The 72,089-nt window shown below is 36.2% G+C and overlaps 2 protein-coding genes and 2 long non-coding RNA genes across 4 annotated transcripts; 2 read left to right on the forward strand and 2 right to left on the reverse strand.

Annotated features, from left to right (window-relative positions):
• Positions 1-17,555: 17,555 nt before the first annotated feature.
• On the forward strand, positions 17,556-37,144 carry LOC125666646 (uncharacterized). Its single transcript, XR_008799284.1, has 7 exons — positions 17,556-18,044; positions 19,700-19,839; positions 21,325-23,700; positions 27,589-27,699; positions 34,317-34,446; positions 34,810-35,339; positions 37,055-37,144. It is a non-coding gene; the product is annotated as an uncharacterized LOC125666646 (long non-coding RNA).
• LOC125666619 (E3 ubiquitin-protein ligase Midline-1-like) lies at positions 34,477-36,712 on the reverse strand. Its single transcript, XM_056151753.1, has 2 exons — positions 36,621-36,712; positions 34,477-36,496 (listed from the first exon to the last, which is right to left on the reverse strand). The coding sequence occupies exon 2, from the start codon at positions 36,464-36,466 to the stop codon at positions 34,781-34,783; it is 1,686 nt and encodes a 561-aa protein (XP_056007728.1). The 5' UTR covers positions 36,467-36,496; positions 36,621-36,712; the 3' UTR covers positions 34,477-34,780.
• Positions 37,145-55,841: 18,697 nt separating the features above from the next.
• LOC125666623 (E3 ubiquitin-protein ligase TRIM71-like) lies at positions 55,842-58,548 on the forward strand. The gene is made up of 2 exons (XM_048899812.2): positions 55,842-55,980; positions 56,541-58,548. The coding sequence occupies exon 2, from the start codon at positions 56,570-56,572 to the stop codon at positions 58,181-58,183; it is 1,614 nt and encodes a 537-aa protein (XP_048755769.2). The 5' UTR covers positions 55,842-55,980; positions 56,541-56,569; the 3' UTR covers positions 58,184-58,548.
• A 4,997-nt stretch (positions 58,549-63,545) lies between these two features.
• LOC130050904 (uncharacterized) lies at positions 63,546-65,847 on the reverse strand. Its single transcript, XR_008799285.1, has 3 exons — positions 65,646-65,847; positions 63,954-64,026; positions 63,546-63,835 (listed from the first exon to the last, which is right to left on the reverse strand). It is a non-coding gene; the product is annotated as an uncharacterized LOC130050904 (long non-coding RNA).
• Positions 65,848-72,089: the final 6,242 nt, after the last annotated feature.

The following is a 72,089-nucleotide window of genomic DNA, read 5'->3' on the forward strand; positions in this document are numbered from 1 at the left end:
CATCCTACCCCTGGGGGCCATGATTTGAACAAACTTGAATCTGCACTATGTCAGAAACCTTTTATATAAAAATCAGCTTTTTCTGGCTCAGTGGTTCTTGAGAAGATTTTTAATGTTTTTCCCTATATATTTGTATGTAAAACTTTGATCCCCCTTGTGGCCCCATCGTACCCCCGGGGACCATGATTTGAACAAAGTTGAATCTGCACTATGTCAGAAACTTTTCATGTAAAAATCAGCTTTTCAGGCTCAGTGGTTCTTGAGACGATTTTTAAAGATTTGTCCTATATATTTCTATGTAAAACTTTGATCCCCTATTTTGGCCCCTCCAATCCCCGGGACCCATGATTTGAACAAACTTGAATCTGCATTATGTCAGGAAGCTTTCATGTAAAAATCAGCTTTTCTGGCTCAGTGGTTCTTCAGAAGAAGATTTTTTCCTATATATTTGTATGTAAAACGTTGATCCCCTATTATGGCCCCATCCAACCCCCGGGGCGCATGATTTGCACAAACTTGAATCTGCATTATGTCTCGAAGCTTTCATGTAAATCTCAGCTTTTCTGGCTTAGTGGTTCTTGAGAAGGAGATATTCAAAGTTTTTCCCTATATATTTGTATGTAAAACTTTGATCCCCTTTGTGGCCCCATCCTACCCACCATGATTTGAACAAACTTGAATCTGCATTATGTCAGAAAGCTTTCATGTAAATCTCAGCTTTTCTGGCTTAGTGGTTATTGAGAAGAAGATTTTTAAAGTTTTCCCTATATATTTGTATATAAAACTTTCATACCCCCTTGTCGCCCCATCCTACCCCCGGGGACCATGATTTGAACAAACTTGAATCTGCATTATGTCAGGAAGCTTTCATGTAAATCTCAGCTTTTCTGGCTTAGTGGTTCTTGAGAAGATTTTTTTTAAAGTTTTTCCCTATATATTTGTATGTAAAATTTGATCCCCTCTTGTGGCTCCATCCTACCCTTGGGGCCATGATTTGAATAAAATTAAATCTGCAATATGTCAGGAAACTTGCAGGTAAATTGCAGCTCTTCTGGCCAAGTGGTTCTTGAGAAGAAGATTTTTAAATGACCACACCCTGTTTTTGCATTTTTGTGATTATCTCCCCTCTGAAAAGGACATGGCCCTTTTTTGTACAAACTTGAAAGCCCTTTACCCAAGGATGCTTTTGGCCAAGTTTGGTTGAAATTGGCCCAGTGGTTCTGGAGAAGAAGTAGAAAATGTGAAAAGTTTACAGACGGACGGACGACGGACAAAATGTGATCAGAAAAGCCCACTTGAACCTTCGGTTCAGGTGAGCTAAAAAGGATTACCTAGTTCCGATAGCCGAACCATACCATTCATGAAGTTAATCATGTTAATCAAAAAGAAAAATAGACACAGAAAAACAATGGTCAAAGCCATGTTTCGCAAAACAGGATATAGTTTTACCTTCACTAAATACAAAACCAAAACCGTACTATTATGAAAAAAAAAAGAAACGATTAAAGAAGAAATAAATTCGCCTCAATCCACGGTCCATCGTTCGACCACGCCTTGCGACGATGGGAGAATGATAAAAATTGTGTAAAATTGAAAGAAATGCAACAAACAGAAGTGAAAAAAAAAAACAAAGAATATAATTCTATATACATTTTAACTATAATTCTATGCAAGTGCCGGATTGGAGGAAAATTCTGCGAAAGATGAATATTTCTTGTTCCTCTTACTGTAAAATACTATGAAAACTTGCGGTTGACATATTTTGAGATGCTTTCTTTAAAAAAAAATCTTGATGTTGATTCATACAAACCTGTTGATCTGAAACTCTGGTCGGTAAAGGAAAACGAAGAAAATCACATTCACAGTAAACTCTTTTCCTAATCACGTACACTCACGTGCCAAAAGTGATGTCAGTATCTACTTTTTCATGTGTCTTAAATCTATGTATTTCAATGATATCCGTCTTTTTGAAGAAAAAAAAACAAACAAAAAAAACCTTAATTTTCTGTAAACCGAAAGTAAGCATACCAAATAAAAAAAAAATCGACAAATTACGTGACTTAAGGTATTCAATGTATAATGACCATATTTCATATCTAATAAATGGATGGTGGAATTTTTGTAATCATGGTATCATTTAGAAGGGTTCATCAAATAAAAATAATCCACCATAGGAATTTTCAAAATTTTGTTTACTGCTTGATTTATTCCACCTAGAATTTAACATTGAAGTATATGGGAAAGGCATGTTTTATTACAATATTTTAAAAAGAAATTACATTTTCACACAAATCTCTTGGTAGAAAGTTACAAACACTTTCTCTTAGTGAAAATATGAAATAAAATTAATCATTGACCACACACATTTTTAGAAAATTAGAGTTTTCTTATTTTTACAAAGGGCAGACAATTCTTCCAAAAAGTCTTAAGTGCAAAAAGGTCAACTTCTAATCATTTACCAGTCATGTGAATTTCATCTGCTTCACTTTCATCATTATTTAGCAATAATCATTTATGTTGTTCTAAATCCTTCAAAATTGTGCATTATCCTTTCATTATACATGGAATACCTTAAGAAGATTTTAAAACACAAAATTTGCACGGAATGGAAGAACCCGAAAAACCCCTATTAATCAAATATGTTATAACTTTACACTGCTTTTACAGTGCAGCAGTGGTACGTAATAAATTGATTTGAATCAAAAGAAATAAAGAAATGTTAATTGTTCACAAATGACATAAAATAGATAATAGAAATTTTCTATATTTTCGATCTATCAAAAATGTCATACTTCTTATGAATATTTGTGATTTCATTTTCAAGGAGGTCCGTACAAACCGGTATCCGTTAATTGGTGGAGCAAAATGTCCAGACATTTTTATAGTTCCTAATTTTCTTTTGATCGTTTTGGATTTCACATCAGTAAAAGCAATACAATAAAAGCCTCAATCTGAATGTATTTCCGTCGAGACTGAATATAAATCGAAGTCATTCGACATTCACACGACAACTGAATGTAAATTGGTTTGTTAAGTTTTAAATCTATTTCGCATCAATTGTTCTTCTTCTGAATAGTCTATTCGAACCTGAACAGGACTGAATTTGCATTACCTTCCGAGTGTGGTCGAGACACTGGTGATTTCTCTCGATGACTCAGGAGTCCTGCGTTTACGTCTGCTTCTAAGAGGTGTAATCCAATATATAAAGGGGTTGCTGGCATAGTTAATCAGAAATACAATGATGCTGATATGGAGAAGGATGTCGAGGTATTCATAAGGCCAAGCGATTAATTCAAAGTACTCAAAAATAGAAATGACGTCAAACATGAGGTAGGGGATCTGAGACACAATGAAGATGATGACTATGACGTAGACAATCGTCGTCAAGTGTGGAAACTGTTGCTCATTTCGCGTGTGACGTCCTTTCAAGCGTGTCGATTTTCTCAGCTTCGACGCTTTACAACAGTGAAAGAAAATCAACGAAAGCAAAGAGGCAGAGATCATAGGAAAGGTTACGAACCCATAATGCGAAGGCACCAGAACGAAATCGGGGCATTTTGATATTCCGGTCATAACGACTGTTATGAGCGCATAGGCAAGGTTAACAACAGTGACAAGAATAAATACCACAAGCGCTCTTATGACCACGACTTTTGGAGTATGGACGTTTATGTATACAAACGGGTTGGTGACTAAAACATACCTCTCATATGCCAGAAAAACGACATTCCAGCAAGCACTCCAATATGGCGTGTTGTTTGAAACGAAGAGTGCGATACAAGAGGTGTTAGAAAAGCCAAATTTTTCCACAAAGTAAAATTCGTTTGGAAAATATATGCACTCTCTAGTAATGATCACAAACAGACACAGGACGTCGGTGACGGCTAAAACCAGGATGGACATGTGTGACGTCTTCCTGTAAAGTTTCTCTTTAACCATTGATGCTATGACTGCTATGTTTCCGATGATTCCAAAAGTCGCGATGACTATGGCTATGATGGCCACTGAGCAAAGGTATGGAAAGTCTGGCGAACATGGAAACACAAAAAAGGAGGGGAAATTGTCTTCCTCCCTCCAGTAGTTATCCAAAGAACCGTTGTAGTCACTTCCATCGTCGGACGAATTCGCCATGATTACCCAGATGTTGACTGGTCTAGATGAGAACAGCAACTGAAGTAATGTAATAACATTTATCCTTTATATACTGAGTGGTGATCAAGCAGCGGTCGTGTCTCATCTGGATTTAGTTTACATGTAATTCCAAATGACTAACCACCCAGAAATGTTTATACAAGCAAGATGAATACCACAAATTAATTTGTTTCACATAAATACGGAATATACGGTGTTTAACTATGAAATTCTGGGTTTGGCGTTGTAACATGCGTATTCATTCCGCTCCCCGTTAATCTACACGTTGCACAGATAATGTACGTTGAAATACCTGAAGAATTATAGCATCACTGAAGAATTATGGCATCACTATTATGGCATCACTGAAGAACTATGGCATCACTGAAGAACTATGGCAGCACTGAAGAACTATGTCATCATTAAAAACACGGAGAGTAGATTGAAAATCTTCATGTTAAAGCAAAGGCTGTATGCGTGGTCGACGGAGGCCAATGACCGAGGTACATTAAGACGCTGGCAATTGTGATTAAATTCAAATACAAGTACATGTTTAATGGTCGTTATTCACTAATATTTTGAGGCGATAAAATCGAGTAGTTTATAATTTCTTAATGGGATATCTCCTCCTTAGTTGGTTTCATATTAAAACAGAAATGTTCTATTTTTGATGATACACCAAAGAAAATCGTCTCAGGTGTATTAGTATTGTGATTTTAATTGATTCTTATAAAACCAGTACACAAATTTAATGGTTATTATAAACCATTGTCTCTTCTTAACAGTCATTACAGGTCTCAAAACATAAACTGAGTAGACTTAAGATAAATCCAAACTTGAAGTTTTATCTGAGGAAAGTTTAAAATATGTATTTATTTCAACTCATTAGATCTACTACTAAACTACTAAATTATCAAATAACATGTATGAGGCATCGCACTGACAAACAAGTTGATGGTACAGGGATTTCAACAGTCTCGATTAAAGTCAGCATTTCGAAAATTCTATGGTCGTTATAACGATATAGTTCGTCAATACAACCTCGCATTGGGTCAAATGCTGTCTGACGTGTTTCATACCGATTGTTAATCCGTTCTTGGCACACTGATTTTTACTGCGGATAACTCCGTTTACCTGATCGGGATATAGTGCTCATGGCGGGTGTGACCTGTCAACAGGGGATGCTTACTCCTTCATGCATAGCTCTTATCCTTGGACGAATTTGACTCCACTTTTTTGGCACGCTGATTTTGGCTATATTGAGCTCCAAAACTTCATAGTTATTTCGGATTTCAGACATTTCGGTTGAGCATCACTGAAAAGACATTATTTGTCGAAATGCGCATCTGCTGCATTAAAATTTGTACCGTAAAAGTTTTACATTACTCCTCCTAGGCACCTGATCCCACCTCTGGTGTGTCCAGGGGTCCGTGTTTGCCCAACTATCTATTTTGTATTGCTTGTAGGAGTTATGAGATTGATCACTGTTCGTTATCTTCATCTTGCATAAGAACGGTGAAGATAACGAATAGTAATCAATCTCATACTCCTATAAGCAATACAAAATAGAGATTTGGGCAAACACGGACCCCTGGATACACTAGAGGTGGAATCGGCTGCCTAGGAGGAGTACGCTTCTCCTGTCGACCGGACACACCCGTCGTCGGACCTATATCGTGATCAGGTAAACGGAGGTATCCGTAGTCAAAATCAGTGTTCCAAGAACGGCCTAACAAACGGTATGAAACATGTCAGACAGCATTTGGCCCAATAATAGGTTGTATTGGCAAACTAGATCGTTATAACGACCATAGAATTTGCGAAACTTTAAACGAGACTGTTGAAAGCCCTGCACCACCAATATGTTTGTCAGTAACCTGCCTCGATTTGAAAACTGACCAGACGCAGAACAACCTCTTGCATATCGAATCAGTTGAGAGATATAAACACGTACATTTTCAAGTAATAATGGAATACAGGTGTCGCTACATAAATATGGGAAGTTGACGGTGGAGAAGCTGAAATCATCCCGTTTGTCATGAAGTTGAGTTATTAGTTTGCCGTTAATATCTATTTCCAATAAATATCTAAGTATGAAGCAGAAGTGGACGACTATGTGGTGTCTATTATTTCTAGTTCACAGAGATATATCGAATCGACATATGAATAAAATTATTACTGTAAATAGATAATACGGTGTCGATATATCTAAATGTCAAATTGAAGACCATGACAATATTAGATTTTTTGTTCTTACGTAGAGGTTTTTAAATAAATTCTGCTTCATAAGATTTTAAAAACTGGTCAGCTAACAAAGGAACACAATTCGTGCCCATGGGAATTCCAACAGACTGTTGGAGAACCTGATCACCAAAGACTTCGAAAATATTGTCATTGAGGAACTCCAGCATATTTTTTATTTCAGCTTCAAAGTACAAATTGTATTGACAAACGAAATAATGGTATACTAATGATTGGTTTTTATATAGCGGTTTTTCAGCGTATGCTGCTCAAAGCAATTTACAATGCATTATTACCCCGGCAGACCTTATATCAATCTAGAAACTTTCTCAGCTTCCTGGAAAGCATACAGTGCAAGCTGCCGTTATAGGCGCTAGAGCACTAACATTCTAACACTATCTTGAAATGCTATATAAATGCTCAAGATATTCGAAAGGCTTGAGGAAAATAACCTAACGGCCCAAGTTTTCACAGATCACCGAGTAGTGGTTTGTTTGTGGATAGGTATTAACGAATGTGCGCTTCGTCGAACTAATGATATAAGATTAATGACGCTTATAAATGTTGTTTGCATCGGGACGGTGTCTAAGCATGTTGGAATTGCAGATAAGCGACATAGTTATACTTCGTATACATAATCTGTAATCTTTAAGCGATAATAAACAACGAAAATTGATCCACATGAAATCGTATTCAATACAAAAATAACGAATTTTCCCCGCGAAATTAAATACATCTACGGTATTACTTTTAGTGAAAAGTTGCGTCTTAAATCATTTCATTAGGTTTTATACTTTAGCAATCGACTCCCTCGCTCTGTACCCGTGCCAAAACGAACATCGAAAGAGCGAGGTGTTCCAAATGGCACTCTAGATGAAAGACCAGGCCTCTCTGGAGACAAAAATTGGACTTGGGTCTGAGATTTTACTAAACTTTTGACTGCTCATATAAAAGATAATCCAAATCTAAGTTTGAGGTTTTTTAAATATAGAAATATAAGCCTTGTATCGTTTCGTAAGCTTTCGTACATGTAGCCGATTTTGAATTAAATAATAAATGAATAATTGACATTTTATCGGTAAATACGATGCCTTAGCTACCCGAGAAGTAGAATATTCATCGATCAGGACCCGGGGAATATCAATAATAGTATCGTAATATTAATGGCATAAAATGTTAATTTAGATTTATCGAAACCTTGATTTATGTATATGAACTCCAAATGTGAATAGGAGATCTAGCGAATCTTCTCAATATCTGGATTTTATTTGTATATGTTAAGAGCTTTTAAACAACGCTCGCTGTATTTGGATGCTCCATTGATCTCTGGAGAATGTGGTCTCCGTATGATCCATTAAACTCAATCTTGATAGACATCCCTGAAACCTGAATGTCAAGATTTAAATTGCCTAGTAGGCCTTTCTCATCTTTAAAGAGATTTGGGAAACTTTATTTTTCATAAATGCTGTATTTAGAATGGAAAATTGAAACCTTTGCAGGAAAAGTTCTAAAGTAGCACAACTTTTAACTTGTATCTGTTTAATGTAAAACTTATAAGGTACCAATTGTAATGAACCAGATGCGCATTTCGACAAATAATGTCTCTTCAGTGATGCTCAACCGAAATGTTTGAAATCCGAAATAACTATGAAGTTTTAGAGCTAAATATAGCCAAAAACAACGTGCCAAAAAAGTGGAGCCAAATTCGTCCAAGGATAAGAGCTATGCATGAGGGAGATAATCCTTAATTTTGAAATGAATTTCTAAATTTTATAACAGCAATTAAATATACATCCGTATTTTCAAGCTAGTAACGAAGTATTTAGCTACTGGGCTGTAGAGACCCCCGGGGACTAACAGTCCACCAGCAGAGGCCTCGACCCAGGGGTCATAATGTAAATCTGATACGGTACCAATTTTGATGCACCAGATGATGTAATGGAATGCATGCTAATACTCTGAAAAATATTCATTTTGAAAAGTATGTTATTTTTAAATTCAACTGTGCCTGCGTGTGTGCATAAAAATGTATGTGTGTATTTGTACGCGCGCGCATGCGTGAATGTGTGTGTGCGTACGCGTATGTGTGTGTGCTTTTGTAAGCGCTGTCAATTGAACCAGTGAATAAAAAGGCACACGTGGAAATTAACACGTGGTAGGCCAAAGGAACACGAAAATGGTGGTGTTCATTTGGATTTGTATAAAAATCAGCATAAAATCATTCAATAATTCATCTTCCATCAAAATCCTGAAGTGTTTTAACAGGATTTATGAGATGTGTGTAACAGGTGTGTAAAGATTTAGCACTCGTCCATCTTATTTCCTTGTCAGCATGGCTTACACACATTCGAAGTGCACATGCTCTGTTTTAAATAACGTAATTTGTGATATCATCATAATGGAGTTTTTCGAGGTAAGTAAACACGGTTGAAAGAAAATATGTGCATATATTAACCGTGGGTTTTCTATTAGGTATATGACATGTCAAACGTTGCAATATTTGATCTTTTTCATTTGTATTGTATAATTTTCCATTTGTATTCTATGTTTTCCATTTGCATTGTATAATTTTTCATTTGCGTTGTATAATTTCCATTCGATTGTAATCTTTTTTTTTTTTTTTTTTTATTTCTAATCTATATTTTCTATTCATATTGTATAATTCTCCATTTCTATTCTATATTTTCCATTTGTATTATATATTTTTTTTTCGTTTGCATTGTATAATCTATATGATATTTAATGAAAAACACCTTTATTAGACATACGCGAACACAAAGTTGGTACTCCTTTTGGTGTAAACAACATTTGGGACTAATACACAGAGTTTATTATCGGTTAATCATAAAATTATTTTCAACTGTTACGGATATCCTATGGAATTGTAGCGCTATCCATAAAACGTCAGAATAAAAAAAGGATAGGTCCACATTATTGCAGCGAATCCTGACGTAGAAGGGTTTTGAGAATGGGTATTTAATCTGGTATCTAAAATAATTTGGAAATTGAGAAACCTGAATTTCCAGAGTTAGAAATCCAACGAATAAATATCGGATTTACCTATTGTAACAACACTTTACTTCCATTTTAATTTTAACGTTGGATATATTTTCGCTATCAGCTTGTAAATCAAGACATTATGAAAGGGGATCATGTGAGATTTCGGATAACAAAGAACCTAGGACAATTGATAAGAAATCAAGAAATGAAAAAAAAAGAGACCTCGGTTTTCCTGGACTCATCCAAAAGACCGTCCCATTTTGTCACCTCTTACGACAAACTGGGGGGTACTGAGGACTTATTCTAACCCGAATCCCCATGGGAAAAGAAATGCAAACTGGGTTACGAAGGGTGAATATAGACCCCTCAGACATCGTTGTTTAATTTTGACAATAACCCATTGTTCCATCCAATCCTGATTCATAGAGTGGTTTCGATGTTCGTCCTGAATTACATTGTACCTAAGGTGTTCGACATAATCTGAAAATGGGGCAAGTTCAAATAAATCCTTATTTACTTTCTATATTTTCAGAAATTTATTTCAAATTTTCAAGATATTACCTATATGGTTTACCCTTTATTAAGTGACTCAGGTGACCTAAATATATTTGCCCCCTCCCTACGATGTACGACTTTGGGGTGTTTTGGCTGAACTATTCCCTTTATCTTCTTTACGTTATTCATCTAGTTTACTGTTGGGGAGGGTGGGGGGTAGCTTGTCAAAAATTAAAGTCACATCGAACTGCAGTAGTGACGAAATCTCTACTATTCGAAGTTCTTCGCAAATGGTCTGAAACTCTGTGGACCCAAACTTCTGGTAACCGATCACCAAGCTCAGGTATTTTGCAAGATTTACAGCATTGATTTACACCGTTTTAGAAAATCGTATGTTAGAATTAAAAGTATTTCAAGCTTTGAACGTACAGTATACCAAAAAGCAATGTCCTCTTACATGCAAGGTGAAGATAACAAACAGTGATCAATCTCATAACTCCTATAAGCAATACAAAATAGATAGATGGGCAAACACGGACCCCTGGACACAGCTGAGGTGGGATCAGGTGCCTAGGAGGAGTAAACATTACATGTTATATATACACAGCTCAATTCAATCTGTTGGTTTTGCCTCTTTGATATTTGTTTGCAATATATATTACATGTAATAATAACATACACATAAACTGCTTCAAGTACAGTCCCTGAAACGTTCTACTTTACCATTTTCCCGTTCGCCGTTCGCTCACCGTGCGTTCGTGTGCTCTCCGTGCGTTCATCGTGTGCTCTCCATGCGCTCTGCGTTTACAGTTCTGCGTTCACAAATTGTTCACCGTGCATTAACCGTTCACAAAGCGTTCACCGATCATTGTCTTTCGGAACCCCAAAGTGGAAGGATGGATCTTGATAGCAAGGCAAAAAGGAATCAAAGTACGGATAGTACTGGGAATCGCTAGGTTTGGCTTGTAATGATGGTGTATGGATATACAAGTTATGATAGTACTATTTACATATCAAAACAAAATTTTCAATAATTTACTGAATTCCTAATTAAAGGAAAGGATAAATATTGGAAGTTTGGAACACTTTTCTAAACAATTATAAATGTATGCTTTACTAGTATTTAAGATGGGAATCTCTTTATGAAATATTTTTCATTAAGTGGAAAAATGAAAATGTTTTATAGTAATTCATATTGCTGTTCGACTTAATTCGATCCTTATTGTAAAAAATGATTTATAACGTAATGGGACTGTTAAATTAATTAAATGACCGCATTTTGCAGTGATATACATATTATGCATAAAACCTTTGCTGGAATAAATTACAAATTCGTTTTTATATTAAAAGTGTCCCATTTTATTAAATGACATCTAAGAAGACGAATATTTGCTTGTCCTTAACATAATGCTACGACACAATACCACTCTGAGAAACATTAAAAACCATTAACCATAAAGAATTTTCATTCCTGTGATAAAATGTTAGAAATACGTCTCATCATTTCATTTCGATCAAATGTAATTGTATTTCTAGAAGATCTCAAGAAAGTTCTCAAATACTTCGAAAACAATTCTAAATCCTTTGATAAATTCTCACATATTTGCCTCATAGCATTCCAATGTTCTCAAATGATTCCGACGGTATTTTCATTCGCCTGATGAAATTTCAAAAGTATATTCCATTATCTAAATCAAATGTAAGTGTATAATCTCAATATTGAACTGATAACTAGTGAAAAAATTGTATTGAAGAGTAACCTCTCATTTTAGCAGCAAATATTGAAGAAGAAAAAACACCATGGACAAAACTGCTTTTTATTTAGGTTCATATTTCAGCTACAGGAGTGATATTGCGAATTTCTGAGAAAATATCCTTTTTATTTTCTTTCATCAGTATAAGAACTATAAGGTTGAATTCAATATAATTACAAGAAACGAAAGGTTTTAAAATACAGAAATGCTGATATTTACTACATTCCTACAAACACTTTTACCGTAAGTAATTTTCCTTGTAAGTGAGTTGGCCTCGATATCTTGTACGACATATGCACTCAAGATTATTAGAATTAATATGATAGGGAAATTTTTCAAAAGATAATAAATCCCGTTTTAGCAATCAAAACTGGTTCCAGCAGAAGCATACATATGAAAGGCACAAGTGCATGTGGACAGATGATTAAGTATTGAAAACATGAACACCTCAACATCTTATTGTCTTTATTGTCATTGAACAGCTTTGTGAAATGTAAACCATCATACCTGAAGAAATTATTATACGTCAAACCATGCTCAGTTTTAATAATTCCATGCAGACATCACAAATGTTAAGTGGTTGGGAATCGAACATAGTCTACATGTGTATATACAATATAAATGTATTTGCTTCTGCAAATGAAGACTTTTCAACATGTTGATCTTCGAGAAAAAGGCTCCCTCTAACGTGTGGCAGAACTTTAGATTCATGTGCGCGGTAAAATTCTCAAACACTTCAAGATTTTCGAGCTGGCTCTTCCGGCTTACTGATTGTTCCTTGCTCCACGTGCTCTTTTAGGTTTGTCAAAACCATGGTTTTAGTAGGAGACAAAAAATAGAACACACTTCATTCACTTGCAACTTTTAAGCTTAAAGACGTTCGCTCCTGACTGGATCTGTAAGAAAAAATGCATGTATTTAAGAAAGGGTCCAATCCTGAACCAAAATCGAAGTCCAATCCGGCACGTTTATCGTAGAAACGACCATAGTCCAATCCTGTACATTAGCAAATGTTCAAGTCAATATATTTATTTAACCAAGGCGATTGAAGGGACAAGTCGCATACACTGGTTCAAATTTTCATCAAAAGATAAGTGCAGTCTATTTTACCGAAATTATCTTTCTTAAAATGCATGAAAACATGATTAGAAACATCTTCGCCCGCTTCAAATTATATATATCGAGGCAACATCGTCAACTTCGATCAATGAATTTAGAGTTGTATGTGCACATGAGTAAGAATTCCAACAACCGATCAACTTAATGATGCCTCCCTGGCCAGGCAGTGTTTTAAATTCATAAATTCGTCGTCTGATAAGTCGGTGAAATAAAGATTTTTAAGAGCCTACCTTTGTTTGGAACTGCCGTATGCCATCTTGTTTTGTCCAATCCTGTACACGATCATGACAGTGGTACTTGATAATAAAAGAAAGAAAATCATGCTTAGATCTATATAAATTTGAATGCTTTTCAAATGATTCCAAAACAATATTGTGATTTTCTTTGATTTTCATATGAAAGTTCATTCTTCTCAATATTCACTAGAACAAAGAAAAAAAATATCTATATTTTATATTGGTTTCGTAGGATTGATTGGTTGATTAAATATTGTTTAACGTCCCTCTCGAGAATGTTTCACTCATATGGAGACGTCAACACTGCCGGTGAAGGGATGCAAAATTTAGGCATATGCTCGGCACTTATGGCATTGAGCAGGGAGGGGTCTTCATCGTGCCACACTTGCTGTGACAGGGGACCTCGGTTTTTGCGGTCTCATCCGAAGAACCGCCCCATTTAGTCGCCTCTTACGACAAGCAAGGGGTACTGGAGACCTATTCTAACCCGGATCCACACGGGATGGTTTTGTAGGATAATTGTATAAAAGAACAAGGGACGTTATTGGCCAAAATTGGCCGTACTTCAAAAACCGATCATATTTTGCAGGTGTAAAGGTGATAATTTTCTCGTTTCATTCATATATAACATGTACCATTTACTTGTTGCTGATATTGAGAAAATAACGTTACAATATTGCATTGTTCACTCTGACGCTATCTTCCGACGGTTGCTTTTTCGGAACGACGTCATCGACCTTATAGGATTTACAGTCTCCTGATTCTTCCAGGATATTTTTCTAAAAGTTACAATTTTAACTTTTTATTTAAAAATACTCGTTGAGATCAAAGACTATTGAAAACTGGCATGCTATGGAAAATACATTATTCATTTATATGTAACTTTATCGTGGTCATAGACATTTTGCGGACGATTAATTAGAGTGAGGAAAATAATGCGTGTATTTGTTAAAAATTGTTGAGTAGAAAGCAATCATATTTTCGAAGATGTTGTTCGATGCCCCCTATTCAAATGAAATATGGAAAATAAAATGGCTCTTGAATTTTCTTTTTTAAACACTTCGATTAAAAACGTCGATTATTTAAGTCGGATAAAGTTACTTGTTATGCCATGTACACCAAGGACTATATAACAGGTCTGCTTACATGTGTATGCAATATACATGTTACAGTACATACGAATAAAATATGTCTGCCTGCTGTGGGTATTTACAAAATATATTGAATAAAGTGTGGTAAATGTACATGTACTAAACGATACAAATTTATGTTGCATGAATGGGATATCATTTTCTTGGGTACAGTAAAACACGTCAAGTAATATGCATGTAACTTCAGATGCTTTATTTCATATAGCAAATGTATTTTAAAATCTCACAAAAATGCGTCCGTGTTTCTATCGTTACATTCCCCTAAATGGTCAACAAAGAGTAGTTCTCTCTCTCTCTCTCTCTCTCTCTCTCTCTCTCTCTCTCTCTCTCTCTCTCTCTCTCGTTCATCTCTGATAAATGAAAAATTAAAAAAAAGTGGACATGCCATTGTATGCACCGACATTTAGTCTAAATCTAGAACGGACTCTGGGAAGTTTGAGTACATGTATAGACAATGTGGTATATTTAACTGATTTTCCTAGGCACTTATTTTCTTATGCGAATAAGGATATATTGAGTGAATCCCCCCCCCCCCATATTCTTGATAGTAGCATTGAATGAGAAAAAAATAGGCTTAACATTATGAATTGAACCCATGTAGCGAAGGCTACTCCCAATGGAAAGTAAATTTCTTTTTCTCAAACTCTTTCTTAGCTATGTCTAGAACTTGTATCAGATAAATGTATTCAATCCATGGTGCCCTAGGTGAGGATTTAGCCCCATTTCGCATCCACTGTACATTATGAATATCTATATATGTTATATAATATTACGTAACAATACCCCCTTCTTTATATGACCTAGAAACCCAGTATTTGAGGTGTCCTGTCTCTAGTAACGTAGCACAAGGGTAAACGATTTTTTTTTTCTTTTTGCGTGAAATCAAATTTCTAAATTGAACAATATTATCGCAGCTAATACTTTTCCCAGTTTCTAATCGTACACACTAATGTTCTACATAACATTATTTTCTTTAATAATAATTGATACATGTATTTGATGTGTCCTATCAAGAGGCCCCTGGCACTCTAGGCGAGGATTAAAATGGGGTACTTGATAATAAAAGACAGAAAATCAGGCTTAGATCTATATAATTTTGAATGCTTTTCAAATGATTCCAAAACAATATTGTGATTTTCTTTAATTTTCATATGAAACTTCATTCTTCTCAATATTCACTAGTACAAAGAAAAAATTATCTATATTTCATATTAGTTTCGTAGGATTGATTGGTTGATTAAATATTGTTTAACGTCCCTCTTGAGCTAGAATATTTCACTCATATGGAGACGTCACCACTGCCTGTGAAGGGCTGCAAAATTTAGGCCTATGCTCGGCACTTATGGCATTGAGCAGGGAAGGGTCTTTATCGTGCCACACCTGCTGTGACACGGGACCTCGGTTTTATATCATCAGCAAAAAACAATTTAAAAAGGAGAAAAATATGAGTGTGTGGTAAAAAAGAGAATGGGTGCGTGGTGTGCGAGAGAGGCGATGTGCGTGGTGTGTGTTAGAGAGGGCGTGTGCGTGTTATATGGGATAGAGGATGTATGCATGTTGTATAGAGGATGTGTGCGTGGTGTTTGAGAGGGGGCATCTGCGTGGTGAGAGAGAGGGAGAGAAAATATGTCTGTAAAAAGAGAGGAGTGTGTGTGTGAGAGAGAGAGAGATAGAGAGAAGATGTGTGCGATTTGAAGTGTGTATGTGAAAGAGAGGATGTGTGTGTGAGAGAGAAGATGTGTGCGAAGTGTGTATGTGAGAGAGGGGATGTGTGCGTGAAGAGAGAAACAGGGGATGGGTGCGAGAGAGAGAGGGGGATGGTAAAACTTCCTGTTTGGAAAATCGAACACACTTTCTCCGTTCTTCCCTTAACTCCATTGTTACACAACTGAATGTATATAAATAGAATGAATGTTTAAGGCGAGCTGTACTGTAGTACTGTAGAAATCACATTTTAAAAAATATGGTTACACAATGCTAGTATACTTTTTGTTTAAGTATCAAACCTGCATATCATCATAATTGAATTTCAGAAAAAGGGGATAAGGTGGGGGGTGGGGGGGGTGTCAACGTTTCAAAAGGACACTGCCATCAAAGGACAAAATGATGCCTATTTGTCAAAATGGATGAATTGAAATGACAAATGCAACGAAGTCGTATGATTTTTTAAAAGACAAACTTGAAACATTGTGTTGTGTTCTACATGAGTATATAATTTAAAAGAAAGTTTTCCCGATTTGATATCTAACATTTTAATTTTGTAATGAAATATAACGATATACGACGCAGTGAACAGTCAGTATTCATTTGAACAAAATTTCCAAATTACTCACACCACTCAATTACTAGTATTAAATGTCACTAGTCCGTTAATGGATCGGATCATATTACTTATTTTTTTTTTACTTATTATTTATTATTTTTTTTTTTTTTTTGTCGTTTCTTACTTTTGTTCTTGTCTTTTTTGAAGGAGTGGGGTGAAAAACTCAATATGTACATGGATGTAGGTGCTCGCTAATGCCTGTGTCAGGATGTAGGTGCTCGCTAATGCCTGTGTCAACGCTGGGTTGCAAGACTATTGTAAACCGTTAATTAAATCCTTCAAAAGGCAACCAATGATTTGTTTTACATTAGATTAACGGGGATTTAAAAAAAAAATTATCGGGCAAATGCATTAATTTCATCAACATCAAAATTTCAGGAATTTCTTTACAAGCGGTAAAAACATTTCTTCTTAAAATATTCTGCACCTTATGTCTCGTTCACACGGATGCGCATTAAAATTTCCGTGTGAAAGCGGTTCAGATTTAATTCGCATTAACTTACGTTAAATTGAATTCTTTGTGTGAACAAGGCATTAGGTAAATGTTTGTATAAAAGTTAGAAAGTGTTTTCCAAGAATTCAACCCTTATATCATGTACTTGCCCAAAACGGCGTTTTGAATATCTGACCCTATTCTTAGCATCGAACCGAATACCTGGTGTGATCTAGGCAAGTCAAAACCCGTGCTTTCGATGACGACTGAATTCTTGCCACGTTGTCACTTGCTACATGGTCATTGAGAATTACGTGGTCAGTGGCGGATTTAAAGGGGGGCGCAGCCGGCGCCCCCCCCTTCCCCCTAAAATTTTCAAATTTAAGGTAAATCGTGGTATATTGTTTGGAAAAATGTACTAAACGATAAAAGAAGCAATAATTTCTTCCACTCCCGGAGAAATAAATGACAAAATCTTTTGATTTTTTTTAAATTACATTATTAGGAGTACTTAATTTTTTTCCAAAAAAAAACTTACAATTTGCGTTATTTTACTAATTTCACCTTATAATCGAAATTAGTAAAAATGACTTAAATAGGAGACATTTTTCAAGCTCTATGAATCGTTTGTCATTTACAAATCAATTAAGAGGGGGGATGGGGTTGGGGGGGGGGGGGGTGAAATGACTGCTTGTCTTCCTGTGGCTTATTTCGTATCTGAATATTCCGAGAAAAGATTCTTCAAATCAACCTTACAGCCAAAGCGTAAAAAATGTGGCGATATCTACAACATTTTGACAATTCAATAAGTATGTGGAGTGGGAAGATTATGTGCTGCTATTTTTGAAATGATAATTTTAGCTGAGCACTACATAATTTACAGTAGCGGATCTAGTGGGTGGGTTTTATTTGAACGTTATCAACCAAAAATTATCAGCATAAAATTTGCTCTTTTGCGGTCTTCGATTCACCTCCCTCTTTGAAAGAATTTTCTGGATCCGCCACCGATTTGTTATCAAGAACTACAACTCATTTCATGTTCATTTATACCACTAAAACTCTACCAGAGTTGTCTTTCTCTAAGAAGCAGAAGACACTTGCTGTGAAAACGGAAATGGATGTTGAATTCTGAAGAAAAGCTTATTTTAGTGATCTTTGCAGGTACTTAGCAAAAATGACTGTCGGGTACAGTGTTATTAGGTAGTACACTGAATATATCGTCTGGTTAATTATCTATATAGATCTATGTGAGTTGCATAAAAGAAATATCTATTGGGATTGTCAACCTATAGTTAGAATAATCTAACTGTGTCTCGAGACAGGCCCTCGGTCCGTAGGACATTATCATTTTAGCGATAGAACATTCTTTCTAGTCAACCTAGGCCTAACGTAACTTTGTGTTTGTTTACACCAGTGGCGGATCTGGCAGTGTTGAAAGAGGTGCGACCTAAATGTGTACTTTTTCTACCCAAGATCATAAAATGACAAAAAATTCTTTCTTTTTAAAAGATTATTCAAACAAATGTAGGGGGGGGGGTGTTAACTCCCTGTAGATCCGCCACTGGTTTGGGTCACAGTTACCTCTGGGGACAAGTATGAGGTATTAAAAGAGGTTCAAAGAACCACAGGATACAATATGACATTTGTCGATTTGATATAAAGGTTCAAGTTGTTTAATATTGTGGCCTCGATCTGTGTTAGGAGTAAGGACTTCAATTTTTTTTAATTTATGCACACCATTGTGACCTGCACCACCCACCCATTAGTGTGGGACAGCCTAGGAGTCTAAAGTTTTATATAGAAGTGTATTTGATAAGAATTCTTTCAAAATGCATTTAAAATCCACAATCGTCAATGATATAATTCTTTATGTTGTAATGCCCTCACCCTCGTGTACTAAGTGTAGATTCCAGTTTGTAGACACAATGATCTCGGACAGCGGCTACAGAAATACAAAAACTCGTGTGAGCAGTAAGGCCCACCAAGTCTCTGTCGTATATCTTGAGAACCATGATGGTTATTGGAATATATATATATATATATAAGTTAAAATAATATACATGCATCCTCATGAAGTGTACATTCAAGTTTGTTCACACAGTGACTACTGAGGTCACAAGAGGAAAAGGTGTTTTCTTCCAAAATAAATTTTCTTTTTAGGAACCACAAATTTAAATTCATTTTACAAATAAATATATATATATGCAAGCATCATCATGTACCTTAATTTGTCCACAACACGACTCTTGTGTTCAAGATGAGGTCACTAAGGAGGAATACACAGAACTGAGATTTTTGTTTTAAAAGAGATAATGCGACAACTCAGATGGGTATCCTCATTCACTGTAGATTACAGTTATTTCATGTTAAGATGACCCCTGGGATTAGGATGGAGTCACAAAAGAGTTATAATGATTATGTATGAATAAAGTAGATATTTTTTAATGAAATTCTTTCAAAGGACCCTAGCAATCATGATGAATTCTATTATTTTTTTTAGAATTATGTGTACTAAGCATCTCCATGTCTTGTAGATTCATAGTTACCATCGCGACCCCTGAGTCCAGGTAGGGGAAGATGCACTATATCCACCTGTGGGGTTTCGTTGTGGGGCACAGCATCAAAAATGCATCATTTAATGTAATAATTAAATGAATATTAATGTCAAAGAATAATTGTAAAACTAATGATTTGGATTAGAACGCTGCTCAGGATGTCCACTTTTTTGTCTCGGGCTCGTAATCCTGTCTACTTTGTGTCTCGATTGTTTTGTTTTTGTACTGAGATATTTATTTCGTATTGTCTATTTTATCTAGAATGTTGTCCACTAAGCTAATGATGGGGATTGTAGCACTACCCTGCACACAGACATGGAATTGATCTGCCTAGTCCATTATCAGAAGAGTGACCAGGACTGTTCCTCCCATCAGAGAAGTTTCTTGAGAAGCATTACAAGGTACAGACCTACATTATTTTAAATCAGTTTTACTTGCCTGGTCACTTGGCCGGTTATCAACTTATTTTTTTGAATAATCATCTGAAAACTTTTACCGCCCCTTTGGCCCAATGGATATGAAAACGGCTGGCTTAAAAATATCATGATTCATGAATATAATAAAACACTTTTGTTAAAAACAAATTCTTAGATTTCAAACATTCATTGTTACACTTACTAACACATAGTATATATATTGTACCTAATAACCATGTTAACTGCTAGCAAATAATTTAGAAAAGAAGAAATATATATACACTGTATTTATAATCTCTTGAAGAAATAAATCAAGTCTTGTTACATAATTATAGATATTATTAAAAAATGGGTCTGAGCTAGGTTTTGTTTGTCACATAAAACTAACACAATAGTCGACGTCATCTTTAGTGGAACACAATCATCGATTATAATCGAAAATCAGTTGATTGTTGGCAAATTCTAAGCTCTCGATTACGAAAATTTTATTCCAATTAATAGCTTTTTAGATTTTGTTTTCTCAACGACTGTAGTTTTTGAAGAATATATCTAGTAACCTAAAAGTTTTGTTTATCGTAATGGCGGCGCACTCAAAAGCGAAAGTATCCATACACGGGGAATAAAGCATGTTCGCTTGGTCAGATACTGAGATAGCCATACTTTGATTCAGGCATATAAACGAAGGACTATTATCAAAGAGAGTCTTGATACTAGCTAGTAAAGCCACGAAATGAAATGAATTTCTTTCCTCATTTTACTTTGCTGAACATTAGGCCCTAATTATATTTTGACTGCTAGTCAGTTAATGACATTTAACTTTGATATACGGGCCGTGGGATATAACTGAAGCAAACAATATATGTTTTGGGCGACTTTTATATGTGCAATTACCAATAAAAGAATAAAAAAAAATACACACAGAAAATATTCACTTATACTAGACTCTCAGCTATAGAAACAACAAATATAAACATAGAAAATATTTATTTACACTTTTTCAGTACATATGTACTTTAATTACTGTAATTAGTATTGAATTTCTTTATGTCCGATTATAATCAATAATTAGTTAGTAAACCAATCATCGATTATGAAATTCTCATCGATTCCCGGGCCGCCATCACTAGTCATCTTCGTTTTGTCATTGTCATCTAGTAAGTGACCATGTAGTCAGCAAAGTTCATTCTTTGTCACCATTTTAATTATTTCATGCTTTGAGGTGACACTTTTAAGGAAGGAGTACACAGTTAGTGTTGCTGGCTGCAAGAACAACTCGCCCTCCCCCGAATACATAATGTGTACAGCCCGGGGTTACAGCAGGTAACCACTCACTTTAAACAGGGATTTCATGTAGGGACTCATTTCTCCCAAGTGTCTTGACATTCACCAGCTGGCAACATATGTGTCTCGATCAGCTCAACCTCATTTACATTCTCAATTTTAGCAATAAATTATCATTAAAATTTTTAGGGACTTGTCTGAATGGGCAGAAGAAATGTTTTAACTGACTATCCCATCATTGTCAGCTGTTGGAGACTGAACAATTTACTGAAATCAGTGCTGGGGTGTAGCAGTCAGTGGGTGTCCTCATTTGCCCCAAGAAGAGTCAGAGAAGTATTCATTTTTACTGTAAAAAGTTTAGTTCATGTAAAGAGCATGAAGGCAGATTTTACAGTTATCTCCCTTAGACTATGTAAATTATAATACAGCACTTGCTAATGATGTTATTTTACATATTAAATGTTGTGTGAATGTTTTCAATTTGGTTGGTAGTCAAAGACATGAGTTATAGCTGCCTGTATTGTACCAGTTTACCTACATAATTAAACATAGATTACATGCACCTGACTCTCCAGGACATGTTATATACCTGTCTGTCTTTAGATGGGACGTATTATGGTACAGCAATGTCTGCATGTCTATCTTTAGATGGGATGTATTATGGTACGGTAATGTCTGTATGTCCGTCTGTAGATGGGACATATTGTGATACAGTAATGTATGTCTGTCTGTCTGTAGATGGGACGTATTATGGTACAGCAATGTCTGTATGTCTGTCTGTAGATGAGACATACCATAGTACAACAATATATCTATGTCTGTCTGTACTCTGTAGATGGGAAGTATTATGATACAGCAATGTCTGTATGTCTGTCTGTAGATGGGACGTATTATGGTACAACAATATCTTTATGTCTGTCTGTAGATGGGACGTATTATGATACAACAATGTCTGTCTGTAGATGGGATGTATTATGGTACAAAATGTCTGTCTGTAGATGGGCAGTGTTATGGTACAACAATGTCTGTATGTCTCTCTGTAGATGGGACGTATTATGGTACAACAATGTCTGTATGTCTGTCTGTAGATGGGATGTATTATGGTACGGTAATGTCTGTATGTTCGTCTGTAGATGGGACATATTGTGATACAGCAATGTCTGTATGTCTGTCTGTAGATGGGACGTATTATGGTACAACAATATCTGTATGTCTGTCTGTAGATGGGCAGTGTTATGGTACAGAAATGCCTGTACATCCGTCTGTAGATAGATTGTATTATGGTACAGCAATATCTCCATATACGTCTGTAGATGGGGTGTATTATGGAACAATGTCTGTAGGTGGGACGTATTATGGTATATTAATGTATGTCTGTCTGTAGACGGTACATCAATGTCTGTAAGTCCGTTTGTCGGTGGGACGTATCACTGTACAGTAATGTATGTCTGTCTGTCTGTCTTAAGATGGTATGCATTGTCCATCATCAGTGGCCTCGTGGCTAGCCTGTCAGACTCTTGACCAAAAGGTCGTGGGTTCGAATCCTGGCCGCGGCAGAGCCGACGTTGTGTCCCTGGGAAAGGCAATTTACATGAATTTCCTCACTCCACCCAAGTGTAAAAGGGGTACCTGGCTATAGACAGTGAAAGATATTGTTAGAATGTTAGTGCTTTAGCGCCTGTAACAACAGCTTGCACTGTATGCTTCACAGGAAGCTGAGAAAGTTCTAGGTTGATATAAGATCTGCCGGGGTGATAATGTATTGTGAAGCGGTTTTAGCAGCTGGAAAAAGCGCTATGTTATGTAATTTGAGTGTGTGAGTTTTGAGTGCTAGTGAGCATGTAGAGTGTGAATGGTTTTGTTTGTGTCCTTTCTGTGTGAATCAAGTTATTTCTTGTTTGTGTTTCTTTTCCATATGTCAATATTCAGTTTGAAAATGAGGAGTTTTTCCTATCTCGAGTCAAAATTATGACAACCGATAAGACCAGTGAGTCTCTTGTTTAGATTGATTGATTGTATCTTGCTTAACGTCTCGCTCGAGAATTGTTCACTCATATGGAGACGTCACCAAGACTGATAAAGGGCTTCAAATTTAGGACTATGCTCGGTGCCAATGGCCATTGAGCAGTGAGGGTTATTTAGCGTGTCACACCTACTGTGACACGATACATCTGTTTTTAAGGTAATCTCCGAGGACCTGTGACATCCACACCTGATGGTTTGGCGATGGAACTGTCACTACCTATTTTAATGACTTAGGTCTGTCACAGTCGGGATTCGAACCCCGGCCCTTCGCATGCTGGGCGAACGCTCTTAACTTCTCGGCCACCGCGACAAAATTCTTGGGGATTTTAATTTGCTGAAACTTTCATTTACATGTACTAGTACCTGTCTGATTTCTGGCCATTCCAGCACTCATTCTCAGTTTGGTTTTTCAGCTCCCTGGGCCTCATGAGATTGTGACACCGTGCAGTAGGAGCAGTTTCTACTGGTATCTCTTAAAAGCAGACAGAGATTTTCTTATCATCTGATCCATTTCTGGAGACAAACTTTTGTATGGAGCTGGTAAAATTTCTATCTTTTTTTAGCTTGTTTGAGCAATAAGCTCAAGTGGGCTTTTCTGATCACCCATTGTCTTTACCCTATCCTCAGTGTTTAATATCCTCCAGCATTCAGATCATGTTTAGTTTTGGGCATAAAAAACTCTGCAGAGAGAAATCCGAATGTAGGACGATATTAAACATTGCATCCATAGTAATATAAGCTCAAGTGGGCTTTTCTGATCACCTATTGTCCGTTGTACATCTGTCTGTCCATCTGTCTGTAAAGTTATTTTCAACTTCTCTACAATAACATAGCCCAATTTCAACCAAACTTAGTATTGTTAAAGGATTAGAAATCGTTTAAATGAAGGACCTAGCTTTTAAGGTTATATAATCAACAAATGGAAAAAAAAAATAGCAATGGGTTATTTAAGAATCGTCTCCATAACTAATGAACTAGAAATGATGAAACGTCTATAAGTTATTTGAAACCTTCCTGACATATTGTAAATTGTTTGAAGTCTGGCTTCAGGGGATAGGATTAAGGTCATCGGTGCTTGGGAAGGACAAACACAACAGGCCAATGACCCCATTTATGGTAAAATGGTGGGGACATTCTGAAATTTATTGGGCTGAAATAATGTACATTGGGGCCATTTTTTCTTACCAAAATTTGTCCATTGTCCGTCATCATTGTCGTAGGGGTCATCATAAACTTTTCACATGTTCATCTTCTTCTCAAGAACCAATGGGCCAATTTCAATCAATCTTGGCACAAAGCATCCTTGGGTAAAGGGAATTTAAGTATGTTCAAATGAAGGGCCACACCCTTCTCCAAGGGAGATAATAGCAAAATAGTGAAACTAAATTAACATCTTTAAAAAATCTTCTCCAGAACCACTAGGCCAATTTCAACCAAACCTGACACAATTCAAGTTTGTTCAAATGAAGCATCGTGTCTCTTTCCAAGGGGGGTTAATAGCGAAATTTTATAGTGAAAATACATCGATGACTTTTGTAAATCTTCTTCTCCAGAAATAATTGGCCAATTTCAGCCAATCATGGCACAAAGCATCCTTGGGTAAAGGGGATTCAAGTTTGTTCAAATGAAAGATAATCACAACAATGCAAAAATAGGGTGTGATTGTTTAAAAATGATCTTGTCAGGAACCAGAAGAGCTGAAATTTACATGAAAGCTTCCTGATATAGTACAGATTTAAGTTTGTTAAAACCATGACCCCCGGGGATTCATTAGGGCCACAATAGGGGATCAAACTTTTACATTCAAATGTATAGGTAAAATCTTTGAAAATCTTCTCAAGAACCACTGTGCCAGGAAAATACAAGTTTACATGAAAGCTTCCTGACATAGTGCAGATTCAAGTTTGTTAAAATTATGGCGCCCGAGTGTAGGATAGGGCCATAATAGGGGATCAAAGTTTCACAGATAAATATACATGTATAGGGAAAATCTTTTGAAAATCATCTTCTGAAAAATCACTGAGCCAAAAAAGTTTGCTTTTACCAAAAAGCTTCCTGAGATACTAGTGCAAATTCAAGTTTTTAGCTCACCTGAGCTGAAAGCTCAAGTGAGCTTTTCTGATCGCTTTTTGGCCGTCGTCCATCTGTCTGTCTGTCCGACTGTCTGTTAAACATTTACATTTTCAACTTCTCCAAAACCACTGGGCCAATTTTAACCAATGTTGGCACAAATCATGCTTGGGTGAAGGGAATTCAAAATTGTTCAAATGAGGGCCGAACCCCTTATCCAAGGGGAGATAATAGCAAATCAGTAAAAATACACTGAACATTTTTAAAAATCTTCTTCTCCAGAACCAGTAAGCCAATTTCATTCAAACTTAATGCAAATCATCCTTAGTTGAAGGGAATTCAAAATTGTTCAAATTAAGGGCCAGGTTCTCTTCAAAGGGGAGATAATCACAAAAGTGTAAAAATAGGGTGGGGCCATTTAAAAATCTTCTTCTCATGAACCGCTGTACCAGTATAGTTGAAATTTAGTGGAAGTTTGCTGACATAATGGAGATTCAAATTTGTTCATATCATGGCCCCCAGGGGTCGGATGGCGCCACAATAGGGGAAACCATATTTTATATGTATTTATATAGGAAAAATCTTTTAAAATCTTCTTCTCAAGAACCATTGAGCCAGATGAGTTCAAATTTACATGGAAGCTTCCTGACATAATGCAGATTCAAGTTGTTCATATCATGGCCCCCAGGAGTCGGTTGGGGCCACAATAGGGGAAACCATATTTTATATGTGTTTATATAGGAACAATCTTTTAAAATCTTTTTCTCAAGAACCATTGAGCCAGAAGAGTTCAACTTTACATGGAAACTTCCTGACATAATGCAGATTCAAGTTTGTTCATATCATGGCCCCTGGGGGTTGGGTGGGGCCACACTAGGGGAAACCACATTTTATATGTATTTATATAGGAAAAATCTTCTTCTCAAGCACCATTGAGCCAGAAGAGTTCAAATTTACATCGAAGTTTCCTGACATAGTTCAGATTCAAGTTTGAAGCTTTATGACATAGTTCAAATTCAAGTTTGTTGAAATCATGGCCCCCGGGGTGTCAGGTTTTGCCACAATAAGGGAAACTGTATTTCATATGTGTAAATATATGATAAATTTTTAAAAATCTTCTTCTCAAGAACTACTGTGCCAAAAAAGTTGAAATATACATGAAACCTTTATGACATGGTGCAGTTTCAAGTTTGTTCAAATCATGATTTCCGGGGGTCAGGTATGTCCACAATAGGGGAAACCGTTTTTCATATGTGTTAATGTAAGATAATTAATCTTTAAAAATCTTCTCAAAAACCACTGTGCCAGAAAAGTTGTATTTCAATGTACCTGAACCTCCCCAACATAGTGCAGAATCAAGTTTCTTAAAATCTGACATGGCTCCTGAAAAGTTAACGGAATAACAATGGGAAATTCATTTTCCATGTGTTAAAGTGACTCAGGTGAGCGATGTGGCCCATGGGCCTCTTGTTTTAAAATATGCCCCCAGGAGAAGGGTGGATTGATTCATTGTATATTGTTTAACGTCCCTCTCGAGAAAATTTTACTCATATGGAGACGTCCGGAGAAAGGTAGAGTCACAATAAGGGATCAAAGTTTTATATACATGTGTACAAATATTAAGGGAAAATCATTAAAAATCTTCTTCTCAATAAACATTGGGCCAAAGAAGTTTACATTTACACGAAAGCTTCCTGACATAGTGCAGATTCAAATTTATAAAATTCATGGTCCCTGGAGGTAGGATGGGGCCACAAAGTTTTACATGTGAACACATGGTGAAAATCCTTATATCCTTAGGATAGGAGAAAGCTGAAGATAACGAACAGTGATCAATGGGGAACTATTCTCTGAACTTTATGTTGAGACATGATTGGTTGGAAAACTATTTTCTGAACTTTACGTTGGGTGGTGAGGGGGTGAGAACTGATTTCTGAAATTTATGTTGGGAGGTGATGGGGTGGAGAACTATTTTCTGAACTTGACGTTGAGACGTGATGGATTGGAGGACTATTTTCCGAACTTTGTGTAGTGAGGTGACAGGGATGAGAATTATTTTCTGAACTTTACATTGAGACAAGAGGGGATGGAGAACTATTTTCTGAACTTTACGCTGGGAGGTGAGGGGGCGAGAAACTTTTCATTGATGTCGTATAGGACTTAATGTACATTTTATTTTGTATACAGAGATTAGATATTGTGAAGTGAGTGTTTTTAAATTGACGTTTGTTCTCAATTTGGTACATTCAGAATGATTACATGGATTTTTGTAGACATTCTTGTTCTAATAGCATAATATTATGGTGGGAAGAAATCATTTTGGGTACCTAGTACTTAATGTTGAAATCAATTTTACAGGGTAGCAGTTACTTGAGATGTCCGGCTGATGGATGAAGATAGTTTCCCTGAGACTCTAACATTTTGTAGAACTTGGATAGCTCTACTCAGTATTGCTGTAGAAAATGTCAGGTTTGGAAATGAAATTATGTAAAATGTTTTATTCCTCATTCAGAGAATGGCTGGGGCATATAGTGTTAAACCATTTTAGCTCACATGAGCTGAAAGCTAAAGTGAGCTATTCTGATCAAATTTTGTCCAGCATCAGTTTTTTCATCCATCCAAAGGGGAGGTAATAACAAAAAATAGGGTAGAGTTATTTAAAATTCTTCTCAAGAACCGCTAAGCCAGAAAAGTTGAAATTTATATAAATGCTTCCTGACATAGTGTAGATTCAAGATTGTTCAGATTATGGCACCACGGAGTAAGATGGGACCACAAAAGGGGATCAAAAATGGTGGAGTCATATTTAAGGATCAAAAGTATTACATAGTAATATAGAGGAAAAATCTTCTCTTTTTTGTAAAATGATGAACCTTGAGTAAAGGCAATTGTATAGCTATGACACAGCTAGTTTTTTACTCAGGTGACCTATTGCATTTGGTTGTCGTCCGTCGTCGTGCGTTGTGTGTCGTCCGTCGTGCATTGTGTGTCGTCGGTCATGCGTTAACAATGGAACATTTTTAACTTCTTAATAACTGTCTGTCCAATTCTTTTCAAATTTAGTATGAAGCATATTTAGGACAAGGGGGACATAAATTGTAAATTTCAGGATTCCAGCACCCCTGGGGCATTAGGGGCGGGCCAAAGACTGCACAGAATGGACCAATTTTCAAAAATCTTCTCAAGAACCGCACATGCGTAAGAAAAACTAAATGTGTAAAACACTTAAATAACATCTTTAGTGCTATTGATACTAAATTGAAAGTGTAAATAGATATTTAGAAAGAACAGGTAGTCCTTTACCAAAATTGTAAATTTGATGATCCTAGGGATAGGGGTTTTTGGTATGAGGTTGGGGCCAAAATGGTCAGTTATTAAATGGTGAACAATTGACATTTTTAATTTCTTCTTGATAACTATCATTCCAGGCCGTTTCAAATTTGGTATGAAACATATTTGGAACAAAGGGACCATCAATTGTAAATTTCAGGATTCCTGCAACCCTGGGGCCTATGGGGTGGGACAAAAACTGCCCAAAATTGGCCAATTTTCAAAAAATCTTCTCAAGAACCACACACGTGTAAGAAAAACTAAATGCATATTGATGTAGAGCAGGAAAGTCTCTACCAAAATTGTACATTTCATGATCCTTGGGGTAGGGGTTCTGACCCCAGGGCGGGACCAAGCTTGGTATATAGTGTTTATGTGAAAAACACTTAAATAACATCCTCTTTAGTGCTATTGATACTAAATTGAAACTAAATGGATAGAGCAGGCAGTCCTTTACCAAAATTATAAATTTGATGATTCCCAGAGTAGGGGTACTGACCCCAAGAAGGGCCAAACTTAGTATATACTATTTATGTGTAAGTTTACTGTTATTGTATAAAATCTAAATGCATACTTATGAATAGCAAAAAAGGATGTACACAAAATTGTGAATTTTAAAACCCAGGGTTAGGAATTTAGGATGGGTCCAAATTAGTCATAGCTTTTGATGTTTTAATGCTAATACACCTATCATTTAAAGCATTTCATCAGTGTAGGCACTTTTGAGGGCAGTGAAGTTTCCAGAACGCATCTTGTTTTATACTGTTGCTGAACATTAGAATTTAGCTTAGATGTTCAGAATAGGAATTTTTTTTCTAGATTGCATAGCCTGTGGGAGTAGTGTTGATACTTTTTCACTAGTATTCAGGTGACCAATAAGACCTGTGGGCTTCTTGTTTTCAAAAGCAGTATATTATCGGAGATAAAAGTCAAAAGGATCCACACTACAGCTCATTTCCATATTCTAATCAAGTATTTTTTAAAATCATGTACACCTATAGAATCATATTGATGCTGTCAATTTATAACATTGAACGCATCAGTGTGCTCTCAGCTACGCTTTGAAGATCATCCGGAATTCAAAGGTTTCTTCATGCTTACATGGTTATTTTATCTCACGTGATTTAAAATGACAGCTAATTTGTCATGTAGAAACTTATTTAAATACCCCCTTAAGGGATCCAAACTTACTTTTCATATAATTAAGAAATTATAAATCATCCCCCTAGCAGAAACCATTCCATATCTGTACTGACCAACCAATTTTTGATAAACAAACGTGCGATGTGTTCAGATAAAAATAGCACTTACTTTTAAAGACCTGTATGTGTTTCTCGTAGCTCTTGGTTACGGTCATACTGATCCACACGTAAATTTTAGTTCGCGTGTGAGTTCTCGCATAATTTGTCAAAATACTGGATCTACCTATTTTCACTTTCTCTTACTGGAGGGCAGCACTGTTCCTTGTCAGTGGCCATGCGTCTGTACATTATTGTTGGAGGCTCGATATTTTTTGCAAGGGCCATCAGAAAGTATTAATTTTAGGGTTTAAACGAGAATTTTTAACTATAGAAATGTATCTAAATTGCAAAGTTCATACCTTCAATAATGCAACAAAATTTTAGAAAGCTCTAGGAAAGTTGTTATTTTGTGATTTTTGGGCAAAATGAGCTGTATTATCTCTTTGAAGAACTGTGAGCAGTAAAATCTCAAGAAGTTAAAGAAAATCGCGAATAACAAAGAAAATAGTGCAGTGAACGACCATGTGTAATTAACTCTCTGCATTAAGTGTGGACATTTTATTAACACATGGGTATTCTTCTACTAATCAACTAAATTTGATTTTAACATATATGATTTCCCAGATATTTTAACAAAAGAATTGGCCACAAGTTCCTAAATCTTAGAATATCCTCTCCAACTCAAGAATTTAACATGAAGTGATTGGTCATATAGAATTGTTCAAGGTCTCTTGGATTTAGTAAAACGAAAGATCTCTTATTCACCATTTAAAGGTTTTCAGCAAGTTGAAGTACCAATAAAGGTTTTGCAGCTGGAGTAAATCTTCAAGGTCAAGGTCAAATATCATTTTAGCAAAGGGTCTTGTGATAAAGAATCTGATATACAAGATATGAAAGCCCCAGCTTAAATAGTTCTGGAGATATGACCTTGATGAGGTTTTTTTAAAAGTTGGTCAAACTCCAAAGCCAATGTCACAAATAAAAACTTTGATAGCTATAAAGGTTTTGTCACAAGAAATGCGCACATGAAAAATGAATGACCCATCACTTACAATTCAAAAGTGATGAGCAGCAAGGTTCAAGTTTCACCTGAAGTTTTGAAATATAAGTCAAACTTCAAGGTCAAGATTGCAAAGTCGAAGACAATGGTGTAAAATGAAAGGTTCTGTCAGAAGGAATTCATATACAAAATTTGAAGGCTGTACTTTAAATAGTTCAGGAGATTCTGTCTAAGTTTGGGTTTCTTTAAAAACATCAAACGCTAAGGTTTACGTCACCAGGTTGAAATCTCTGGTAATGTCAGGAAGGTCTTTTTACATAGAATGCTGATATATGAAATATGAGAGCCATATGACTCCCAATTCAAAAGTTAGTAGCAATGTTAAAGTAGGGGGAAGATATACAGGACAGGACAATATGCCTCCCCCTCCCCCGCTATAGTCGCAGGGGTATAAATCACTTGAATCCACACACCTGCTACACTTGAAAATGATTTGTTTAAGTGAATTATCTGCACTATTTAAACGTGTTTGCATATTAACATGACGAATCATGACCTTGCTGTTTTTAGCTCACCTGAGCTGAAAGCTCAAGTGAGCTTTTCTGATCGCTTTTTGTCTGTCGTCTGTCTGTCCGTCTGTTAAACTTTTCACATTTTCGACTTCTTCTCCAGAACCACTGGGCCAATTTCAACCAAACATGGCCAAAAGCATCCTTGGGTGAAGGGCTTTCAAGTTTGTTCAAATGAAGGGCCATGTCCCTTTCAAAGGGGAGATAATCACAAAAATAGGGTGGGGTCATTTAAAAATCTTCTTCTCAAGAACCACTAAGCCAGAAAAGCTGAGATTTACATGAAAGCTTCCTGACATAATGCAGATTCAAGTTTGTTCAAATCATAGGCCTCTGGGGTTGGATGGGGCCACAATAGGGGATCAAAGTTTTACATACAAATATATAGGAAAAATCTTTAAAAATCTTCTTCTCAAGAACCACTGAACCAGAAAAGCTGATTTTTACATGAAAAATTTCTGACATAGTGCAGATTCAAGTATGTTCAAACCATGGCCCCCGGGGATAAGATGGGGCCCCAAGGGGGATCAAAGTTATACACACAAATATATAGGAAAAAACTTTAAAAATCTTCTTCTCAAGAACCACTAAGCCAGAAAAGCTGAGATTTACATGAAAGCTTCCTGACATAATGCAGATTCAATTTTGTTCAAATCATGGGCCCCGGGGGTTGGATGAGGCCACAGTAGGGTATCAAAGTTTTACATACAAATATATAGGAAAAATCTTCTTCTCAAGAACCACTGAACCAGAAAAGCTGATTTTTACATGAAAACTTTCTGACATAGTGCAGATTCAAGTTTGTTCAAATCATGGCCCCCGGGGGTAGGATGGGGCCACAAGGGGGGATTAAAGTTTTACATACAAATGTATAGGGAAAAACTTTAAAAATCTTCTTCTCAAGAACCACTAAGCCAGAAAAGCTGAGATTTACATGAAAGCTTCCTGACATAATGCAGATACAAGTTTGTTCAAATCATGGCCCCCGGGGGTAGGATGGGGCCACAAGGGGGGATTAAAGTTTTACATACAAATGTATAGGGAAAAACTTTAAAAATCTTCTTCTCAAGAACCACTGAGCCAGAAAAGCTGAAATTTACATGAAAGCTTCCTGACATAATGCAGATACAAGTTTGTTCAAATCATGGGCCCCGGGGGTTGGATGAGGCCACAGTAGGGTATCAAAGTTTTACATACAAATATATAGGAAAAATCTTCTTCTCAAGAACCACTGAACCAGAAAAGCTGATTTTTACATGAAAACTTTCTGACATAGTGCAGATTCAAGTTTTTTTCAAATCATGGTCCCCGGGGGTAGGATGGGCCCCACAAGTGGGGGGGGGGGTCAAAGTTTTACATACAAATATAGGAAAAATCTTCTTCTCAAGAACCACTGAACCAGAAAAGCTGATTTTTACATGAAAACTTTCTGACATAGTGCAGATTCAAGTTTTTTTCAAATCATGGTCCCCGGGGGTAGGATGGGCCCCACAAGTGGGGGGGGGGGTCAAAGTTTTACATACAAATATAGGAAAAAGCTTTAAAAATCTTCTTCCCAAGAACCATTGGCCCAAAGAAGTTGACATTTACGTGAAAGCTTTCTGACATAGTGTAGATTCAAGTTTGCAAAGGGTAGTTTGGGCCATAATAGGGACTAAGGTTTTACATGCAAATATATATGGAAAGTCTTCAGATATGGGCCAAGGTGACTCAGGTGAGCGATGTGGCCCATGGGCCTTTTGTTTTTAGATGAATTTCAAAAACATTTCCCTATACATTCCCTTAAAAAAGTAAGTCCATTATTGTGGTTCACACCCCCCCCCCCAATGGGGGGGGGGGGGGGCCTCCTTCCCCGAGGACCACATTGTGAACAAACTTGAATCTTCACTACCTGGGGATGCTTGCATATTGATATGATTAATTATGACCTTTTCATTCTTGTGAAGAAGATTTTTTCCTTTATATCTCCATGTAAAACTTTGACCCGCTGATGAGGTCCTACCCAAACCCAGGCAGGTCATGGTTTTAACAAAATTGTATATATACTATATCAGGAAACTTTTACATCAATCTCATTTTTTCTGGCCCAGTGGTTCTTGAGAGGAGTTTTAATTGACCCACCCTATTTTTGCCGTTTCTTCATGATTTTCCTTTGAACAAACGGTACCGCTGTGGTGGTCGAGAGATTAGAACGCACACCCCGCATGCGGAAGGCCGGGGTTTGAATCCTGGCCACGACAGACCTAAGACGTTAAAACAGGTAGTGACAGTTCCATCCTCAAACGCTCGACATCAGGTCCCAAGATCATGTAGCAAAATCAGACTTAAGTCAGAATTCCAATCACCTGTAAGATGTTCATTGCTTTTGGACTGAGACTTTTATATTTACAGACACTAGCAATACAGAATATCAATTTTTATTTGGGATGGTTGTCTTCTTAATCATTTCATTGCAATATTCAGATTTTGACTTAAGCTTAAGATGTTTCATGATCCAGGGGCCAGGTGTGAATGTCACAGGTCCTCTGAGATGACCTTAAAAACGGATGTCCGGTGTCACAGTAGGTGTGGCACACCTAAGAACCCTCACTGCTCAATGGCCGTAAGTGCCGAGTATAGGTCTAAATTCAAATGTTAAACAAGATGCAATCAATCATTTGAACAAACATGAATTCCCTTTATGTAATACAGGGGTCTCGGGTTTGATTCCCGGTCCAGTCAAATCATGGATATCAATCTGGATCGTTCAGTGGTTATAGCACCTGACTGGTAATACAGGGGTGTCGGGTCCAATTCCTGGTCAAATCATATCATGGGAACGAAGGCCCATGGATTCGATTCCTACTGCGACACTGATTCAGCCATATCTTATGTAAACATGTAAATATGTCACAGACTATCCTTGACAATTCAGTTTGATATGATTACACTTTGTTTATTTTGTAGGACGGTGGAGATTTAGATAAGTGGTGTGATGTTATTGATGGTAAACAGAAGACTGTGACCTTGAATCTGAAGATCTGTGATGAAGACTGGACGTTTGGGGTCACTCTCTGTTACAGTACTACAAATCTAAGTAAGTACTCAGTAATAATGTAAGACTGAACTCTGTATCATGTTTATCTAATATATACATTGTAAAATCAAACACAAATTAATTCACAAACAAAATAATGTTCTGTTAAACTCACAAACACAAGTACATGTTACACATCACAAACAGAGGACTGTAATGTACACAGGGCTGTAATTAACACGGGGCTGTAATTAACACGGGGCTGTAATTAACACAGGGCTGTAATTAACAAGCTGATGTAATTAACAAGTAGAAGGAATTAACCCAGTTATGTAATTAACACTGTGTTGGTAGATGTAATTAACACTGTAGAGCTGTGTAATTAACACTGTGTTTATAGATATTGGATTTTCTTCACTTTAGCAGTGCCACACTCAGTCACAAAGAGGTTGTCTCTGATGTCCACACATAAACCGTATGGACAGCGTAAATCACAGTGAATGTAACGGAGGAACTGTCCGTCCTGATCTAGGATGTGGATACGGTGATTGCCACAGTCTGCTGTCAGGATGTGACTCTGGCTGTCTGTAGTGATGCCGCGTGGATCAAATGATTGCTTGGTATTAGAGGGATGACCAGTGTATCTAAATCGGAGTTTTCCTGACTGATTGACCACCACTACTGCTCTAATGTCAGCCACACAGATATCCAGGTTCTTGTTCTCACTGAGGTATTTACTGTATTTATAGCTATATGATGGATGGAAAGCGTAACCACCAGATGAGTAGAGAGGACGACCCTGATCATCAAACTGAATGCTTTGTTTCTCTGTGGAGCCGGAGTAACGCACGACTTTGTATTGTTTGTAATCATCACTGTCCATGGTAACCAGGAGATCGTTAGCCGCGGTACAGCAGACATAGCGAGGTCTCCACCCCTGTAGTGTGATCACGGTCTGTATCTGTTTATTCTTAATTAAGTTTATAGTGTGTTTATACTCGTCAGTATAAACAAGATCTCCGTCCCGTGTCACTGCTATGTCGTATGGTTCGTACCCTGACTTGGTTTGTATTGATGTCAGTAGTTTACTCTGGAGGTTGAGCAGCTTCATGGTTTTGTTCTCCCCGCATGTCCAGACTTGATCTTCACTCAGACAGCTAACACTGTATAGTCTGTAATACCTAGTGTCTATGGTGGCGGTGACGCGCGGCTCATCAAGCAGTGGTTTGACTGGAGGAGACGATACAGCTTCTGCTGACTTCATTGTGTCGCCATGTTCTGTGTTAATGGATAATGGCGGCAGAGAACCGAACATTTCATTGAGCTGATCTTTGTTTATTTTCTGAGCAGACAAACTGGGTACTGTAACTCGGACTTTAGGCGGTAATGTTCTAAATTCAGAATTCCTAGATTTGTAAGTAGAGGTTAAGGAGACGTCATTTGATTTTAGGATTGATTTCAAGTCTGACATGATCTGTTTGAGTTCCGCCATTTTCTGTGTGATTTCATCTGTGTTTATATTTAGCGCGTCCAGATGTTTAGTTTTCATCTCCGCAATGGCGGATTTCCGCTGGTTGACAATGGCGGTAATCTCCCGGTGTAGAATTTCTCCTTGTTTATCGGCATCTGTCGTCAGTTTCCCATAATTCCTTTCTAATTCGGCTTTCTCAGTTTCGACATTAGACACCATTTCTTCATATCGGGGATAAATTCTGGTCTCTAATTCTTTTAGATTTTTTTGTAAACTTTCTGTTTTAGCGCCGAGTTTTTCCAGAATATTTGATACATCGTGACCTTTGTGTTTTCCAAATAAGGCGCAGGTAGAACAGACAGGAATGTCGCATTTTTCACAGTAAATTTCACATTGTTTATCGGCGTGGTCTGGACATTTTGGGTAGTTAGGGGTAGCCTTTCTGCGTAAAAAGGGCACGACTTTGTGATCTTTGGAGGTATCTGAGAGGTGCTCCCCAACACAGGCCTTGCATAAGTTTATATTACAAAGTTCACAATGACTCTGTAGGGGGACAGTTTCACAGAGGTCACACAGTAGGACTTCCTGAGCACTGCGCCGGGGATGCATTTCTGATGTCGGGATCACACGAGAAGTTTACTGTTAAATAAATAAAAACGGAATTTCATTTAAAGATTTTGACAGATTACAACAATTAATGAAATAGAATTATAGTATGATATAAAACACAGCGGTCATTACTATAATAATAATCTAGTCTCACCTGAAAATCCAACATGGCCTCCCTGTTCTGTTCTTTCGACCTTCCGTCTAGTCCTGAGCATTAAATACCTGTGCGGCGTGTCAGCCTGTATACACTATCTACGTGTTATCGCTTGAGTAAATACAGAGCGTATATAGTTTTAAAGTTTGGTTTGACCTAGTTTATGTTGGGTAGTTTTGCTAACATTTACGTCAGACGTAAAGTTTCATTAAAAAATTGGAATTTGCAAACAATGCATAGATATAACTTCTTTGATTATATCCCTTTTTATATTGAATTCGGCCCCTTTGTGCAAATAGAATAATATTTATCGTTAAAAACGATTAGCAATATTCATGGGGGGGGGGGGTGTCATGCAGCGGACCTCCGTTTCTGGTACTAAATAGTAAATACATATACATGTATGTGTTTTTATATACTTTTTTCTTTTGTAGAATGAGTTGAGTGGAATAATGAACCTCCAGATGTCTATGTACACGTGTATGAATAAACTGTTGTACTCGCGCGTGCGAGCTTATCCTATATTATGTGCTTGAGTTTTATTTCCTTAATATTTTAGGTTTTGTTGAATTAGCGGAGGGGCGGATCCAGGAAGTTTTGAAAGTTTGGGGTCTAGCTAACATTAACTTTGGTTTTCAAAGGAAGGAGGAGTCCACCCTCAAAATGCGTTATTTAAGAAAGTCTTTTGACGAAGGGGGAGGTGTCCAACTCTCAGACCTCCCTCTGGACCCGGTACTGTCAGTGACTTACAATAGAGATTATAAAAAAGGACTTCCTTCCAGTGATTTATTTCATAATAATGTGTTTGTTTTTATATGGCGGATCTAAAGCCCCCCCCCCCCCCCTTCTTTTTGTGCGGATCAACAAATTGAAGTTATTCAATTTTAACGAGACTTTGAGTCTAAATGATATGAAAGGTGGATACTTGCTTCGTTCAAATTTATCAACACCAGTATATCATTTAATTCTACGGTAAATAAGACGAAACACTGATATATATATATATAAATTACATGTAGCTAAGTACTTCATTACTAGCTTGAAAATACGGATGTATATTTAATTGCTGTTATAAAATTTAGAAATTCAAATTAAGGATTATCCCTCATGCATAGCTCTTATCCATGGACGAATTTGGTTCCACTTTTTAGCACGCTTGTTTTGGCTATATTTAGCTCTAAAACTTCATAGTTATTTCGGATTTCAAACATTTCGGTTGAGCATCACTGAAGAGACATTATTTGTAGAAATGCGCATCTGGTGCATCAAAATTGGTACCGTATAAGTTTTACATGTAGATATTTTCGTCAGATACAAGTATCACTTAAGGTAGCTCACTACACACAAAAAAAATATTTAATGGCTCGTTAATACACTTCTTATGAAGTATGGTTTCACCATCGAAAGAGTGAAGGAAGCTTTCAATTATTTTATATGAATTTTTTGTGATTTTTCCCGGAATGATTAAAATGGTGTTTTGTTTGCAAATAAGAGATTCTTGCGTCCAAATGTCACTGCGATTTCGTGCATGATATGAATATCTGATAAAGCATGCCGAGAAGATTCAGATATAAACATTCTAATTTTTTTTTAGAAAAAATAATTGTGAAAATTGAAAACGCTATTTGCTCAATATTTTTTTTAAATCTACGAATAAAATGTGTCAGAAAAGTTATATATCCAAGAAATATATTATATAAATAATTGAAACGAAATGACCAAATTTTAGATACAATCACTATATTCAAACTGGAGAAAAAACTGGATCAAAATTTGTAGAAATCGCTAAAGTAATTATATTGTTCTGATTGTATGTACTGTTCATCAAGAAATTAGTTTCCTTTATAAAGTAGTTTAATTTGTATTTGTAAACCATTTTACATCAAGGGAATGTAGTTTTCTGATTACAATGTTCTCATGACTACTTTTTTATAATTCCGATCGGGCTTTTACCCTTTAAAACATCCTTTTTGAAATTGGATCTGAGTATAGCGATAACAATGACTAGAACTGGGGGAACAAGCAAATTAATAAGACATTTTCATGTATAAAAACCGTCTCAAGATCCTCCTAAGTTATTTTGTACACAAGCAGAAGATGTAAATAATGTGTGTGAAGAGTAGCTTAAAGATCATGACCCCCTCCCCCTTTCACAATTTCCTGGATCCGTCTATGTGTTTACACAACAATCCTCTGAAACCAAGCCGCACAAAAATACTGTTTGATCAAAATATGAACATCATACGAAAGCTTATTAGTATAATTTAAAAAAAATCACATTCCATTATCTCGTAATTACGAGAAAAAATCTCGTAATTCGAGATGAATCCGAGTTGTACAACTCGTGGATAATTCTGGAAACGCATTTGATACTTTTCCCCTCTTTGTTGATTGGTCAGCACAGGCCCGGGGGGGGGGTGCAAACGCACCCCCCTGTGAAAACCATTAAGCACTATTAAAGTCGGCTGTTTAAATCATCAAGCACTATTAAAGTCAAATATTTTCTAAAATCCCTAGCTTTTACTTTCACAGTAAGGAATATCACGAAATAAATTCAATACATATTGCATATGCGTAAAGAAATACGTTTAACATCGTATCCGGTTTCGGTTTCTTTTTTAAACGAATTGAGTCTTGATCAGTGGTATGTTTTGCAGACATTCTGGGAATAAAAATGTATACATGTTTTACTTCATATTTTGCATCTTGGCTCTGTGAATGAATTTAAAGAAGAAATGATCCTTGGTACCTGCTAGGGGATATTAAGCAAATAAAAGCAAAACTGAAAGTCCAACTTCATATAATTAATAAATAACTTTCATTAGACAAGAACACATTATTGACCAGCATTTCCTTACATAATATGACCAATTTTAGTATGTTTCCCCTTTCATATTTATGAGTATTAAATAAGTAAATAAAAAGCAAAAATTGCATCCAGGATAGAGCATTTTTACCCTTATTTTTCTCCATTTCGCTTCTGCTTCCGGGGGGCTTCGCCCCCCAGGACCCCCCACCGGGCTTCGCCCCCTGGACCCCCACCAGGACTTCTCCCTGGATCCACTGCCTCATAAAGTGGCGCCCCCGTAACCACAATTCCTGGATCCGCCGCTGAAACTAGTTCATAATATCCGTTCATAGTCGATATGAACGGATTGTGTCGCGTGCTGAAATTGGTTGGTTCATAGAGGAAAATGCGATTTGTAATATAAATATTTAAGAAATGAACATCACTTTTGAGCTGTTCATGATCAGTATGAACGGCTTTGGATTTGAGGCAAATTCTGTAAATCGCGCTAGCGATTCACAGTGTTTTCAACAATGAATTCTGTATCTACACAATATGAATTCATTAAACTATCTATAAAATGATTTTCAATGATATAGTCTATAGCGCACCCTTTAATTTAGAGATGCATAAGAATTTTTAAAATACGCATTAGTTTACTTCGCATTAAATATTACTGCCGTGTGAACGTTACTTAATTCGAATCAATCTAATGCGCATTATTTTACTTCGCATCAAATTTGATGCGAAATAAAATTTACTGCGCATTCGTGTGAACGAGGCGATAATTTATCGTATGTCCCAGCACCGATAGGCTTCAGTAAAATATAAACAGGCAAGGATGATAGTAAAATTTACATTTGAAAAAAAAAATGTTCGTGATATTCAAATTGTAGACTACTAGTCGATGTGGTAGTTTTCAGCCTCCTGTGGTGTCTTAGAAACTGAAGTTTAATCAAATTTATACGTTTGTTACAATTATTAAGATATCGATTAACTTCGACACCAGTTGCATTTGGACAGGAGTCGAGTTTGTGAATTACTGTCGGTCTGTGTTACATTTCTATAAACAAAACGTTCAATCTTGTCCGGTTTCTCGTTTCCTGTAGAACCGCGACATGATTGAAATTGACACGTTCACTTGGAGTTGAAGTTCTTGGGATGTTGTTGCAGATGTCACTTTATCTTAATTTCATTTCGAAAAATACACTAAGTCAGGAACTGTCACGATTTATGCTAGCATACTTCATGAGCGCATTCTGTTGAGACACCCCCCCCCCCGCACCATTGTTTGAACTGATGTTTGTATATCAATAATAATTTACCATTGTCCTGCGATCCTGTTGTCCTTTTAATATATACCCTCACGTAAAACTTTGTTCCACTATTATGGTCGAAATCTACCCCTGGGGGTCATCATTTGAACAAACTTGAATCTGCACCATCTGTTGACGATTACAATATGAATATACTACTAATGATGACAATTTTGATTTTGAGATTATCTTAAAGAGTAACATTGTATGTCCCTATACATTGCTGTCCTCTTGTGGACTCAACCTACCCCTTGAAGACATGAATTGAAGAAACTTTAACCTACAATAGTGTAGAGAAGCTGAACCCAAGTTATTTTCCGGGGGGGGGGGTCCTGATGTTTCCACACAAGCCCCTGTGTGCACTACGTGGGGGTCCTTGTACATTGACCCGATTAACGCCATGGTTCTGTTATTAATGAGATGAAGTTTTAAATTTCTATGGAAACTCTAAACTATCCGTAATTAAATCATGCGACGCCGGACGACAAAATGTACCGTCACACACACTTTGAATAAGATCACTTCGATTTGCTGCAGGCCCGTACCCAGACTTTTTCAATGGGGGGTGCATAAATTTACGGCGAGCGGTTTGGGGGTCGCTTAAGGCCCCCAAGCGGGTCCAGGGCGAAGCCCCCGGAAGCTCCTGGATTTTACAGATTTTATGGGGCTTGAAATATTTCTCCTATTAAATCATTGGTACTATTTTCTATCATTTTAATAAGGTGAAATTAATAAAATGACCCAAATTTTAAGGTGGGGTTTTTTTTTTGGAAAAAAAAATAGGTTATCCCAATAAAGTAATTCAAGGATTCCGTCATTTATTTCTCCGGGAGTGGAAGAAATTATTGCTTCTTTTATCGTTTAGTACATTTTCCGAAACAAGATACCGCGATTTACCTTAACTTTGAAAAAAAAAATTGAGGCGAGGGAGGGGGATTCTCTGAATATTCTGTGAATCGCGCCACTGAGTTTAAAGCACGCGACTAAGAGAGCGTAATGATTTGAAAAAATACATGTGTTACAAAGATCTCGCAGGTCACACCCCGAATTAAGATTGTGAACTTACGTGGATTATCATCCCAATCTTGTGGTTTCCTACATGTACCTCCAAAATACAGTGCACCGTGCACAACGGCGTGACTCTTGTAAAATATTTGGTGTGAAACCATGAGATGATCACATGCAATCTCTGCGAATCTTGCTAGGGAAAGTTGGATTTATTTTGATGCTGTTATAATCGATCATTGTTTTTGAATAGTATCCTCAAATTTGACAAGGTTCGATATTAAAGAAGCTGGGGATTTTTATGATATTCCCAAGCCTTTTTAAAAAATAAACCTAAACATGCTTTACCTCTCTGATTACATGCACTTTATATTTCAATGCTATGACATCTACTTGCACCGATAGAGCAATTTATCGCATGAACTTTGAAATGTAGAAAACGCGACTGATATGATCAAGTAAGAATAAAAGAAGAGTCTTCTCTAGTATATCTTAAAATATTCTTAATTTTGTCTAAGGATCATCTGCATAATGGCATGGATCATGTCGACATAAAAACAGATTTGTTAAGTGTCAATCTTACTAACTTTACGTTAATCATTCCCCCTCTGGATCCGCCACTGACCGGGTTTTATATCGGGTGCGTTCAGAGTAACCCCAATGGGACTATCACCGATTTGCCAATAATAAATATTTAAGTCCTTGATACCATTGGATCCCTGTGTATTCTGAACGAGTTTGGGTTACAAATGGTGAGAAATCCAACAATGGTACCATTGGTATACCACTAGCAGGCGCGTAGCCAGGCGTACGTTTGTTCATATGAGTGACCTTGACGGGCATTTACCATGAATTATCTGAATTTCTCTTTGGGACATAAAAATAAAATAAAATTTCTAAACTCTACGCAGAAAAACGAAATCTCTTAATTGGGTTAATTTACAATAAGGACATTGAATCAAGAAGTCATAGAGTTATGTATGATGCTTATGAATGTCAGGGAAAGTCCACTAACAGTTGCGCAAGGCAGCAGGAGGAGGAGGGGGGGGGGTTATTGTGCAATATGCGTATTGTAAAATCGATGTGAAATTTTGATACGTCTGTTGGATGTGTTAAGTGTTAAAACCGCTGGTGTATGCTATGTAGATGGGTGTTTATACAAATATTTACGTTTTGTTAGCCGTATAAGGCAAAAAATACGTTGTTGATACGTATTTAGATGTAATTGAGATTTCGCATTGTGTATTGCGTCATGTTTCTTGAATGACCTATTAAAACACCGTTTTGTTTTTCAAACCTCTTGTTTTGATATCCAGTGCTGATTTTGAGCCGATGAAAAGGGAAAGGACTGAGGAAAACGGGAAATTGTGAAATTCACGACTTCCTTCAAGGTATCACACCGGTAATTATTTTCACTATATATTACTATAGAGGGAAAAAATCATTAAAAATCAGTTTTAAAACAAAATTGATGCCGAATAACGCAGTCGGACATGTTCTATGTTACCTATCTCGTCTGCCAACACCAGAAAAAAACAACACCCAACGCTGCATTTTCGAAAATAAATTACCCGCAAACAAGACTACCCTCAAATACACGTGTTTTTCACATGTGTGTAAACAGCCGGAGTGCACCTCAGGAAGTAGCCTCAGCTACCAACAGCAAATAGTTCCTTTGTATACACTTGGTTATTTCTACAAATTACACAAAATTTCCTAATCAGGGGTACAAAAATTAAGAGAAAAGAAGAGGAAATGAGAAAAATCGCGCAAGGAAAAAAAAATGTCTTTGAATATATGGAACTACAATTGATTGGACAATTACCGGTGTGATACCTTGAAGTCATCAGGGGTGTTGCTAAAACACGGAAAGGAAAACGGACCGGAACGGAATATATTAATGTAGATAAGATAACGGTAAAAATCGGGGGGGGGGGGTCATTTTGATTAAAATCAACAATTTTGGATTTGTTTACAAGCGATAAAACAACTTCATCTTAAAATTTTGCATCATAAATTGATTAAGCGAATTTAGTTAAACGTAAGTATAAGAATTTATGTAAGGCATTTTACAAGAATTTTGAAATTTCGGCATTGACAGAGATGTTAGTGAGCAGTGACACCTATGGGTAGATAATGAAAAGAACACACGTGATTTATAACCCCCCCCACCCCCACCCCCAACCCCCCCCCCCCCCCCCGTGGCAAAACGTCATTAACGCACATGTACATGTATTTACACATAATACCATGTATGTGTATACTTACAACAGGGAGTGTGATATGTATAAAACAATGATAATGCATGATCTTATTTACTCAACAAGTTAAACATCTTGTGTTTGATTTATTATTTTTTAACTAACAGGAGACTTAGTAACCACAGCACTCCAATCGTAAATAGGGAGAACTTCTGGCTGTTAATTTATAAACTAAATACTTGTATAGCTTAACATTTGGATTAATAATGAGATGACTTTTAATTCCATTCAAGCATAAATTCTGTGCTAGCTTTGTAGCTATTTCATGTATTATGAAATAAATCTGTTAATTCTTCTTACTATTGGTCGTAAACTTCACATTAACATTGTTTTTGTTTCAATCTTTCTTTCCCGCTGAATCTCTTCAGTTCCAACACTAATCTGCAGGATATCGGTAAATGTACGAACTTTCACATAGATTCATCCCAAATGAGGCAAAACTGTTTTCTTCACCGGACTCGTTCGCTTTAAAATTTGATGTGATACATAAATGTATATTGTACCAGGTGTAGAACTAAATTCAAATTCAGTTATCTTAAACATATATAGTTCGATTACAAGCACATTCGATTTAAAAAGGCTATGTTTGGGGGAAATTGTTCAAAAAATTATTTTATCTTTTACAATGTTGTTTTCGGGGAGGGGGTGTACCTTTTATTCATTGGATGGGCTCATAAAATCTTTTCTTACCATACCAGCCAGAATAAACTAATAGAATTTGAAAGGGGTTCAATTATAATTCGAGTCTTTTTCAGTATGTTTATCTTATTTATTTTTACTTCATTTGTGAAACAACATACTGTCATAATCGAGGGGGGGGGGGGTGACAAAGCCGGGAAAAAAGATTGTGCCAACAGGCGCTTGCTTGATATTTTTATTAAAACTTACTATGTAAGTGCCTGTTGGTACATCCATCCACAAAATACACCGTGTTAAAATACATAATAATGCATTAGTATGAGGTATCATGAAATGGTGGATTCTGAGGATGACTTCCTGTTCTCTCTGTGATTTCTACATCCCTTGTTCATAATAAGCCTTTTGATTTTGCAAAATGTTGACCTCCTCATAACATCATTGCACAATATGTTTTCCGTTTCGTTTCATCTTCCGTTCCGCGTTTTAGCAACACCCCAGCCATCATGGTAAGGTTTGCTTTGGCGTGCTTCCGTTTTAGGGAGTATTCAACTAATGAAAATATTGGAAAGAGATACTAGTATCTTTTTTTCTTTGAGAGATATCTCTTTTTAAACGATTAAAGAGATATATCTTATACTTTGAGATATATCTATCTAGGGATTCTTAGAGAGATATCTCTTAAGTAAAGGAGATATCTCTCAAAGTAAAAGAGATATATCTCAGAGTAAAAGAGATATCTCTCTAAGTGAAAGAGATATATCTCAGAGTAAAAGAGATATCTCTTTATGTGAAAGAGATAGCTCTCTAAGTGAAAGAGATTTCTCTCTAAGTGAAAGAGATATCTCTTTTTTAGAGAGATGTCTCTTACGATTAAAAGATATCTCTCATTTTAAAGAGATATCTCTTTAAAATAAGAGATATCTCTTTAATTTAAAGAGCTATATTATTTTTCGAATAAATATTAAAAGGGCGTATTGCCATACATATGTGATTGTGTATTTTATTCAAAGGAGAATTTTATCTAAGTTTTGGAACTCGTATCCAATCCTATTGTCTACAATAAAATGTTTCCTTGAATACGATAAAATGCTTCATTGAATACAATAAAATGCTTCTTTGAATACAATATTTTACCAATAATCTGTTATACAATCATAGTTTATGCTCCCGTGAACTCAGATTACACTAACCTAATATCAAAACGTCAATAGTACTGTGTTTTATTTTTAAAGGTGTTGTCCAACCAATCACAAATTGTTGAAAAAGGCCACCTTTAATCAAAACTTTCACCTTTAATCAAAACTTTCACCTTTAATCAAAATGTTCAAATTATTTTATTTGGGTATTGATCGCTGTACTTAATCTCATTGCAAAAGTTTTCATTAAAGATGATGTTCATGTTAAGAATGATTAAAATATACGACCAATCTTCAATCTCGTATTTACTCAACTATCTAGAAACTTGTCATATATTCAATGGTTTCGTGGCGCAGTGGTTAGAGCAATGATCCAACGAAGTATTAGATATTTGTGATTCAGATTTTTCTTTACCTTTCATCTGTTTTTGGTTGTTGTTTTTGCTTTTGTTTTTTGTTTGTTTGTTTTTGGTTTTTTTTGTGGTGCATATGTTCTATAATAAGGGTTTTATTGTGAAAGTCACACTTTGAAATATTTTCAGACTTTAAGTTAGAGATCACACAATAATACCGCATAGATATGAGGAGTTCGTTTACTTCTATAGGTTCGGACATTTCCAACTTGTATACGTGGCTACCGATCGAAACACTAAAGAAAACGGGACCCCCCCCCTAAAAAAAAAATTGTGCTCCTTTGTTTGCTGACCCGCTTTATGGTCTTATGAGGCTGGATTTATTCAAAACCTTCAACATGAGGAAAAAAATATCTTGCTGTGGCCTTCAACTCGACATTTAGATATATCGACGACGTTTTATCTATTGATAATAATCACTTTCACTTAAACGTTGATTCGATATATCCAAGTGCACTCGAAATAAAAGACACCACAGAGTCGTCCACATCTGCTTCGTACTTAAAGGACATGTCGCACGTTCGTAAATCATTTAGAAACTGAAGTAAATTTTATCACAATATATGTATAAAAAAAAATATCTCCCAGTTTTTAAAGCATAATTTCATGTTTGATTTAACATTTCAATCGACTCAAATCGATTTCCTGATTTCGAAATTTCTGTCAACAAAGATAGCGGATTGCATGATGTCGTGACGTCATATGCGACAATCGCATTTCTCTCCGATCAGCTTTTTGTGAAGAAACCTGTTATTATTTAACTTCGTTTGATACCAATGTGGTACGGGTGTATATATATATGTATATATATATATATATATATATATATATATATATATATATATATATATATTACATCAATGACGAATTTGTTTTATTAGATATTATTCCTCTACATTAAAACTGTTCAACAAGAAAACGACGAATGGAATTTATTGATATAGCTTACTGCATACCGTGCATACTGACATGCATGTACACGCATCTACATTACTTTAACAGTTTTTAGCTCACCTGAACCGAAGGTTCAAGTGAGCTTTTCTGATCACATTTTGTCCGGCGTCCGTCTGTCTGTCTGTAAACTTTTCACATTTTCATCTTCTTTTCATGAACCACTGGGCCAATTTCAACCAAACATGGCCAAAAGCATCCTTAGGTAAAGGGCTTTCAAGTTTGTTCAAATGAAGGGTCATGTCCCTTTCAAGGGGGAGATAATCACAAAAATGCAAAAATAGGGTGGGGTCATTTAAAAATCTTCTTCTCAAGAACCACTGGGTCAGAAGAGCTGAAATTTACCTGAAAGCTTCCTGACATACTGCAGATTTAAGTTTGTTCAAATCATGGCCCCCGGTGGTAGGATGGGGCCACAAGGGGGGATCAAAGTTTTACATACAAATATATAGGAAACATCTTTAAAAATCTTCTTCTCAAGAACCATTGAGCCAGAAAAGCTGATTTTTACATGAAAACTTTCTGACATAGTGCAGATTCAAGTTTGTTCAAATTATGGCCCCGGGGGATAAGATGGGGCCCCAAGGGGGTCAAAGTTTTACACACAAATATATAGGGAAAAACTTTAAAAATCTTCTTCTCAAGAAGCACTAAGCCAGAAAAGCTGAGATTTACATGAAAGCTTCCTGACATAATGCAGATTCAAGTTTGTTCAAATCATGGGCCCCGGGGGTTGGATGGTGCCACAATAGGGGATCAAAGTTTTACATACAAATATATAGGAAAAATCTTTAAAAATCTTCTTCTCAAGAACCACTGAGCCAGAAAATCTGAGATTTATATGAAAGATTTCTGATATATTGCAGATTCAGGTTTGTTAAAGTAATGGCCCCCTGAGGTAGGATGGGGCCACAATAGGGGATCAAAGTTTTACATACAAATATATAGGGAAAATCTTTAAAAATCTTCTTCTCAAGAACCACTGAGCCAGAAAAGCTGATATTTACATGAAAGCTTTCTGACATAATGCAGAGTTAAGTTTGTTGAAAACATGGCCCCCCTTGGGTAGGATGGGGCCACAATAGGGGATCAAAGTTTTACACACAAATATATAGGGAAAATCTTTAAAAATCTTCTTCTCAAGAACCACTAAGCCAGAAAAGCTGAGATTTACATGAAAGCTTCCTGACATAATGCAGATTCAAGTTTGTTCAAATCATGGGCCCCTGGGGTTGGATGGGGGCCACAATAGGGGATCAAAATTTTACATACAAATATATAGGAAAAATCTTTAAAAATCTTCTTCTCAGAACCATTGGGCCAAAGAAGTTCACATTTACATGAAAGCTTTCTGACATAGTGTAGATTCAAGTTTACAAAAATCATGGCCTCTAGGGGTATGTTGGGGCCATAATAGGGATTACGGTTTTACATGCAAATATATATGGAAAGTCTTCTGATATGGACCAAGGTGACTCAGATGAGCGTTGTGGCCCATGGGCCTCTTGTTTAGTTTGCATTATTTATAATTTACAGTAATATTCAATAACAATCGGATCACGCACTCGTCCTTTTCCGTTACCGGTAAGAAGACTCGGACGTGCATCGGTGCAAGAGGTTCATTTGCTGTTACGGAAATAGCCGAGTAGTTACGATTGATTCAATTAATTAATAATGTTCTTCGTTTATATGTAAAAAAAAAAAAAAAAAATGATGTCTTGATGTGAATATTTTACTTATAATCTACGCCTCTATCAAACGAAGTAAACATGGCGAAATAAAAATATAAAAAAAACCAGTTGCTAAAATAGTACGTGGATAAGGCAAAGCTGTTTACAAGTAATATCAAATATATAATATATATTGTTCTAAATCATGAACGTAGTCAAAGGTACAATAGACACAACGACAACCCCCCCCCCCCACTTTAAATTATTTGCATAGCGATGTCGCTCAATCAAGGTACTTTTCCTGTCTGAGGATGCGTTGAATAATGAATACCTGTTCAAATATTTCACTTTATATATTGCAACACAGACGATTCAATGATGATATACTTTATATATAGCAAACACTCAACAGGAACCGGTAATTTTGTCTGTCATAATGACTTAGTGGTCTGTACCACAGCATCCCTAGTTTAAAAAAAAACACAACTACAGGAATTGGTAATTTTATCTGTCATAATGACTTAGTGGTCTGTACCACAGCATCCCTAGTTTAAAAAAAACTACTACAGGAATTGGTAATTTTATCTGTCATAATGACTTAGTGGTCTGTACCACAGCATCCCTAGTTAAAAAAAAAAACAACTACAGGAATTGGTAATTTTATCTGTCATAATGACTTAGTGGTCTGTACCACAGCATCCCTAGTTTTTAAAATAAAACATAGAAACCGGTAATTTTGTCTGTAGTGTACATGTAGCAATGATAGTAGTGGCATGTATCATACCACCAGCTTTTATTTGGGGTGGTATGGTATAGATTAGTACTATTATTACAAACAAAATTACTGGTTCCTGTGTTTTTATTATGTGTGGTATACCCAGTGGCGGATTTAAGGGGGGCGCAGCCGGCGAGCGCCCCCTAAAATTTTCAAATTTAAGGTAAATCGTGGTATCTCGTTTAGAAAAATGTACTAAACGATAAAAGAAGCAATAATTTCTACCACTCCCGGAGAAATGAATGACAAAACTTTTTGATTTCTTGAATTACTTCATTGGGAGAACTTAATTTTTTCCAAAAACCCTTAAAATTTGCGTCAAAATGACACCTTAAAAAATGATAGAAAATAGTACAAAAGACCAAATAGGAGACATATTTCAAGCCCTATAAAATATGTAAAATACAGGAGCTTCCTGGACCTCCACTAGGGCTTTGCCCTGGACCCACTGGGGGCCTCATGGCGGCCCTCAGACCCACTGCCTCATAAGAGGGCGCCCCCCGTAACCGCAATTCCTGGATCCGCCCCTGACACCAACACTACTATTCACTGCATGAAAAAATAACTTTATAAAACTTTACTTCGGAAGTAAATTCTCCTAAAGGTTAACCAAAAATCAAGGTTACCTTTGCGTCAACTTTACTTTAATTAAAGAAGTAATGGTTATCTTTAAGTAGGTTTACGCGAAATTAAACCTATAAAGATCACCTTTAAACTCCTTTACTCTCAACATTTGGCTAAAGATGACCTTTTACGATTTACTTCACATTAAATATATTTTTTAAGTTCCTTTACTTCTAACATATTTTTAAAAATGTAGCGAAAAAAATGTGTGTGTGTGTGTGTGGGGGGGGGGGGGGGGGGGCTCTTAACCTGTCATTGTTAACACATTAAAAATTAGTTTTAACCAAAGGCATAGTGCTTCAGATATTGACTTTTTGTACAAAGAAAAATGTATATGGATTGGATATCCTAAATGTTATATGTAGATATATATTGTATATATTTTCACTTGAACACATCATATCAGAAAACAATGAACAGATTTTCTCCCACGCCCCACAAAAACACATTTTGAAGTGAGGCGAGATAAACACAACATAGGAGCTTGCAAATCTTTTCATCGCTTAAAGAGCTTTGCTCTAGAACTTGTGTAAATTATTATATTGTCTTCCGAGGTTGGATACCACTTATGGAACACATTCCTTATTTACATTGTCTCCATTCAGTTTTGGCTTCATATTTTAATCGGAAGATCTAATTTCCATACTGAGGGTATATCCCCGGATTGTTTTCCTTGGTTATCACAGCAAAACATTTTGCAGTTGTAAATTTGAAATATAATGAATAAGTTGTTCGTTCCTTGCACTTTCAAATTCAATTCATGATGTCCAACACTTTTTTTCTTCAAATTAATATACTTTTTAATTACAAAATAAACAAGAGGCCCATGGCCCACATCGCTCACCTTAGTCACCTTGGCCCATATCTGAAGACTTTCCATATATATTTGCATGTAAAACCTTAGTCCCTATTATGGCCCAAACTAACCTTTGCAAACTTGAATCTACACTATGTCAGAAAGTTTTCATGTAAATGTCAACTTCTTTGGCCCAATGGTTCTTGAGAAGAAGATTTTGAAAGCTTTTCCTATATTTGTATGTAAAACTTTTACCCCCCCCCCCCACTTGTGGCCCCATCCTACCCCCCGGGGGCCATGATTTGAACAAACTTGAATCTGCACTATGTCAGAAAGTTTTCTTGTAAATATCAGCTTTTCTGACTCAGTGGTTATTGAGAAAAAGATTTTAACTATATATTTGTATGTAAAACTTGGATCCCCCTTGTGGCCCCATCCTACCCCCGGAGGCCATGATTTAAACAAACTTGAATCTGCACTATGTCAGAAAGTTTTCATGTAAAAATCAGCTTTTTTGGCTCAGTGGTTCTTGAGAAGAAGATTTTTCTATATATTTGTATATAAAATTTTGATCCCCTATTGTGGCCCCATCCAATCCCCGGAGCCCATGATTTGAACAAACTTGAATCTGCATTATGTCGGGAAGTTTTCAAGTAAATCTCAGCTTTTCTGGCTTAGTGGATCTTGAGAAGAAGATTTTTAAAAAATTTCCAAATATATTTGTATGTAAAACTTTCATCCCCCTTGTGGCCCCATCCTACCCCCGGGAGCCATGATTTGAACAAATTTGAATCTGTACTATGTCAGAAAGTTTTCATGTAAAAATCAGCTTTTCTGGCTCAGTGGTTCTTGAGAAGAAGATTTTTAAAGATTTTTCCTATATATTTGTATGTAAAACTTTGATCCCCTATTGTGGTCCCATCCAACCCCAGGGGCCCATGATTTGAACAAACTTGAATCTGCATTATGTCAGGAAGTTTCATGTAAATCTCAGCTTTTCTGGCTTAGTGGTTCTTGAGGAGAAGATTTTTAAAGTTTTTCCCTATATATTTGTGTGTAAAACTTTGATTCCCCCTTGGGGCCCCATCTTATCCTCGGGGGCCATGATTTGATCAAACTTGAATCTGTACTATGTCAGAAAGTTTTTATGTAAAAATCAGATACCATCAATTTTTCAATATTTTGAACGACCAATACACAAATAGATATGTGGAAATTGCATGCGTAACCAACGCATTATATTAGCGGATCTAGAAGGTCGAGGAGGTGGGGGTACAAGGGTTGTAACACACACACCTTTGATTTTGGTTTTTAAAAGAGAGTGCGAGAGAAAAAGAGAGATATCGGAGTATGTATTAATATTTCTCTGGGAACATCATTACTGCATTGTATTGATAGTAGGATAAACTCTAAATTTCAATAGTTAGGGGAAGGGGGGAGGGGTTAAAAACCCCTGTAAGTTTACGTCATCCGAAATCGATTTTCACACACTGATTATTATCATTATTTTCAACATCCATCAGGTTTTTTTAAGGTTAATGAAAACTATGTGAATTTAGTATTTTTTGTCATACATTGACTTTTGATCACACCCTTTAGTAATAAACGTTGTAAATTCCTTTGTTATTTCAAATACTTTTTTACATTGTTTTTATTTGATATCTAACGTATAAAAACCCAAATGCAGACGATAAAAAGAAACATATCATGATATCAACATGTTCACCCCCCGATAATTTTCTAGACCCGCGTCGGACAATGTCAATTACATGTATGCTACATGCACAATGAAACCGTATCTTATGTAATCTTTCCGTTGAAATCTGAGTTAGTTTGTTTTCTTTTTCGTGTGCGATTCAATAGCTTGAAAATATTTTTTGGTTCAAATCAACTTTATATGTACATTAAACCTGCACTGAGTGACGTAGCATTAGGATTAGCCCCACACGTTTTCGAGATCATTCTTTTTGCCGCTATTATCACAGGCAAAGTTTGCCATTTTTTAGGCCTGTTCGTGAGATTTCTTTGAAATATTAATCGTGAATTGTAGTGGAAATATATAGTTGTAATCAAATTAACTGGAGTTCAAATAAAGTATCAACCCCTGTCCTCTTACCCCCAAAATTTTGGATTTAAAGTTTTGATATTCAATGTAATGCTCCAGGTCGACATGTTATGGCCGTGTCCAATTTCCGTGCAGTCCGTGTACGTTCAGCTCAATGGCGTGTCATCTTTATCACATATCGCTTGTCAAACACTATTGAGTTTTTTTGATGTTCCAATTATAGAATGTTCCCTATGATAAAGTATTTAGTCATGGCATTCAAAAATTATAGTCGGATATTTTACATTAAATACCACGAATTATTTTTTGTGGTCATAATAATATATATAAACCTTTGTCCAAAAATTAGATATATATAAACGACGTCATTCTTGATTAGATCACTTCCGTGGTACATGTATGTAACAGGCACCTGTCCCGCAGACACGCATGCGACTTCTCCAAACTTATAACATAGAATGGGCTCATAATTAACTGATAACCAGTGAGTTGTTAAAGGCACACTTTGTAATATTTCAACACTACATGTAAACATGTATACAGACAAACCAGTAATTGTCAAATTGAGTGAATATTTTGTCAAAACTTTCAGAAAGAGAAGTGATGCTTTAAAACTGCAAAAATCATTATAGTTTATTATTCATATGTTGGTATAATACTGGTATTGTCCATTTACTTGTACACCTGATTCGCAATTCATATATGTATGTACTCGTTTCCCCAACATGCCACATGTAGTTTGCAGTCCATGTAACCTGTTGTTAATGTTGTAATCTTTCTTATTTGAAAATTCCTTCTTTTTAAGCTGCCTTGCTGTTATGCCCTCCAGGCCCAAAATTGGAATAAACTTAAATTATCTTATATAGCCATTGATGACGATTAATTCTAGTAAACCAATGTACAAAATAGTGGATCTAAATCATCTATTCGTAATTACCATGGAAACTACAAGTTATAAGATATATGGCGTACTATATCTCTCCAATTGATAAAATTGTCGTACAATTCTTTATCTATCGAGTCTTCATTACACTACAGTGTTTTTTTCCCGTTTCTAAACTCGACAATGTTAAACACATATATAGGGGGGGGGGGGATCCAACATCCGAGTTAGATAGAAAATGAATTACATTTGCCTATTTCTATGCATTTGTAGTCGTAAAACATCAAGTTATATTACCGGGAATATATTGCGAAACATTGTGCGTGTCCCTCCACCCCATCCACCCGAAAAAAGATTATGTGTTCATTGCAAGGTAATACCACCGTCAACATCAATAATGCAACACGTAGGAGATGACCAAATATTGTTTATTTGTGGTTTTCGCCCCATTAAATATCATTCCTGTTGAGACGTTACAAGATGTAGGCGAGATGTAAAGTTTCGACTTCTGCATGAGGCTCAGGGCCGTACCGATAAAGGTTCTTTAACGTGCCAACGTCTACCGTGACATCTATTTATAAGGTCATAACCGAAAGACCCGTGATTATCACTTCTGAATGTCAAGCGTTTGGTGAAGAAGTAATCACTACCTATGTTAACGTCTTTGGTTTGACGCGATCACAGCACGAGCGAGGCTCGAACTCACGACCTCCATGTCATGAATCAAATCTAACCACTGAGATCACGTGATTAGCAGATAGTAAAAAAATGACGGTCATACAAAAGTATGCATCTAGTCTGGAAATGATTCTTTATTTCAATGATTCTATAAAGTTAGAGGTTCCTCCCATTCTTTGTGTATTGGTATGTAGGGTGAGGATTTTTCATGTACCCCTCAGAAAACATTCATCCCAAAATCATGATTCCTGAAAAAGAAAAAGAAAAAAATCAATAATTACTGTATGAATGATCATTTCCTGTAGCTCTAGATAGACAGGATATAGTTTGAATACGTAAACCGTTTGACAAGCCGTCCCTCCCCCTTTCTAAATTTGTTTAGGGTTCCTGAATGAAAATAATCTGTTACTCGTCTTAATAAAAGAAGAAAACAAGCAGAGGGGCGTGGTCAGACTTTCCGATGTTCTGTATCTGCTGACTCCACACCTGACATTATTTTATAGAAAGTTTCTCTTGACTTACATCTTTCTGAAAATAAACCGATAATCATTTCTCCCAGAAATATACTACCTGATCGTATACGGTAAACGTTCTAGAGATTAAATCACACCAAACACAAGTGTCTGAGTTTGTAGATAGAAAGAGTTTAAAATTACACTCCCCCCTTTCTAGAATGTGAAGGTTTGCCGCCACGTGATGGAGAAACCTTTCCTTATCTATCAGTTGACTAGACACATTTACATTTCAATACATTTATTTACAAATGTGAAAAATAGCTAATTTACAAACAACAACTGCTGTAGTTATATATACGCATATTTACATAGAAGATTTTTTTTCCTCGGTCAATTGATTAATACCGCTAAACATGACCCGAGTGGGACACGAAACTGGTGTAAATATTCCGATATCTGAAAAGTATAGTTGAACATCCGTTCGCCCTTTCAAGTCGAAAATGAAATTCACGGAACATTAATTATGAAAAGGTCAAGTAAACAGCTGTGGCGGATCTAATGGCGGAACTTGGGTAGCTGCTACCACCACCTAAGCTTTTTTTTATCCGCCCCGAAACAGGTAACTGATTTGTTTGTCTAAAGACAAATTATTTCTATATATGTATTTCATAAATACCCCTCCCTTATAAATGTAGTAATTGTTTACATTAGAAAGTTTAAGTGGCTATATAAATGGAGTTTGGTTCATTTGCGTAAATGATCGCATTTCCCGTTTAAATCACGTGACAGGACGGAAGGTCTATATATATAGTGTAGCTGGGCCCGCACATTAAATTCACTCATCATCAGCAGGTCGACATACCAGGACGAGGCGGCTGTACAGAGGGCGTGTAGGATATTTACAGGTTAGACATCATTATTTTATAATACGCATTGCACAACAACTAAAATGTTAGAAATGTATCGGAAAATTGTTTTAAATAAGTAAAATTATTAAGATATGCTTACCAGTGAGCATCTTAATTTCATGTAATTCAGAGCGCAGAGGAGAGGGGCGGGGAGGGGGGGTTACATGTATATATCTATATTAAACATTTCATAATCTTAATATATTAAAAAAAAAATCATTTATGATAAATGAATAAAATAAATAAAAAATCAGGCTTTATATAATATTTTAATTGATCAAAATTGGAATAAGTCTCGCCGATTTTGTAGAAATTAAGCCATTCTTCCTTTGTGTATATTTCCTGTATGCTACAAACAAGAATTCTGAAACCTAGACAGCCATTTCTTATTTTGTGTAATACATGTACAAAGTTTTTAAAGTCACATTGGAAGATGCGTGCTTGTATCGAGATAAAACCTTGATACATTATTTATTACTAACAGATCAGCATTTAATGTAAATATATTGTTTTAACCAGTTCAAATTAATATTAAAGCTCATTTCCTTTCTTGACAGTTAACTACTCGTGACCCCTGACGCCAGAGATGGACCCGCGTGCTCAGGACGTTCTGCTGTGTGACCTCTGTGAAACTGACCCCCTGCAGTATTGCTGTGAACATTGCGATATCAATCTTTGTACTGACTGTGTCAGTAAACATCTCTCAGATTCCTCTAAAAAACACAAAATCGTACCCTATCATTTACACAGAAAGTTTACTCCCAAATACTCAACATGTCTGAAACACGCCGACAAAGATTGCGAAATGTACTGCGAGAGCTGTCACATTCCTGTGTGTATTACATGCATCTCCTCAGGTAAACACAAAGCTCACGATCTATCAGATATTCTGGAAAAACTCAGCTCTAAAAAACAACGCATACAAAAAGATTTAGAAGAACTCGAGAACAAGATTTACCCCCGATATACGGAAATTTCCTCCGCTGTCCAAACTGAAAAAGCCGAAGTAGAAACGAATTACGGAAAACTGGCCACAACTGCTGACCAACAAGGAAAAGTCTGGCATCGTGAGGTCACCGCCGTTGTCAACAAACGGAAAGCAGACATTGTAGAGACAAAAACTAAACATCTCTCTCTATTAGATAAACAAGCAGATGAAATCACGCACAGAATGACTGAAATCAACCAGGCCATTCTAGAAATGAAAAACATCCTGGACACCAATGATATCTCCTTAACATCAACTTACAAATCTAGAAATGACGAATTCAATAAACTCCCTCCTAAAATCAAAGTTACACTACCAAGCTTATCTCTTCCAACAATTAACACAGAAACACTTAATGAGATGTTTGGTTTATTAACCTCACTCTCCGTTACAACAGTCAAAACACTGCTTGATGAGCCGCGACTTACCGCCACCATAGACACTGAGTATATACAACTATCCAGTGTTAGCTGTCTGAGTGAAGATCAAGTCTGGACATGTAGTCTGAATAACAAAACCATGAAGCTGCTCAACCTCCAGAGTAAACTACTGACATCAATACAAACCAAGTCAGAGAACGAACCGCGGGACATAGCAGTGACACGGGACGGATATCTTGTTTATACTGACACTAGAGATGGAACTGTTAACTTAATTAAAAATAAACAGATACAGACTGTGATCACACTACAGGGGTGGATACCTCTCTCTGTCTGCTGCACCGCCGCTAACAATCTCCTGGTTACCATGGTCAGTGATGATAGAAACCAATCCAAAGTCGTGCGTTACTCCGGCTCCACACAGAAACAAAGCATTCAGTTTGATGATCAGGGTCGTCCTCTGTACTCATCTGGTGGTTATTATAAATACATCAGTGAGAATAGGAACCTGGATATCTGTGTGGCTGACCGGTCAGCTAGTGCAGTAGTGGTGGTCAATCAGTCAGGAAAACTCCGATTTAGATACACTGGTCATCCCTCTAATACCTGGCAATCATTTACTCCAGTCGGCATCACTACAGACAGCCAGAGTCACATCCTGACAGCAGACTGTGACAATCACCGTATCCACATCCTAGATCAGGACGGACAGTTCCTCCGTTACATTCACTGTGATTTACGCCGTCCATTAGGTTTATGTGTGGACATCAGAGACAACCTCTTTGTGGCTGAGTGTCGCACTGCTGAAGTGAAGAAAATCGAATATCTATAGACACAGAGTTAATTACACATCTCTACAGTGTTAATTACATCTACCAACACGGTGTTAATTACATCTACCAACACAGTGTTAATTTCAGATCTCCAGTGTTAATTACACATGTACAAGGTTCTGTGTTGATTACCGTAATAAACACGATGTTAATTACAGTCCTGTGTTGATTACAGCTGTGTTAATTGCACCAGTGTTTGAGATTAACGCGTGCATTGACAGTAAATTTGTGTTTGTTTATGAGTGTTTGGTTGAACTTTATTTTATTTGTTATCTGTGTTATGTTTCAATGTATATATTATAGATAAACATGATTTAGTGTAAAGTCTTACATTATTACTGTCAGTAAAGATAGATAAACATGATTTAGTGTACAGTCTTACATTATTACTGTCAGTACAGATAGATAAACATGATTTATTGTACAGTCTTACATTATTACTGTCAGTACAGATAGATAAACATGATTTATTGTACAGTCTTACATTATTACTGTCAGTACAGATAGATAAACATGATTTAGTGTACAGTCTTACATTATTACTGAGTACTTACTTAGATATGTAACACTGTAACAGACAGTGACCACAAACGTCCAGCCTCCATAGATCTTCAGATACAAGGTCACAGTCTTCTGTTTATCACGTCAATCAACAACACGTATCTAAATCTCCACAATTCTACAAAATAAATACTCAGAAATTAAAATCATGACTAAATGAACCTGTAATTAAGAATTATTCTTTACAAAAGGACAGATTTAGTTTATTACAACAATTAATTAGGGCCCCTATTATAAAGGTGGGAGCCCTATAGTGATCAGCCTGTGTGTCGGTACATTGACTGGGCTTAGTCCATTACAACAATTAATTAGGACCCCTGTTATATAGACGGGAGCCCTATAGTGATCAGCCTGTGTGTTGATACATTGACTGGGCTTAGTCCATTACAACAATTAATTAGGGCCCCTGTTATATAGGTGGGAGCCCTATAGTGATCAGCCTGTGTGTCTGTACATTGACTGGGCTTAGTCCATTACAACAATTAATTGGGACCCGTTATATAGGCGGGAGCCCTATAGTGATCAGCCTGTGTGTCAGCGCATTGACTATGCTTAGTCTATTACAACAATTAATTGGGACCCGTTATATAGACGGGAGCCCTATAGTGATCAGCCTGTGTGTCTGTACATTGACTGGGCTTAGTCCATTACAACAATTAATTGGGACCCGTTATATAGGCGGAATCGTTATTGTGATTGTCGTCATGGTCTTGACCTTGGAATTTGACCTAATTAAGACAATATCTTCTGACCTATTTAAGGAAGGGATTTCACATTCTATATGTAGATTTCTTATGAAAAAAATCTTTCATTTGATGCAATGTTTTTTATGTCATGGCCTTGATCTTGGAGTTTGACCCACTTTTAACAATACTGCACCTAACAATATTGCCTAAATTATATAAGATATAGCATTCATATTTTGTGTATGAATTCATAATGGCAATTCTTTTCATTTGATTCCATGGGTATGTTTTACCTGGTACCTTGACATTGGAATATGATCCAATTTTAACAACACCTAACCAAGGCAATATCTCATGTACTAATTGAGGTTGAATTTTCTTGTTTTGTACATACATTCCTTATGACATGACTTTTGATTTGAAAGTATGATCTTTGACCTGTTGACCAAGTTTGACTCAAATCTCCAAAACATTAACCTTGCTCAAAACTTATGAATGGTAAGTGATGACTTTCATATATCTTACGTGCAGTTCTTGTAGCAAGACCTTTTTGTAACAAAGTTTGTGACATTGTTTATTAGCTCACCGGAGCTGAACGCTGAAATGAGCTTTTGTGATCACCTGTTGTCCCTCTGTCTGTAAACTTTTTCACAATTATGAATTCTCCAAAACCACTGGGCCAATTTCAACCAAACTTAGCAAAAGGCATCCTTAACTGAAGGTGATTAATGTTTGTTCAAATAAAGGGCAACACTCTTCTCCAAAGGGAGATAATCACAAAAATGCAAACATAGATTTGGGTCATTTAAAAATCCTCTCAAGAACCACTTCGCCAGGAAAATTGAAATTTACATGAAAGTTTCCTAACTTAGTGCAGATTCAAGTTTTTTCAAATCGTGCCCCCCCCCCCCCCCCCCCCCCCCCGAGATACAATAGGAGATCAAAGTTTTACATGTAAGTATATAGGAAAATCTTTAAAGATATTCTCAAGACTTTCTGACCCAGGAAAGTTCAAATGGACATGAAAGCTTCCTGACATAGTGCAGATTCAAGTTTGTTAAAAGCATGGCCCTTGTGGGTAGGATGGTGCAACAATTGGGGATAAAGGTTTTTCAAGCAAGCTTACAGGGGAAATCGATTTAAAATCTTTAAAAGAGCCACTGGGCCAGAAAAGTACAAATTTACATGAAATTTTCCTGATATAGAGTAGATTCAAGCTTGTGCAATTCAGGGTAGGTTGGGGTCAGAGTAGGGGATCAAGGTGTTATATGCTGATATATATATAGGACATATGCTTGAAATATCTCTTAACTATTGAAGCTAGGGCTTTCATATTTTTTATATACATTATCGAAATATCTTCCATGTGTTCAACCGCCACGGTGGTCTAGAGGCAGAGTGTTTGTCCCTCATGTAGAAGGTCAGAGTTCGAATCCTGGCTGCGACAGACCAAAGTCGTTAAAAACAGGTAGTGATAGTTCCATCGCCAAACGCTCTGCATCATGTGTCAATGTCACGGGTCCTCAGAGATGACCTTATATACGGATGTCCCGTGTCACAGTAGGTGTGGTACACTAAAGAACCCTCACTGTTCAAAAGCCGTAAGAGCCGAACATAGGCTTACATTTGAAGCCCTTCAATGGTCTTGGTGACATCTCCATATGAGTGAAAAATTATCGAGAGGGACGTTAAACAAAATACAATCGATCATCCTTTCATGTTATGTAATGGCGTGTGATCTTCTGACCTTGACCTGGAAGTTTGACCTACTTTTATCAAAAACCTTACCTATACAATATGTTCTGAACTAATTAAGGCAGATCTCCCATATTTTGTAGATATATTTCTTATGGCAAGACCTTTCATTTCATAACCTGAACTTTGACTTTGTGATCTTGGAGCTGACCTTCTTGCAAGAAAACATAACTTTAAATTTATCCGGAACTATTTTAGGTGGGGCTTTTGTATTATGTATATAGATTCTTTATGACAAGGTCTTCTACACAATAGTGTTTTATCTTTTGACCTTGGAGTTTGGAAGGTTTTCAAAAATGGTCCCTGACCTATTCAATTTCTCCTGAACGATTTCAGTTAGGGCTTTCATATTTTGCATATATATATATATATATATATATATATATATATATATATATGTTCTTTATGGCAAGACCTTATTATTTTGTGAGGTTGGACCTTGTGACCTTGACATTAGAGCTAAACCTACTTTTTATTATTATTATTATTTATTATTTACAGTATTTATATAGCGCATTATATAATAAAAAAATTACTCTAAGCGCTTTACATTTAAATAACAATAACCTACAATTAAAAATTGAACATATCTAAAACAGTGTAAAAAAAAATATTCGTTTCATTAAAAGAATATGAATTCTAGCACTGGCTTACACAAAATCGTGATTAAACTACAGAAAATACATACAAAAAGGTTTCATAAAAAAGAATATTAATACTGTCACTGGAAATGGCTTACATAAAATCGTGATAAGCAAGTCTGAAGAAGTAAGTTTTTAAATTTTTCTTGAAAAGTTCGAAAGAATTTTCGTTGCAGATGTAACTTAGAAGGTTATTCCAGAGTGTGGTGGTTGCTTTGTCAAACCTTCTGTCGCCATACGTTTTGGTCTTAACTCTTGGTGTTTGAACAAGCATGGCGTTTTCGGATCGTAAAGACCTTGATGGATTGTAAGGACTGACCAGTTCTTCAAGGTAGACAGTAGACAAGGTAGATATATATTTGACCTATTCGATATCTTCTGAACTATTGGAGGTAGATCTTTCATATTTTGTATATCATATTGATTTCTCATGGTAAGACTTTTATCTCATACTTGGACCTTTGCCAATGTGACCTTGAACTTTGACTTCCTTTTAAGAAAACGTAATCTGTTAAATATCTTCAGAATTATATCTCGTGAACTATTTAAGATGAAACTTTCATATTCTGTATTTAGATTTCTTAAGGCAAGGTCTTCATATTATACCATGATATGTGACCTTGGTTTTACCCAGAACAGGAAGATCATGTTAGTCATATTAGTTTGATGCATCTTGCATGTGAATTCATTTTCAGTTATGCTTTGATCACTTTGGGCTAGGTTGGGGTTATAATATGGGGTCAACATTTTTCATAGGAAAAAATATTTTAAAAACCACAACAATTTGATGGATTTGAGAGATAAAGACAGCTGAATAATTCAAACTTCCAAATTTGGAGATTTTGATATTACGTGTATCTAACATAGAAAAATGGGAAGAGTGTAGAATTAGTGATTATCATTCCCTAGGCGAGTCAGAAAACATTCCTGAAATTATCATACTAAAACAGGAATCACTGAACCCTGTGTAGCTGATTATACCAAAGGTAAGTTTTTTCTAAAATATGTCAAACCCCAACGTCAAGAGACCAAAAACTTTGATATGAAAAGAAAAGTCACATCACGAGAAATAGATATGTGAAACATGAAAGCCCTATTACTAACCATTTAAAACTGTGGTTTAGGTTAAAATTTCTGTAGACAGACCAAAAGCTATATGTCTCTGAATCTCCAATTATGGCGACATAAGAGAGACAAGAGGCCCATATGCCACATCAATCACCTGAATCACCTAGGCCCGTATATAAAGAATTTCCCGATATATTCGACTGAAAAACTTTGATCTATATTGTGGCTTAAGGATGTATGGGACTGACATCAGAGTAATTAAAAAATCCTTAAAATGAGTGAAATAGATAGCATTGTACTCATTTTATCGAAAAAAGACATTGTTTAGATAGGTTCGTGAGTTCGTTTCCATGGTAACGAACATCAAAGATACCCTTGCTGGAGACATCATAATTTACTGAAATTTACTATTTGTCTAAACTGGGGTATGGAACTGACATCAGAGCAATGAAAAAATTCCTAAAGTGATTAAAATAATTAGCATTAGTTTTAATTTAACAGAAAAAGTCGTTTCTAAATAGGTCTGTGAGTTCGTTTTCATGGTAACCATCATCAAACATATCCTTGCTGGAGACATCATATTTAAAACCTGTAGAGAACCCGGAAGTGTATGGCTGACATCAGAATAATTAACAAATTCTAAAATTGAGTGAAATGGATAGCATTATATTTATTTTATCAGAAAAATACATTTTTGACATAGGTCCGTGAGTTCGTTTCCATGGTAACCGTCATCAAACATATCCTTGCTAGAGACATCATGTTCAAAACCTGTTAAAAAAATGGAAAGGTATGACTGACATGAGAATAATTAAAAAATTCTAAAATTGAATGAAATGGATAGCATTATGTCTATTCTATCAGAAAAAGACATTTTTTAGTTCATTCCCATGGTAACCATCATCAAACATATCCTTGCTGGAGACATCATGTTCAAAACCTGTAAAAAAAAAACCGGAAGGGTATGATTGACAGACTAATTTAAAAATTCTAAAATTGATTGAAATGGGTACCACTATATTTAATTTACCAAAAAACAACAACCTGTTTCGACATACATGTTGGTCTGTGAGTTTGTTTCCATGGTAAAAATCGTCAAACATATCCATACTGGAGACATCATATTCAAACCTGTGAAAAATAGAAGTGTATGGTTGACATCAGAATAATTAAAAAATTCCAAAAATTAAGTGAAATGGATAGCATTATATATATTTACAATAAATAAATATATATATTAAATATAATAAATATTTATATATAAGTATTGCTTAATGAAGGAGCTTTTTAAAGATTTTTTCCCTATATATTCAGATATAAAACTTTGATACCCTATTGTGGCCCCATCCTACCCCCCAGGAGCTATGGTTTCAACAAACTTTAATATGCACTATGTCAGGAAACTGCCATGAACATTTGAACTTTCCTTGCCCAGCAGTTCTTGAGAAGATTTTTAATTGACCTCTCCCTATTTTTGTAATTATCTCCCCTTTAAAGGTAGCATGGCCCTTCATTTGAACAAACTTGAATTCCCGTCATGCAAGGATGATTTGTACCAAACTTGCATGAAATTGGCCTGCTTGTTCTGGAGATTGATTGAATATTGTTTAATGTCCCTCTCGAGAATATTTCACTCATATAGAGATGTCACCAATGCCAGTGAAGGGCTGCAAAATTTAGGCCTATGCTCGGCAATCCTATAAATTGTACCAAAATTGTAATGCACGTCCATGCGCGTACATGCACATGCAGACAAAATGACTATCGTTTAGTTTTGTGTTTGCATCCCACACTCTTCCATGTTTTTTTTCCTGTGGGTACATTGTTCAAATATTGACAACATGTATTTGAACAATTTTAGGTATATATTAAAAGAATGAATAAATTATATACATGGAGTTGTGCATGTATATACAGAAAATAAGACATAAAATTGTAATGAAGTATGTGCCCCTATGCTAAATAATAGAATAAATAAACAATATTAAATTTTACAATGGATATCATAAGTATTCAAGATTATTACTTTAGAGGTTATTTTGTATTCAGGGGCCTGTATAAAAACTGATTACCAATAAATAACATTTACAAGTATAAATTTGGTAGTAAGTTTTCTGGTTATTGGGTCAATGGCATAGTCAACATACAGAATTTGACCCATGGTTGTTGAGTGTCCATCATGTTTAGGGGCGAAATCAAGAAATCAATGTCGGGAAAAAAAATTAAATTCAAATAGTTAGGGGGCCTCAGGGGGAGTAAAAACTCAAATAAGTTTTTGTCATCCAACATCGATTTCACTTTAGTGGAAAAAAGACAAGTGGCTGTTAAAAACCACATAATAATATATTACATTTTAATGAACATTAAATAGTTTAAATGTACACTTTAATTTGTGAATAAACAGAAGTAAAAGTATAACAGTATTATTCATACTCACATGCTTTTACTTGTTAATCGATTAGTTTCAACATTCATAATATTTAGATTTAAGGGGAGTGGGGGTGTGATTTCGTGAAAACTATGTAAAACGTATACGGTACCAATTTTGATGTGAATTTAGTTTTTTGTCAGACATTGAACTTTTGATTTCGCTATCGCCCCTTAACATGTTAAATGATTTAAGAATTCCTCTCAAAACTTAGAGGTACATGTACACTTGCATTAAATATTTGATGTGTGTCTTGCCCAAACAGCATTTAGTATTAGGACTAACTTATTGACAGGTGCAATTAAACCTAGATACATTGTACCTTTATGATAGTCAATAGTCCATAAGTCTGGATATCTACAGCATGAGTGAGCTGTAATGGCATGCCACAGGCCTTTAGAGCATCTGTCAACACCCCTAATTCAACAACTCTCCTCCCATGTCCCCAATTATCAGTGGATTTCACCATCTGTTCAGCTACAATCTCTTCATGATCAACATCTGCAATATAGGATACACATACCTATTCAATCATTATATACATGTATATACATTACCCATCATAAATTAGTATAGTATATACACAAAAGCTTTTAACACATTTTGGCATGAAATATATTCAATATAATGAAAAAGAGCCAAATTAATTCACTGAATTTAACTTTCAATTAAGCTCAATAAAATAATTAGTTAAGGGTACAAATTTATTCAATATATGTGAAACAATAATGGACTTTCAATATTTTGGTATAGTCTGTTAAATTGTTATTGATTTATTACAGTTGAAAAATCAAAGGGTATTAAAAGTTACTATATTCACATCAAATACAAAATAATATGTGTTAGTAAATAGTTCGAAATAATTTCAATTTTATTCATGAATATAAATAATAAGGAAAATATCTAAATTTATTTTGAAACCAGTTAACAGAACAAAAGTTTAATCCAAACATAAAAGCATATAGTACATACTATATAGCAGTGTCTCTGTATCATGACTAGAATCAACTGTGACAAGACTACCGACTGGAACGACTATCAAAATAACTAATAGGGGGAAACCTGTGCAATTTATTTGACACAATCTCAAAGTCTAGAAGTTCTTAGAGTCGCGAATGACGAGAATTTCTACATGAAGGATACGCCTGTCCACTTCTCTAAAGAGAATAACGAGAACATGTGCGCACGAACGTGTTCTTGTTCTTCGACCACAATTCCTACATCCTTGCACCTCAAACCCATTTACTCGGCGTTCAGAATCGGCAGGAATTTCAATTTGTACTCGCGCGAAGAACATTGGTTACAAACGCACAAGTCTGCATTTACCATTTTATATTTTTTACTCGGGGTTTGCCTAATAGGCGGAAATGGTTTTCGACCCGCATAAACCAAACAACTTGAAAACAAATTTCAATGATATATCGGATATATGAAAATATTTACTTAATGAAATGTTTTCTATCATTTTATTTTTTTGATTTTGATTTGTTTTCATATCATTAATAATCAAATTATAGCGTTTTATTTTTCGTATGTTTTACCGATTGTGTACAGTTATTAGACTTATCTTTTATTACATCACAACGAAGGAACGATGTAAATAAAGCGAGTCATGGTATGCTGTATAGTGACTGGGCTATATTGTGTAGTGACTAGATTATATTATGTAGTGACTGGGTTACGTTTTGTAGTGACTGGGTTATGTTATATAGTGACTGGGTTATGTTGTGTAGTGACTAGGTTATGTTGTGTAGTGACTAGGTTATGTTGTGTAGTGACTAGGTTATGTTGTGTAATGGTGACTGGGTTATGTTGTGTAGTGACTGAGTTATGTTGTGTAGTGATTGAGTTATATTGTGTAGTGACTGGGTTATGTTGTATAGTGACTGGGTTATGTTGTGTAGTGACTGAGTTATGTTGTGTAGTGACTGGGTTATGTTGTGTAGTGACTGGGTTATGTTGTATAGTGACTGGGTTATGTTGTGTAGTGACTGGGTTATGTTGTGTAGTGACTGGGTTATGTTGTGTAGTGACTGGGTTATGTTGTATAGTGACTGGGTTATGTTGTGTAGTGACTGGGTTATGTTGTATAGTGACTAGGTCATGTTGTGTAATGGTGACTGGGTTATGTTGTGTAGTGACTGGGTTATGTTGTATAGTGACTAGGTCATGTTGTGTAATGGTGACTGGGTTATGTTGTGTAGTGACTGGGTTATGTTGTATAGTGACTGGGTTATGTTGTGTAATGGTGACTGAGTTATTTTGTGTAGTGATTGGGTTATGTTGTGTAGTGACTGGGTTATGTTGTGTAGTGATTGGGTTATGTTGCGTAGTGACTGGGTTATGTTGTGTAATGGTGACTGAGTTATTTTGTGCAGTGACTGGGTTATGTTGTGTAGTGACTGGGTTATGTTGTGTAATGGTGACTGGGTTATGTTGTGTAGTGACTGAGTTATGTTGTGTAGTGATTGAGTTATATTGTGTAGTGACTGGGTTATGTTGTATAGTGACTGGGTTATGTTGTGTAGTGACTGGGTTATGTTGTGTAGTGACTGGGTTATGTTGTGTAGTGACTGGGTTATGTTGTATAGTGATTGAGTTATATTGTGTAGTGACTGGGTTATGTTGTATAGTGACTAGGTCATGTTGTGTAATGGTGACTGAGTTATTTTGTGTAGTGATTGGGTTATGTTGTGTAGTGACTGGGTTATGTTGTGTAGTGATTGGGTTATGTTGTGTAGTGACTGGGTTATGTTGTGTAATGGTGACTGAGTTATTTTGTGCAGTGACTGGGTTATGTTGTGTAGTGACTGGGTTATGTTGTGTAATGGTGACTGGGTTATGTTGTGTAGTGACTGAGTTATGTTGTGTAGTGATTGAGTTATATTGTGTAGTGACTGGGTTATGTTGTATAGTGACTGGGTTATGTTGTGTAATGGTGACTGAGTTATTTTGTGCAGTGACTGGGTTATGTTGTGTAGTGACTGGGTTATGTTGTGTAATGGTGACTGGGTTATGTTGTGTAGTGACTGAGTTATGTTGTGTAGTGATTGAGTTATATTGTGTAGTGACTGGGTTATGTTGTGTAGTGATTGAGTTATGTTGTGTAGTGACTGGGTTATGTTGTATAGTGACTGGGTTATGTTGTGTAGTGACTGGGTTATGTTGTGTAGTGACTGGGTTATGTTGTGTAGTGACTGGGTTATGTTGTATAGTGACTAGGTCATGTTGTGTAATGGTGACTGGGTCATGTTATGTAGTGACTGTGTTATGTTGTGTAGTGATTGGGTTATGTTGTGTAGTGACTGGGTTATGTTGTGTAGTGATTGGGTTATGTTGTGTAGTGACTGGGTTATGTTGTGTAATGGTGACTGAGTTATTTTGTGCAGTGACTGGGTTATGTTGTGTAGTGACTGGGTTATGTTGTGTAGTGACTGGGTTATGTTGTGTAGTGACTGGGTTATGTTGTGTAGTGAATGGGTTATGTTGTGTAATGGTGACTGAGTTATGTTGTGTAATGACTGGGTTATGTTGTATAGTGATTGAGTTATGTTGTGTAGTGACTGAGTTATGTTGTGCAGTGACTGGGTTATATTGTGTAGTGACTGGGTTACGTTTTGTAGTGACTGGGTTATATTGTATAGTGACTGGGTTATGTTGTGTAATGACTGGGTTATGTTGTGTAGTGACTGGGTTATATTGTGTAGTGACTGTGCTATGTTGTGTAGTGACTGGGTTATGTTGTGTAGTGACTGGGTTATGTTGTGTAATGACTGGGTTATGTTGTGTAGTGATTGGGTTATGTTGTGTAGTGACTGGGTTATGTTGTGTAGTGACTGGGTTATGTTGTGTAATGACTGGGTTATGTTGTGTAGTGACTGGGTTATGTTGTGTAGTGACTGGGTTATGTTGTGTAGTGACTGGGTTATGCTATGTAGTGACTGGGTTATGTTGTATAGTGACTGGATTATGTTGTGTAGTGACTGGGTTATGTTGTGTAATGACTTGGTTATTTTGTGTAGTGACTGGGTTATGTTGTGTAGTGACTGAGTTATGTTGCATATTGACTGAGTTATGTTGTATAATGACTGGGTTATATTGTGTAGTCACTGGGTTATATTGTATAATTACTGGGTTATGTTGTGTAGTGACTGGGTTATGTTGTGTAGTGACTGTGTTATGTTGTGTAGTGACTGGGTTATGTTGTGTAGTGACTGGGTTATGTTGTGTAGTGATTGGGTTATGTTGTGTAGTGACTGGGTTATGTTGTGTAATGACTGGGTTATGTTGTGTAGTGACTGGGTTATGTTGTGTAGTGACTGGGTTATGTTGTATAGTGACTGGGTTATGTAGTGTAGTGACTGGGTTATGTTGTATAGTGACTGGGTTATGTTGTGTAGTGACTGGGTTATGTTGTGTAGTGACTGAGTTATGTTGTGTAGTGACTGGGTTATGTTGTGTAGTGACTGGGTTATGTTGTGTAGTGACTGAGTTATGTTGTGTAGTGACTGGGTTATGTTATGTAGTGACTGGGTTATAATATATAATGATTGGTTTATATTGTGTAGTGACTGGGTTATGTTGTATATTGACTGGGTTATGTTGTATAGTGACTGGGTTGTGTTGTATAGTGACTGGGTTATGTTGTGTAGTGATTGGGTTATGTTGTGTAGTGACTGGGTCTGTGACTATATATATATATATATATATATATATATATATATATATATATATATATATATTAAAAAAATATGAAAAGAAAACACAGAAATCCTCCGTAAAGCTTTAGCGCTTTCATTACATCTTCAGAAGCTGTACAAAAATGTATACATAGCAGTATCATAGTAACAGTGATTATGATGTCAAAGTAAGCGGAACGTTAAATGTCTATATTGTGACGTCATGGATAATGTACAACAATGATCTGGAAAAAGTACGGGAAAATCATAGGCAATTATAAAAGACTATTAAGTTTTGGATTTAGAATACCAATGAAATGTTTTTCTTTGTCCCGTCTCTGAATAGCACTGGCACATCTGAGTTTATAAAATGGGAAAATGTTAAATCGTTTTTTACCACACGTTTCCAGGTGTGCACTTAACTGGATTTGTCTGTATTCAGGTGTACTGATGTGCTGCTTATGTACACGTACACGGGCACGGAGAGTGTTGCCAGTTTCACCAATGTAATATTCCTTACATCCAGGACATGTGATGGCCTATATGACATCCTTTGTATCGCATGACATGTTAGCATTAACTTTAAATGCTCCTCCGTTAAAATTATAACTGGTTCCTTCTGTAATGTAGTCAAATGTACCGCATAGAGGGTCCGTACACTTTGACACTGTATACGCACGGTCATCTAATTGGGAGGAACAAAGTATTCTCTTAAGATTTTTGGGCTGGCGTTTACTGCTAATAAAACGACAGTTCTTGTATATGCCTTTTGTTTGTTCATCTTCTCTAAGTATCCTGTTTAATTCATAAACAATTGAATTGATGTTTTGATTTCTCGGATTATAAGTATGTACAAATGGTATTATTTCTCCGTCATTAGCACATCGTGTGTTTGAAAGTAGCTGCATCCGATCGCACTCCTTAGCCTTCCTTATTCCATCGTCTACAAGTTGTTCTGGGTATTTTTGGCTTAATAAATACAATTTTAATTCCTCCAAGCGGATATCCCTCGTATCGATATTGCTGACAATGGTACAAATCCTTCTTTCGATATTATATGGTATAGCTGTTTTAGTATGGTGGGGATGGCACGATCCGAAATGCAGGTATTGGAGTGTATCTGTGGGTTTATAATAGATATCCGTATTTAAGCTGGTATTTTCTTTTGATATAAGAACGTCAAGAAATGGCATTTGCGTATCATCTGTTTCCATCGTGAATTTGATATCCGAGTTCATTTGGTTTAGTAGATCGTAAAACTCCGATAACTTATCGACATCATCATCCCACAAGATAAAACAATCATCTAAATATCTCTTCCATTTAGACTGTATATTATTTGCAAATTCTGCCCCCCACAACGTACATAGTTGATCATGTAACTTATGTTCTAGATAACCTATGGTTAATGTTGCATAGGTAGGTGCGACTTTTGTCCCCATTGCAGTTCCCTTAGTTTGGAGGTAATGATGGTCGGAAGAAGCAAACGAGTTGTTGTCTAGAACTAATTTTAGTGCTTCTAAAATACAATCCTGTTGGAATCTGTCATTAAGTACATCGGGATATTTTTCCATCCAGAATTTTACCGCTTCCAATCCTAATTCTGTAGGAATATTAGTATATAAACTAATAACATCCAGAGTGACAAGTTTAGTGTTGGAGGTGACCTGAGTAGGTAAATGATTTATAAAATCCAGATCGTCTCTTACAAAGCTGGGTACTTTTTGGCAATATGATTTTAAAAGTATATCCAATAAATGACTCAGTCTCTGCGTTGAACAGTTTGGTCCTCCTATTTTAATTTGCTATGGCATCCTTAATAATTTTAGACTTGTGAACTTTAGGTAAACCATAGAATTGACTCTCTCGGAATTCAAAGTTTGTCAGGTAGTCCTGTTCTTTATCTGTTAAACCTTGCGATAGTGGTCCATATACTAGATTTTTAATTTTTGTAATGGTTTTCTTCTCATGACAATTGTGTAGTCTATCATAAAAACAGTATCAACATCTAGAGTTAAGACAATTTTATTTTTCAAAATTCACTTCCGGTCGGTAGTAAGCCACTACTTTTTCTTTCTTTACTCTGC

This window comes from Ostrea edulis, chromosome 10, assembly GCF_947568905.1.
Source record: "Ostrea edulis chromosome 10, xbOstEdul1.1, whole genome shotgun sequence".
NCBI lineage: Eukaryota > Metazoa > Mollusca > Bivalvia > Ostreida > Ostreidae > Ostrea > Ostrea edulis.

Excerpts from the sequence above, each read along its gene's own strand:
- LOC125666623 (XM_048899812.2), top strand. The coding sequence starts at position 56,570 with ATGGACCCGCGTGCTCAGGACGTTCTGCTGTGTGACCTCTGTGAAACT.
- LOC125666619 (XM_056151753.1), bottom strand. The coding sequence starts at position 36,466 with ATGCATCCCCGGCGCAGTGCTCAGGAAGTCCTACTGTGTGACCTCTGT.